General features: G+C 45.1%; 2 protein-coding genes across 2 annotated transcripts; one reads left to right on the top strand and one right to left on the bottom strand.

Moving 5' to 3' along the window:
* Positions 1-14108: 14108 nt before the first annotated feature.
* UCMA (upper zone of growth plate and cartilage matrix associated) lies at positions 14109-23511 on the top strand. The gene is made up of 5 exons (XM_059059236.2): positions 14109-14250; positions 14587-14652; positions 14736-14831; positions 18208-18306; positions 23072-23511. Exons 1-5 carry the CDS (start codon positions 14193-14195, stop codon positions 23167-23169), a joined length of 417 nt encoding a protein of 138 aa, XP_058915219.1. The 5' UTR covers positions 14109-14192; the 3' UTR covers positions 23170-23511.
* Positions 23512-35360: 11849 nt separating this feature from the next.
* On the bottom strand, positions 35361-68900 carry MCM10 (minichromosome maintenance 10 replication initiation factor). Its single transcript, XM_059059173.2, has 19 exons — positions 68819-68900; positions 63012-63353; positions 62096-62200; positions 61814-61951; positions 59972-60143; positions 57488-57653; positions 55145-55312; positions 53812-53928; positions 50733-50932; positions 49194-49294; positions 48154-48264; positions 47949-48066; positions 46030-46258; positions 44744-44885; positions 44003-44121; positions 42050-42163; positions 39795-39940; positions 36106-36148; positions 35361-36019 (listed from the first exon to the last, which is right to left on the bottom strand). The coding sequence occupies exons 1-19, from the start codon at positions 68823-68825 to the stop codon at positions 35936-35938; spliced, it is 2622 nt and encodes an 873-aa protein (XP_058915156.1). The 5' UTR covers positions 68826-68900; the 3' UTR covers positions 35361-35935.
* Positions 68901-71863: the final 2963 nt, after the last annotated feature.

The following is a 71863-nucleotide window of genomic DNA, read 5'->3' as shown; positions in this document are numbered from 1 at the left end:
AATTCGAACGACTTTGCCAGGTGGACAAGGAGGAGAAGGTTGTTCACCAGAAAGAGAATGTGAAGAAAGGGAGAATCTGCATGGCATGGCAGGGGTGTGACATGCCAGACAGAGGGAGAGGGGGTCGGAGAGGGAAACGGGCACAGATGACGAAACTCCTCTTACACCATGCAAAGTAATTGGAAATTTACTCATGATTCAGGGGTGAGTCACTCAGGATGCTTTTGGTGGCAACTGACAGAAGAAGTTTCCTCTGGAGGTCTGACCAATAAACAAAATGGATTAACTCATATAACTGGAAGCCCAGAGAAAGGGCACAATATATGCAGTGTCCTCAAAGGCTCAGGTGTTTTCACCTCTTTCCTGTTCCATCCTCATCATGTTGCTCACCCTTCTCATGAGCACAACATGGCTGCAGTGGCCTCGGGCATTGCATCCTCACATGTCAACATCCAGAGGCAATAAAGAATTGTATCTCTTTTTTACGTGGACATTGCCATCCCGTGCAACAACAAAGGGAGCTCACTCAGTGGGTCTGACGCGGTGGACGCTTGCCCGGGGAGTTCTGTGCATGTGGCACCCTCTCCCGTGAACGCCCATGGTAAGTCATGCCTGATCTCTACTTCTACAGAGATCCTGAAGAGACTGAAAAGGAAGTGTAGGCGGCAGCGGAGAAGGCTGTGACCAAGGAGCAAGTTCAGGGTGAATGGACCATTTCAGCTCCTGAGTTTGCTGCTCTGCAGCCTGAGGTGGCGAACTGGTCCAAAGGCGCACAGGTACCCTCTGTGCCTGTTCTGCAGCTCCCTGCTGAAGACGGGTCTGCAGCTCCCACTACCCAGGCCACTGAATGGGTAGGAACAACCACTGAGTGGTCTTAAGCTGTTTTTCCACAAACTCTTAAAATAAAAATCGGCTGATGGAAAAGAAACAGTTTCTAAAAAAAAAAAAAGAAAAGAAAAAAAAATTGTATGTGTTTTATGTAGCTCCTTTTCAGGACTCAGGAGCCCTTCTTTGTGTTTCTTTTTAAAAACTAAGAATCCTTTCCCACAATCTCCCCCATTCTAGCAGTCTTGCTCTCATCCCTCAGGTTCTTAGGCCCTTTCTTAAGTCAAGGATTAGCAAGAGGATTACTTGATTGGCTTGACTAATCAAGACCCATCCCTGGGGCTGGAGATGGAGTCCAGGGATCCTGGAAGCCAACGGCTGACAGACAACTGGACAAAAGTCTTGGCTCTACTGACAAAGAAGGGGGTGGCAGCTGCCATCACTGTGCTGTGCACCCCAGGAGGGTTTTAGGTAGTGGTGCGATATGATTAGATTTGCACTGTAGAAAGATGAGTGTGGCGATAGTTTGCAGGATAGATAAGAGAGATAGGAATGAGACTAGAGGCAGGAAAACCAGTGTCAGAGCGTTTGAAATGGTAGCCTCAATTAGAGCAAATGCATTTAGAGAAAAAGGGACAAAAGTGGATGGTGCTCGAGACAAGGAAGTGATGGATGAGGAAGGAGAAGCCCAGGTGACCCCTGGTCCCTTAGGGGGGACTCCCATTTCCCTCTGCCAAGTTCACCTGAGAGGTCTCAGCAAAGCACTCTGGGACTCTCCAAAAGAAGGGCTTTCCAAGCCCTTGGGGATCCCGCTGAGAACGAGACGTACGCGGCTCTTTCTGCCAGATGTATATGGTTGACCAGACGTAGGGAGTTACTTCTGCCATCAACCCATCTTACTCTTTTGAACCTTCTAACCGACCAGCAACTCCTTACTAATCTCCTTTGCTGGTTTCTCTTTATGTCCCTGATCTCTAAATCTGTGCCTGACTGAGGTGTCTCAGAACTTTTCTCTTCTCTCTCTCCTCATTCTTGACATAGGAGACGTGCCTGAGGTCTTCCTAAGTGTTTAGGCCACAGAGAGCTGTTCGTTTGTTTGTTTAATTTTTTTTTTAGGTATTTAAGTATCTATTCTTTTATTTATTTATTTATTTTTGGCTGCGTTGCATCTCCGTTGCTGCGCACGGGCTTTTTCTCTAGCTGCAGCGAGCGGGGGCTACTCTTCGTTGCGGTGCGCGGGCTTCTCACTGCGGTGGCTTCTCTTGTTGCGGAGCGCGGGCTCTAGGTGCGCGGGCTTCAGTCGTTGTGGCCCGCCACAGAGAGTTTTAAGCAGACCAAGACCTAGCTCCTCAACTTGCACATGTCCTCTTTCCTAAAACTTCTCCGCCTGAGAACATCACCAGATGGAGGTGTGGATTCCCCTCTCCCCTGTTCACTTTTTAACAAAAGACCTGCACCTGCTCCCACAACCTCCCTGAATCTTACTGAGTTTCATTGTTCCAGGGGGTTAAAAAAACACTCCAGGGGTATCTGCTTCTGAGTAAAGTCTGGTGAGAATAAAGCAAAGAGACTGTCAGAAAGAAAAGGTGTAGGAACGGGTATGATTTCATCACAGAGACGAACTCATGGCAAAGCTCTGTGTCTCACCTAGAAGCAGAACTCAGAAGTGAGACGGTTTTTCCAGGAAGTGGATTAGCAGATTTCTTTAATCTGAAAAATAAAATCAGACTTTTGATGACAGCAAGTCTGTGTGGGGAGCTTCCCTGCTGGTGCAGCGGTTAAGAATCCACCTGCTGATGCAGGGGCACGGGTTCGAGCCCTGGTCCGGGAAGATCCCACGTGCCGCGGAGCAACTAAGCCCGTGCACCACGGCTACTGAGCCTGTGCTCCAGAGCCCGCGAGCCACAACTACTGAGCCCATGAGCCACAACTACTGAAGCCCATGCACCTAGAGCCCGTGCTCCACAACAAGAGAAGACGCCGCAGTAAGAAGCCCGCGCACCGCAACGAAGAGTAGCCCCCTGCTCGCCGCAACTACAGAAAGGCCAGGCACAGCAATGAAGATCCAACGCAGCCAAAAATAAATTAATTAATTTTAAAAAAAAGAATTCAAAGGGCAAAAGGAAAATACGTCAAATTTCCAATTGTTAAATAAGAGCATTCACGTATTTTTTCAAATGGATGATGGTGGCTATAAAATCACTATTGTATTTAGAGTCCCTTGAATATGTTTAAAAGAGAGCAATGTTAACTTAAAAATGTTAATGACTACAACACCTCTAAAATTATTTGTAATTATTTAAATTTATAACAGAACTGTAGATAACATCTTAAAATGTGTGAGGAGAATCATAGTTTTTCAAAGCTCTTTTAGAGGCTAACTGACATTTATAGAACATTATACTCAACAACTGTAGAAATCACTTTTTCTTTGCAAGTGAACCCAAATTTTTATCAAGATACACCATATGCTGGTCACAAAACAAGTGTCAATAAATTTCAAAGGACTGAAATCACACTAAGTATATTCTCTGATCATAAAATGTTTCAGGAGGAGATAACTTGGAAAATCCCCAACTACCTGGAAATTAAACAACACACTGTTAAACAACACACAGGTCAGAGAAATCACAGGGGAAATTAGAAAACATTAAGAAATGAATGACAATAAAAATACAACATATCAAAATTTGCAGTATGCAATTAAAGCAGTGCTGAGAGGAAAATCTATGATTTTAAATGTTTATATTAGAAAAGAAGAAAGAAGAAAAGAAATAAGCTTGGATCAACGATTTAAGCTTCCCTCTTAAAAGAAGCTAGAAAAAATAAGACAAATTAAACAAAAAAAGTAAAAGACAAGATATAATAGTCAAAGTCAATTAAACATAAAATGGACAAACGGAGAAAAATCAATGAAAACAAAAGTTGGTTCTTTGAAAAGATTAATAAAGTCAATAAATACTAGCAAGACTGATAGAGAAAAAAGAAAATTTGAATTTCCAATATTACAAATGAAAGGGGACATCAAAACATGTCATTGAAACACAAAAAGTTTAGTAATAGGAAATTATGTACAGCTTTCTGCCAATAAATTTGACAGCTTAGATGAAATGGAAAAATTCTTTGAAAGATACAAGTTTCCAGGGGGCTTCCCTGGTGGCGCAGTGGTTGAGAGTCCGCCTGCCGATGCAGGGGACGCGGGTTCGTGCCCCGGTCCGGGAAGATCCCACATGCCGCGGAGTGGCTGGGCCCGTGAGCCATGGCCACAGAGTCTGCACGTCCAGAGCCTGTACTCCCCAACGGGAGAGGCCACAGCAGTGAGAGGCCCACGTACCACAAAAAAAAAAAAAAAAAAAAAAAAAAAAAAGATACAAGTTTCCAAAGCTGACACAAGCATAAATAGAAAATCTGAATAGTCCTGTATCTGTTAACAACATGGAAACTGTCATTTGTAAACTTCCCACAAAACTCCAGGCTCAGAGGAAACTCCAGGCTCAGATGATTCCACTAGTGAATTTACCAACCATTTAAAGAAGAAATAATATGAATCTTACACACACTCTTTGAGAAAAGAGGAGTAGAGAGAATATTTCCTAACTCATTCTAGGAGGCCAGCATTACCTGATACCAAAATCAGTAAAAGATATTACAGGAAAACTACAGGTGAATACCCTTGAACATAGATGTAAAAATCCTACACAAAATATGAGCAGTATTTAGCAATAAATAATAAGGATAATTCAGTAAAACTAAGTAGGATTTACCCCAGGAATACAAGATTGGTTTAACATTTGAAAATCAATCAATATAATTCATCACATTAACAGAATAAAAGAAAAATCATACGATTATCTCAAAAGATGTAGTAAAAGCATTTCACAAAATTTACTAACAATAACAAGTCTCTCAGTGTATTATACTAGGAATAGAAGGAAACTACCTCATTCTGATAAAGGATATCTGCCAAAAACCAACCATTAACATCATACTGAGTGATGAAAGAAAACACTTTTTCCCTAAGATGGTTCTCTAACACCTTTATTCAACATTGCATTATAAGCTTTAGCTGCTGCAATATGGGAAAATAAATAAAAAGAATACAGGTTAGAAAAAAAAAGTATAACTTCTACTCACAAACAATAAGACTGTGGATATGGAAAATCCTGAAGAATCTACGAAAAACTACTATAGTGAGGGAATTTAGCCAAGTTGCAGGATAAAACGTCAACATACAAAAATAAATAGGGTTTCTATATATTAGCAGCAAACAAGCAGAAAATAAAAAATTTAAATTCCTTTAAAAAAAAACACATAAAATACTTTGGGATAAATCTACAACAGCTGTGCATGGCCTCTATGCTGACCCATAAAAAACACTGCTGAGAGAAATTAAAGAAGATCAAGATTAATGGAGAGAGAGGTCATGCCCCTTGATTGGAAGACCTAATCTTGTTCAAATTGCGGTTCTCTCCAAAGTAATCTCCTTCAAGTGTTTCTATAATGTATATGGAAACATAGAAGAACCTAGAATAACAGGAGGAAGACCAAAGTTGGAGGGCTTACACTATGTGATTTTAAGACACTATAAAAAGCTACAGAAAGTAAGGCAGTGTGGTGCCATAACTGACATAAGGAGAGACAAACAGATCAATGGAACAGAATATCCCCACAGGGATATGGTTAACTGATGGCTGACAAAGACATGAAAGCAACCCTATGGGGAAAGAAAAAGATTTCATCAAATGGTGCTGGAACAATTGGATATTCATAAGGAAAAGAAATGAATATTGACTCCTATCTCATACCATACACAAAAGTTAAGTCAGACAGGGGACTTCCCTGGTGGCGCAGTGGATAAGACTCCATGCTCCCAATGCAGGGGGCCCGGGTTCGATCCCTGGTTAGGGAACTAGATCCCATGTGCACGCCGCAACTAAGGAGTCACCTGCCGCAACTAAGGAGCCCACGTGCTGCAATTAAGGGGCCGGCGAGCCACAACTAAGACCCGGTGCAATCAAATAATTAAATAAATAATTTTTTTAAAAAAGTAAGTCAGAGAACGACAAATATCATATGATATCACTTATATGTGGAATCTAAAAAAAATGATGCAAATAAACTTATTTACAAAACAGAAACAGACTCACAGACTTCAGAAACAAAACTTATGGTTACCAAAGGGGAAAGGGGGTGGATAAATTGGGAATTGGGGATTAACAGATACACACTACTATATATAAAGTAGATAAATAACGAAGACCTACTGTATAGTACAGTCAACTATATTCAATACTTTGTAATAACCTATAATGGAAAAGAATCTGAAAAAGTATATGTACATGTATATATACATATATATATATAACTGAATCTCTGCTGTACATCAGAAACATTATAAATCAACTATACTTCAAATAAATAAATAAATAAAAATAAAGCAACTAAAATTAAAAAAAATTCAAGATGGATCATAGACACAAACATAAAACTTGTATAAGAAAACAGAGAAGATTTTTGAAACCTTGGAGTAGGTAAAGAGCTCTTAGAACATAGAAAGCACAAACCATGAAAAAGAAACCACTAGTCATACTTTATTAAAATTAAAAACTGCTGCTCATCAGAAGACACAGTTATGAAAATGAGCAGGGAAGCCACAGACCTAGAGAAAATATTTACTAACAAAGTATTTTAAAAATATAATAAAAATTTATATCTGACAAAGTAGTATACCGAGAATATAGAAAATCTATAATAAAAAGACAAACCAATACAAAATTGGCAAAAGATTTAAATAGAAACTTTGCAAAAGAATAAGTACAAATGGCCAGTAAGAACATGAAAAAGTGCTCAATATCCTTAATTATCAGGGAAATACAAACTAAAACCATAATGTAATATGGTTTCATGAAAGCCCACTTGATTGGCTAAATTAGAAACACTAACACCATCAGACGCTGGTGAAGATGTAGAGCAACTGGAACTCTATACATTCCTGGTTCCTCACACTCTAGATTTTGAGTCATAAAGGTGATATTTAACCATCACCTTCCACTCTGTTTTATTCTTTAATTTGTCCAGGACCCCAGTAAGAGGAAGGGGGCTCCCAACAATTCTCATCCCTAAACTGGTGAAAATCCCCACTCACCTCCTGCCTCGGGGTTATACTGACACTCAAGTGTGGTAATGCAGGTCCTGGGACATCACAGGAAATCAATCACACACAAGCTCCCTTCTCATTTTTTCCTCCAACAGCTGTCCCTATGCTTGGAAAGTTCTGTCCCTGCCCCTTTTATGCCACACAGTAGCCAGTCTCTGCTTCTCCCGCTCCCCAGCTATTTCCAGAAGGATGAGAGCTTCATAGATCACTAACCCTCCTGCCCAGACCTCCGGGGGCTGCTTCTCTGCCTGCCCCAACACTAGGTGCCCTGCCCAGGAATTAGCTGTGACAAAAAGTACAAGTGGCAAGGATTTGTGGTAGGGAGAGGGGGTGCTTTTTTCCTTTTTACTAATTTCACCAGAACTGACAACTCATGCTGTTAGGACACTTTAAGGTCTTGGAGTAGCCACTTTCTTGCTTTCCTTTAGTGAAAACAAAACTAAATTAAGGGACTTCCCGGGTGGTCCAGTGGTTAAGACTTCGCCTTCCGATGCAGGGGGTGCGGGTTCAATCCCTGGTCGGGGAGCTAAGATCCCACATGCCTCACGGCCAAAAAAAACCAACACATAAAACAAAACAGAAGCAATATTGTAACAAATTCAAGAAAAGACTTAAAAAATGGCCCACATAATTAATTAATTAATTAAAACAAAACAAGAGCTGAGCTTCAGAGCTTGAAGCCTTTCTCAGCGATTGTCTGGCAGCAGAGAGCTGGATTGGGAGCCTGCCCTGGGAACGGAGGGTGCCACTTGCCCCGAGTCCTACCAGGGGCGTCAGGAGAACTGATGACGTGAAGGACGGTGCTTCTGCAACAAGGTGTAAAGAGTCACGGTTCTTGGGATAGATTTGCCATTTGCTTAGGTTTTGGTCATGTGCAAATGGAGAATGATTTTTGAGCTTCCATGCCCTAAGTTGGGCTGTTTTTCAAACGGCGCTACTCAGAGTCTAACCAGGTCACAGGTCAAGACACCATTTTCACCTGAAGTTCCCTCTTGTCAGAAGAGATGACCTTGAATTCAGAGTCTTTCCAAGTTGACCCAAAGTCGGATGCATGAGGGAGATGATTTTCCTTCTTTCATATGTCCATACCTATACCTATCCTTCCTTTGTTGGATTTTTTGCTTTTTCAGATGAGAAGACCAATAACCCCAGTTTGGAATTCCTCCCCTGCTCTCCGTTGAAGGCACACCGTGTTCATCCTTCAAAATCTCACATCTCCCTTTACACCAGGGCTTTCTTAGAAGCTTCCCTGCCTACACTGACTGCTCTCCACAGCAAAGTGGTTCAGTTGTACACATATATATATCCATTCTTTTTCAGATTCTTTGCCCATACAGGTTATTACAGAATATTGAGTTCCCTGTGTTACACCGCAGGTCCTTGTTGTTTATTTTATTTATAATAGTGTGTATATGTTAATCCCAAACTCCTAATTTATCCCTTACCCCAACCTTTCCCCTCTGGTAACCATAAGTTTGTTTTTGAAGTCTGTGAGTCTGTTTCTGTTTTGTGAATAAATTCATTTGTATCACATTTTTGGACTGTACATTATTTGAGGGCAGTACTATATAATTATTATGTAACACTTATTACATTATGTTTGTTCTTGGAAATTAGATTATTGACAAATGCCATTCTAGCTACAGACTCTCTTGCTATTGAATGAGCAAGTCAGATCTTCCCCCAACAGGCCATGGGATGTTAAAGGGTACTCCATGAATAAAGATGGCATGGTCAATTCAATTTGGGGAATGCTAAACAAAAACAGATTTTCCAGCTGCAGGGCTTGTCAGAGCCTTTTTTTTTTTTTTTTTTGGTGGTACGCGGGCCTCTCACTGTTGTGGCCTCCCCCGCTGCGGAGCACAGGCTCCGGACGCGCAGGCGCAGCGGCCACGGCTCACGGGCCCAGCCGCTCCGCGGCACGTGGGATCTTCCCGGACCAGGGCACGAACCCGCGTCCCCTGCATCGGCAGGCGGACTCTCCACCACTGCGCCACCAGGGAAGCCCGTCAGAGCCTTTAATATGCTCCTGTGCATTGTGAATCTGGCACAAAGGAGGAGGATAGAGTCTATATAGTACTCCCCACATTTATTTGACCCTGGAAGCCTTTCATCTTGGAGTATCTTGTCGTAGAGGGTGTCCAAACTTTGGGGAGCCTACACCCTAAAGCACTCCCCAGCGCTGGGCTGTCACTGGGGGTGACAGCATGATGGCCCCTCCCTCCAGTGAGATGCATTGTGGCGTCTGGTGGGAGCAAGAGGGTCAGGGGTCTTGCCTGCTAGTTAGCAGCCCTTTTGGTCCCCCAGGCCTGTCATGTAGGACTTAGCCTAACAGAGTCCCCTCGCACCCCAGTCTGGCCTGCAAAGCTGTCCCCACAAGTTGGGCAAGACGGGGGGCCTGTGCGCCTGTTTTCCTTTAACACGGCTCAGCCCCGGCCCGAGCTTCTTGACGTAACTTAGTTTCTCTCCTCCCCGGGCCTGCCTGATGTCGTGCCGAGCTGTCCAGACTGTGCAGAACCCAGGACATAAGCCTTATATTCACGGGATTCCTGGGTGGCCAGGGACCCCAGTCAGCTTGGCCTATACTGCTTGTCCCACAGACCTCGTCTGTATGCTCTTCTATGGGCCTTGCCTTTCTGTTCCCCCAGACAGCCCATCCTGAAACCAGAGAGCAGCTCTGTATTTCACCTCCAGAGAGACAGCACGCCTTTGTTGAGAAAAAGGCACAACTTTCTAGGGGCCGCTGCAGACCTAGGTTACCGATAATACCTCTGTCCCTACCAAATTAAAAAAAATTTTTAATTGAAGTATAGTTGAATTACAACATTGGTTAATTACTGCTTTACAGAAAAGTGACGCAGTTATACATACATATATATATATATATATATATATATATATATATATATACATTCTTTTTCACCTTCTTTTCCATTATGGTTCATCACAGGATATTGACTATAGTTCCCTGGGCTCTACAGTAGGACCTTGTTGTTTATCCAGGTCTACGTAAAGCAGTCTGCATCTGCTAATCTCAGGCTCCCAATCCACCCATCTCCAAGAACCCCTTCCCCTTGCCAACCACCAGTCTATTCTCTAGGTCCCTGACTCTGTTTCATAGATACGTTCATTTGTGAAAGACATGAATTTTTCAAATTACACACACAAAGACTCTTAGAGGTTGAGGCCCAATGTTGGTATTATTTAAAATAATTTATGTTATTTATTTATTTTGGCCACACCACGCGGCGTTCGGAATCTCAGTTCCCCATCCAGGGATCGGACCGGTGCCCCCTGCAGTGGAGCTGTGGAGTCTTCACCACTGGACCGCCAGGGGAGTTCCCCAATGCTGGTATTTTTTAAAGCACGAGGGAGATCTGAATTCATAGTCCAGTCTGTGAACCACATCTCTAAACCCTCTAGAGTCAAGCTAATGTATATCCGTCCATTCCAAGAGTGAGAACGTCCAAGTCTCTCCGTCTGACGGCAAGAGCAGCTTCCAGAAGTGCAGTCTCTTTCCCACTGTACATCATGGGTCCTGCAGGCACCAGTATAATCTGCCTTGGTTGCATCTTGGGAGATTAATCTTGGGACCATGGCCTAGTGAGATTAGGGTTTGTGCTGGAACCTGGCCTCGGTGAGCCGAGTCCGTCAGCAGGCTCGGTCAAGTCTCCGGTTCCTCAAGTGGCTGTGATTGCTAAGCTGTTGTCATCATGTAGAGCAGTAAACCCTTGCGGGTGGGCTTCTCACCTTCAAGTGTCACCTTCAGGACAGGGGCTTCAAGCCACTCTGACTGGGAGGCTTCTTAAATCCCTGACGGGTCAACTTCTGAGCAGTGAAGGCTAGGGGTGTGGTTTACCGACAACCCAGGCACCGAGATGCTACTCCCAAAGCCTGGGGCGGCTTGGAAAGTGGGCAGTGGTTCAGTCTCATGGGTCAAACGCAAGAGGCTGCTGAGGAAGGTGGGAGCCAGTGAGTCTGGGTGAGAAGGCTCAGGCTCCTACGGTTAGGGCACAGGTGACCATGGCGGCACAGGGCGCTCCAGAGGTGGAAGCTACGTGCTCTGCTCTAGTGGCTGCCACGGGTAGTAGAACAAAGGTCCTCCACTCTGTTTCTTTGGGGTGAGATGAGCCCCGGGTGACTCTCAGTCTAGGGTCTTAAGCCCAAGCTATGACACGTCTCAGCAGTCTTAGTGATCACCTCCTGATGGTTCCACTGACAAGAAGCCCAAGGGATGCTGGCTGAGGACCTGCCCAAGACCCCCCCTTCACCGACTTGAAACATCCCTTCACCCCCTCTTCTTCCTCCTCTACCCCTCCTCCCCCTCCCCGTCCCACAGGACCTGCCAAAGTGACTAATTTTCACAACAGTGAAGATCTACCCATTCCAGGTGATTGACCTTCTTCCAGAAAAATGCACCCAACTCACCTTTCCCTTACATCACTTACTTTATTTACTCACGCGCCTACTCTAAAGGGGTTCCTCAGCAAACCGGGAGAGCCTGTCACGGCGGAACACCTTTCTGGTAGAGCATTTGGCTACCTACACTGTTGTGGCTTCTCATCAGCAACTATTATACCATCATATTCTCCATCTCTCATAACATTCCCAATAGGTACATACTCTTCTCTCACACGTACACCACAATGTGTGCCCTGCTGTTTTATTTAGACTGTTTCCACTTTTCACTTTTGTTAAGTATAGATACTTTAAACCTCGGTGCACATGAGTCTTTGTAATAGGTGTGGGATTTTTGGTGAGGGTTAGGGATAGTACTTCGGTGTGAGAAATACAAGAGGTGGCAAAGAGGAGAGGTGGGAAAAAATATAATGTAATTTTAGATGACTCGTAATTAGAAACCTCTGAATTCAGAGGGATATTAATATGTTTAGCTGACACAGGACAGACACTGACCAATCAGATTCAAGGCCAGCCGCTAGGCCAAGCATCATCCCCTTGGATAACGGACTACGGAAAGTAGGGGTCCCGGGAGGGAGCCTGGGGTACCTGGGGCAACAGTGGGTGAGAGATGGCTCAGGAAAGTGGCTACGGAACAATTGATAAGGAAGCACTTTGGGTATTTTAGTAACTTGTTTTAGCCATAACAGTGCTTGCCTGCTGAATATCAACCCAGATATTCACAGCAGTATACTCCATGCAGCTGTAGAATACCCCATGCCCTTTTCAGAGCTTTCTCCGCTAGTGTGTCACATAGCCTAGTGGTGATGGTGGAAGACAAATGCTTCTTGGCTTCCTTGTATGGCACGTGGGGAAAGCAAGACACAGAGAAAGGTTTATAATTTTCTCTATAAACTCAAGGAAGTCACTGGTCACACTGAGAACAGAACCTCAGCCTCGTGATGCTGATTGCACTGAATGGAGACATGTCCTGCCAGACTTAACTTCAGGGGGAGACTTCTAGACACCGTTTTCATAGGGACCGGTAATATTTCCATGGCACATGAGGGAAAGAGCCGTAAAGAAGCTCTATGACAGAGAGAAATCTCAGGCCACCAGCCTTGGTATGTTAAGACACGTAAGCTCGTTTTTCCAGAACAAAGCTTACATCCCATTGCAAGCCTCCATCCTCTATTCAGTGAATTCTGGATCTCCTGCCCTCTTCTTCTGGGCTGGGTCTGAGAGAACTTTCTAGGGCTTGAGATTCTTCCCTAAGCCTTTCTACGTGGACAGCAGATGCACAGTGTCCGACCTGGGGCGGAAGGTACTTTGGAAACGTTGGGCAGATTTACTAAAAGCTGGCGAGCGTGTGCCTAGCACAGGTACCTGGCTTAGAGAAGGTGTTCGATAAATATTCACGGTGGAAATGAACGGAACTACGAAGGCAGCAGGAAGAATGAGTGTATCACGGATGTCACAGGTATTTCACACACCCATTTTCTCACCCACAAGCCCCATCGTCGCTGTCTCGCGGCCCTTCCCTCTTTCAAGTGACGGCTGGTCAACCTGCCAGATGAATCCTTGCTGACGTGTCCTCATGGGCATTGCCCCTCCCGGGTTGACCATGCAGAACGCACCCGCGCCTGGCTAAGTGCGGTCAGCCAGTGTTGAAGGGGAGCCCTCTGTGTGCTCACAGCGACCGAGAGCTGGCAGAGGTGTCAGTCGCACTTCCCTCCACTGGAAAACCACCCATTTATTTTGTCTGCTGTGCCTTGCTTATTTTTCTGCTATTAACATTCTTTTCCTGCCAGTGGTCCAAGTACACGTGGGATGTTACTACACATGTCTAATGAAAGGGGAGCTTCATGTGGGTGGGTCTAGGGATGGTCACTATTAGGACGATGCTAAACAACGCCCAAAGGCGACTCTTTGGATGGCTCAGAATAAATGACGGTGTCAAGAACAAAGCTCCTAAGGGACTGGGCTCTGATGGCCCCGTAGGGCTCGGATTCCTTCAGCATTCCCATTTCTGGGCATGCATTTCCTCCCCTACATGGGCCGTGCCTTGAGAAGCGTGCCCAGAGGAGGGGCTCTTTCCACTGTGCACCTCCTCTCCCGCATGGAAGGCTGACTGCCTCTCCCCCTCGATGTCTTGAAACGGCTCTGGGGCCCCAGGCCAAGGGGTCTGTGCTTTGCTTGACAGTGACCATCAGCTGGGGACACATCAAAAGTCGGGGGCTACTGTCAGAATGGCCCACGTGTCCATGCCAGAGTCACCCTAAGGGGGGCTCTTCCAGCCTTTACCGTCCCTCCTGGCCTGACAGCCGAGTCCAAGTCCCCCACTGAGCCCCGCCCCCCTGCTCCCCGCATGCTTCAGCTTCCAGGCCTAGAGTCCCCACCTCCCCTGAAGCAGATGCCAGGGGCTCTTTGAAATTTGCCCTTGGTCTTTGGAATCCTGACTCAGAGGCTGGGCATTCCAACAGCAACTCCTTGGGTGCGGATCTTGGAAAGGCCGCTTCAGAACTGTCCCGGCTGAGGCTCCGATGACAGACTCTGCTTCTGTGAGGTTTGCAAGGTGCCAAAAACATCTCCGGTGCTCTGGCAGGAGCGGCCAATGGAAGTCGCGGCCGGGACCCCTCCCACTCCCTGCTCCCCGCCCCCCACCGCCCCCCTCAGAGGCATCCCAGCTTCCTGCCTCTCTCTCTCCCTCCCTCCCGATCGGCCTGACACAGAAGTGAGGACCTGGTAGCCGCAGGATCTGTAGAACCCTCTCTGTCTGTAGTTCCCAGACAGAGCCTCGGCCTTTGCAAAGATGGCCTGGAGACAGCTGTTCCTGATCTCCTGTCTCTCGGCCGTGGTGCTCCTGTCCAGTGAGTATGCGGAGGTCCCAGGATGGCCGTGGTGTTAGGTGAGGCTGCTCAGGTGCCAGGTAGAAGGGGCACCTACTCTTAAGAAGGCTGTACCTGGGAGGGGGGGGTGTGTTTGAGTGTGTGCGTGTGTGCGTGTGTGTGTGTATAACACAACACAGTACAGAGAAACCAGCACGCTTGGTGGTTTCTTGGGGAAGTTGGCTGTGTGGCTGGTATTTGAGGCATCCACGTCTCCAGGGCAAGTCACAGCCCTGGGAAGGACTGTCCTGGCCTGGCTCAGGGTGAGGGCTCCTGCTGGGGTGCGGCAGCCCCTCGCGCTGTGCTCTCCTCCCACAGTCCTGCGGGAGGGGACTGCTGTGGCGGCGGGCACCAGGCGGCTGGCAGGACAAGAGGTGCAGGAAGGTGAGTGCCGGGGCCACCCAGGGGCTCCCGAGGTAGCCCTGGTGAGCACGTGCCGGTTGTGACCGGCTTCTCTCCGGTTTCAGGCGCGGAAGGGAAGATTTTCATGCAGGAACCAGATGCGTTGAATTTCCTCAAGAAGCGAGGCAAGCGGTCCCTCAAACCCCGAGAAGAGGTCAATGGTAAGGGTGCCAGTGGCCTGCCTTCCGCTCTCGCCTCGCGGTCCTTCTCTCTCCCCCAGCCAGCCGGGCTGCGGGGACCGCCGGGGACTGAGGGCTCAGCCTAGGCCCTCGGGTCGCAGTGACCGCAGCTCCGAATTAGAAGTTACATCACGTTCCCTCGACTGTAGGTCAGTCTTTGATTGGCTGTGCTGTAGGGGTAAGAAGCAAAGAGGACAGGGCCACACTGAACGCACTTAAGTGCTGAATTGCATCTCAATTTCTGAAAGTTAAAAATGTTTAAGGTGGGGGGCGGGGGGCACTTCCCTGGCGGTCCAGCGGTTAAGACGCCCTGCTTCCACTGCAGGGGGCACGGGTTCCATCCCTGGTCGGGGGCGGGGGGGACTAAGATCCTGCATGCCGCATGGCGAGGCCAAAAAAAAAAAAAATGTTAACGGGAATATCTATGTTCGGTGGAGAGGGGACACAGTAGCTCAGTGTGTGCTTTTCAGGTAATTCAGAGACCAGCAGGCCAGAGACCAGCACTGTAAGCAGGGAAGCGGGCACATGGGACCGGGAACTGGAAATGTGGGTTTGGTGACAGCTTTGTTGCTAAGTGGCCTTGACCACTTCTTCTCCCTGGGCCCGTTTCCTTATTGATAAGCCCCTGAAAACGTGGTGTTCACCAGCAGTGTTCTTTTTTTCCCCTAGTTTCTTTTTTAAAACATCTTTATTGGAGTATAACTGTTTTATAATAGTGTGTTAGTTTTTCCTTTACAACAAAGTGAATCAGTTATACATATACATATGTTCCCATATCTCTTCCCTCTTGCATCTCCCTCTCTCCCACCCTCCCTGTCCCACCCCTCTAGGTGGTCACAAAGCACCCAGCTGATCTCCCTGTGCTATGCGGCTGCTTCCCACTAGCTATCGATTTTACGTTTGGTAGTGTATATTTGTCCATGCCGCTCTCTCAGTTCGTCCCAGCTTACCCTTCCCCCTCCCCATGTCCTCAAGTCCATTCTCTACATCTGCCAGCAGTGTTTTTAAAAGTCTTCACTTCCAATGTATTTGGCAGGCTTTTGAGCTCAGAAGTATGTCTCCTTGTCAGCCTCAAGTAGGCCCTGGTATCCCCTGCTTGGCAGAGATCCTCATTTCCATGACCTGCCGACCCTTGAAGGGATTTGAGTTTTCTGTCCTTGAACGAGATTCTTCCAAGGACTCGGCTCTGACAGACTCCGAGTCCAAGGCCTGATTCATTACTTATGTGTCTGTCTGAATAAACTCTTTGTGCCTCGCAGCACACTCAGCAAGGTAACTTGCTCAGTGAAAATAACAGCACTGTTTTCAAATGATGGGCAAGAAGTGAGATGAAAATGCTTGGAGATGAAATTCCCTTCTTTTAAAAAATTTAAGTGGAGAAGTACAGCCACACTGGGAAAATCTCCAGGCCTCACACGATTTGGGATTTAAAGGTTAGCAAATGTCAAGAAACACTGAAAAGACTGATGGAGTCCGGGCTGTTCTTGACGGATATGAGAGAAGTAACCTTTCGGCAGACTCCCAGCAGGGAGCCTGCATGAATTTAAGAGGCAAACAGTTTCCATTCTCTAAGTGGATTCAGAACAATGAGATGCACGATTAAGCCAGAGGTCTGTCACCCGGGTTGGAAGCTCGGGGGTTTCAGTCCTGGGACCCCAGGACAGCCCGGTGAACACCTAGGATGCACCTGAGTTGATCTGCTGTTACCTGGTCAACTCCGGTGATGGGTAGAACAAGGCCCAATTATGTCTGAGGTTCAGTTAAGGCAACACTTTGCTAAACTTGAATCTGGAACCAGAAAACAGGCAATTCCTATCTCTAAGCTTCTGCCAGACTAAAGATGTGTGAGGGCAGAAACGGATGAACCTAGAAACTTATTTTAGGTTGGAAAATCTAAAATCTAGAGAGGTTTCTTGAGGGGGCTACATTAGAGCAGATGAGGGACAGCCGCACCTGCTGGGGAGATGTGACCTCGTAGCTCAGGTGAGGTTCCCTCTGGTAAAGCTTCATGTTCAACAGCCAAGGAATGTTTACGTGTTCTCAGGGACAGTTTTCAGTTATCACTGGGGGTATTTCTCCAACCAGAGGTGTACCTTCAGCTTTATAATGTGAAACTGGGACTCCTCATAAAAAAGTTTTACAGCCAACTTCACTGGAATGCACTGCCTCACAAACTAAGGGATACCTGAGGTTGGTATTTTCATCAGGGAGTTCACCTGATCACCCCATATCCTGTACTAGTTATCTACTGCTGTGTAACAAATGAGCCCCAAATCTAGCAGCCTAAAACAACCAACATTCGCTGTCTCAGTTTCTGGGGTCTAGGCCCAGCTTAGCTGGTGGCCTCAGGCTCAGGGTCTCTGTGGGCTGTAGTCAAGGTATTGGCTGGGGCTGCGTTCATTTCAAGGCCTGACCGACAGAAGATTCGCTTTCAAGCTCACGCACGTGGCTGTTGGCAAACCTCAAGTCCTGCTTGACTACTGGCCAAGGACACCAGATCCTGCCATGAGTGGGCCTCTCCACAGGACAGCTTACAACATGGCGGCTGGCTTCCCTCCAAGCAAGAGCAAAAGCGAGAGATAGACAGATAGGCAGACAGACCGACGAACCCCAGACGGAAGCCAGTCTTGTTTGTAACCTAATCTCAGAAGTCATATCCCATCACTTCTGTCATATTTTGCCCATCAGAAGTGAGCCCCTAGGCCAGTCCGCACAAGGGGAGAGAATCACCTACAGGCACGAATCTCAGGGTCATCTCAGATCCCCTCGACCAGGACCACAGCCAGCATCACGCCCCGTGGCAATTTCTATCACAGCCGCCATAATGCTGGGTGTAATGTATTTTCATATCTTTCTCCTCAAGTGGAGTACAGGCCTCTTAGGCAGAGGGACAGAATCTTTCGTACTTGACTTTTTCATCCCAGTGCTTTAGCATATATTCTGGCCATGACCGGAGCGCCAAGATGCTGAATGGACTCGCAGGTTAATGAATGGGAAATCAAGTTGGATTATTCCCTCATAGAATTCATTTCTACCATCAGATTCCTAGCTTCTAAGAGGCCCAGCAGGCTTGGATACACCATTCACTTTACACCTGGAGCTAAATGGCTGCACCTTTTGGGGGTCTGTCCTCTCACTCCCAAAACGAGGCAGTTGGACGGGACGCCCCCCCAGGCCCCTCAGGCTTTAAAGTCTGTGTCAGGAGTGAACCATTTCAGTGAAGCCCCACTCTTACCCCCTCACCGACAGCCCCTTCCGCACCTGATGAAGTTTCTCAGGCCGAATGACTAGTGTCCCCCTAAATGCGTGCGGCTGCCCCTATTCTTGGGGGCAACTCTCGCCTCTTCCCCTCCCCCAGCGGAGAACAGGCAGAAGCTGCAGGCAGACGAGCTGCGGAGAGAACATATCGAGGAGCAAAGGAACGAGTCGGAGAACTTCGCGGAGGAGCAAAACGACGGTAAGAGCTCGCGGGCCGGGGACTCCGGGCAAGTGGAGCTTTGCAGGAGAACCATGTGATTTGCCTGTACTTATCCCTAAATTGTAACTAGAGGAGGAGGGAGGTAAGAGGAGCTCTACTTTCAATTCGTATCTACGGGAGGCTCGGGGAAACAGGGAGAGAGTCACAAAAGCGGCTACAGAACCTGAGAAGAAATGGAGGAGGACAGAACACCACTGGCTTGGAGACTGCGGGGCTGGGGGAGTTTTCGGTTGATCGTATTTTTCTCCTCCTACTTGGGTGTGTTCTGTCTTAGCACCTGCACTCGTGGCTTAGTTCCCGTTAGAGTTGGGTTGGGAGGAGTTCAAACTCACTTTCAGGGGCCTTGGATTTCCATCCATGTCATGGCTCTAGGAACTGCCCGTCCTGGAAAACCTAGGCCTTCACTTACCTAGCTATTATCATCAGCATCGGGCGACCAGTGGAAGCGAACCAGGACAAGTGGAGTCACAAGGCTCCGGTCACGGGGGGCCCTGCTCCGTACCCTCCCCACCTCCAGCGTCAACAGCTACAGCCCACGGGGCGGCTCCCCTCACCCAGAGCAAGTTTCTACGGGGTTTGCGTGTCCCCTCACCCACGGGCCGCGAGCGTCTTGTTTGCAAAGCCTTGACCTTTGCCTCTGTGTCTCTCGCCAGACAGTCAGCACACCTCATCCCCACCCTCTGGCCTTGGGAGACAGGGCTCCAGCCTCCCCCCAGGAATGCTTGTTTCAACCAGGCCTCTGAGTGTGGGGGAGGGTGGAGGGGGAGGAAGGCTCTGCCTTTGAACCCCAGCCTCCCATGGGGGATGGGATTCGACTTGGTATCTATTAAGTGCCCTCAAGGGTCACCTACAGCAAAAAATCCATAGAACAGGTAATAGGGATCAGACCAGGCAGGCCAATGTGTGTTTTTATTCCTTTTTTGGTCTCTTCCGAAACTTCAAGATTGAAATGCTTCCGAGTAAGTTCCTGGATGCAGGTGAGCTCGGACAGGAGACCCCAGTTAAGGTGACCTTTGTTAGAGAGAGTCTGCAATTTCAGTTCCCAAGTTGTCAACCCCTCGCTTGCTTGCTCTGGTCGACTTGGGAGGTAATATGCCCTTAGGGCACCTCTTAGCGGAAAGGACGCCATCACCCGTTATTAGGGGGCTGCAGGCCACGCCCATGGCCTTGCGGGTGGCACCTGGCTGAGGCCTGCAGACAGGTGCGGGGCAGGACCCCAGCAAATCAAACGTCCTGGGGAAAGCTCAGACTGTTGTAATTCAGAGGCAAATACTTCTGTTAAAGATTTGTTTACCTTGGTGGACAGCTTGGGGAGAAGCATTTGGGGAGAAGCATTCAGAAAATGAGAAGGTGGCCTCTAAAATTCCTTCAGTGTGTTTTTTTTTTTTTTTTTTTAAACTCACAGTATTAATCGCAGCATTTTATTTTGTGCATTTTTAAATGTTTCAGGTCCAAATCCCTAGCATCTGGATGAAAAACATTCAGTTTTCCCTCCCACAACGGATTAGAATGAGGGGTTAGGCACCTGAGGGATGCCAGGTCCTCCAGCAAATCCAGAGGAGACTCAGGCCAGGGGCCTCAGGCCTTGGCCACAGGGGAAGAGGTTGCAGGGCAGGGCACAGGCCTTCGGGGACTGTAGTGACAGCCGTTGTCACCGGCTGAGCACTTGCCCTGCCAGACGTTGTACGGAACCATGTAATCCTTACGACCAGCATCTCAAGTCTTACAATTTCCATTTTACAGTTTTAAAACCGCAGGCTTAGAAAGGCTACATGAATAACCAAGGTGACGTAGGTAGTGCAGGGTTTAAACGAAGGCGAGTTTGCCAGCAAAGCCCACGTTTTTGTACCGAAGGAAGACCAAATGCGTAGAGGTCTTGGAGAGGTTCTTCAACGCAAGGACCGGCCCACGTGAAACTCACTTCAGCTTCCCGCCTTCCCTTGTCTCTGCCCCGGAACAGACCCCGCACAGAGGCCAGGTTGCCGGAAACCTCCACCGTGAGCAGCGCTCAGAGCCCTTCTCTGAGGCGCCCACATTCCCCGTCGGTCAGGACCCCGGGTTCAGTTAGCTCTCTCGATTGACAACGTCACCTATTCTCAGAATCCTGGAGAGCAGCGGATTATCGCTATCTCCCCGAGGTACCTGCTGCATAAAAGCGAATGCTGAGAGATACCACGGGTGACAGGAAGGACTTGGGTTTCCAGTGGAGGAATTTTAGGCAGGTGGTCTGAAGGGAGATTTCTGGACACCAGTGACCTTGCTGAGGGCCTGAAAACCCCACCTTAGTCAAAGGCCCCTCTCCCAACCCACCCAGGACACTGGCCCTTGTCTGGGGAAGTGGGAGGGGGGTGGTTAGAGTCTCACTCAGCTCTGTCATGGCTCCAGCTTGTAACTGTACTCAAAACCACCAACTTCAAGGCAAAAATAACTGAGTTCTGCCTCCAAAAGCTCAGGATAAACAGTGTTGAACTCCCACTTCTAAGGCCTACGTGGTAGCAGCCCGGGTTTGCTTCCACCTTCAAAGCCAGAAGCCCGGGTCAGGCCATCCCAGGCTGGCTGCGTGACGCCTGGCCACAAGTGGTCCCTACACGAAGGCTACAGTGTCCAGGCCTTGGGTCTTTACCAGCGAGACCTTCCCTTTGTCTAAATGAAATGGTCTAAGAAGAGTCTGGCGCGACCTGGGAAGAAAAAAATCAACTTCTATGTCAAAATCACGCTCTCAAGATTGGCCAAGGGTAGCTGCTCTACGTGGCCTGAGAAAGGTCTGAATGGCCCAAGGCTAACAGCCCGGCCTGACCCTGAGCTCCAGGTTTTCTCTGAGGCACCAAGTCCCTACGAGGATTCTCAGCACCCAGGGTAGCGCCAACCCCAAGCTCACGTAGAAGGAAACATGCCCAGCAGATGTGGCTCCTGAACAGCCCGCGGTCACAAGGGCCCGACCTGTTGCAGGCGCCCGGCTCTCACAGGCGCTAGGGACCACGGGGACGCCCACTTCCTCCACATCCCGAAGCCACCAGGCTGTCTTGTCTGCCCAACGCCACAGAGGATGCGAGTCACTAGAACCAAGTCAGGGTCACAGACTTTTTGGTGAAGCCCACATTTGAGAAAACAGGCAAGGAAGACGTTTTGAGTTTTGAATCCTTGCTATTATCCTCTATTAACTTTGTCTCCTCTCAACGTTTTCTCCAAATACTCAAAAAAAAATTGTGGCAAAATATCTAGAACATAAAATTTGCCACCTTACCTATTTTTAAGTGTACAATTCAGTGGCATTTAGTACATCCACAACCATCACCATTATTTATTTCCAAACCCCTTGTATCACCTCAAACAAACTTTGTACCCATTATGCATTAACTCCCCTCTCCCCACAGCCCCTGGAAACCTCAAGTATATTCTCTATCCATAGGAATTTGCCTATACTACATACATACAGAAGAGAAATCACACAATATTTGTCCTTTTGTGTCTGGTGTATTTCACTTAGCATGTTTCAAGGCTCATTCATGTTATAGCACATATCAGAACTTCATTCCTTTTTATGGCTGAATAATACATACAGACATATCTATACATTCCTGTCTGTCTATCTATGTCTGTCTGTCTATCTATCTTTCTATCTATCTATCATCTCACATTTTATCTATTCATCTATTCTTGTTTTAAGAACGGTTGGGTTAATGGTAGTTCTGTTTAACTTTTTGAGGATGCTTTTTAAACACCGATAGCCTGGGGATATCTGCTCGTGCTTTAACGGTACCTAACAGTGAGTGACAGGCAGTCTTGAATTGGCATCAGGAGCCTAATTCTGTAGCTTCACAAAGGTGTTATTCAGAAACAGGTCTTATCAAAGACAGAAAAATCAGGACCTTCTTATTCATTAAAAACTCCCTTCTGCTCTTTTTAGCCTTTACTATGACACATTTCAAACACACGGAAAAGTATATAGTATAGCAAACCCTCATATAACCACCACCCAGAATCGGGGATGATCAAGACCTTCCTGCACTTGCTTCCTCCACCCCTTTCCCCAGTGAGCTTTCAAAACACAACTTGAGTTTTAAAGCTAAGAAACAGTAAGAAGGAACACCTGACCCTTAATCCCATCACTCGGGACTGACAATCACTTCCGTGAGTTTTTCAACAGTCTTGTTTTTCTGCTGCTGTGATTTTGGATCCTGTCTCAGTTGGTGTGTCTCTGGGCCAGTTTCTGCACATGGCTCTTTGCCCTTCGCTGGCTGTACAGGGCAGGAGCACTGAACTGAAGGCAGGACCCCGGTCTCGCTGGCTGTACAGGGCAGGGGCACTGAACTGAAGGCAGGACCCCGGTCTCGCTGGCTGTACAGGGCAGGGGCACTGAACTGAAGGCAGGACCCCGGTCTCGCTGGCTGTACAGGGCAGGGGCACTGAACTGAAGGCAGGACCCCGGTCTCGCTGGCTTTACAGGGCAGGAGCACTGAACTGAAGGCAGGACCCTGGTCTCCGCCCTGTTGGCAGTCAGCTGTGTGACGCTTGCCTATCTGGGCCCGATCTGTAGTAAAACGAGGCCTTTAGATTCGGCGTTCCTCTCGGGCCCTTCCAGCTGGGACATTCTGCCTGTCATCCGTGCACGCAGGCACAGTGGTTCATGTCACGTGTCACAGGCGGCGGGGGGTGGGGGTGGGGGGTCTGTGGGTGGACTCGGTGGCTGCCGCCAGATCAGAGCCGTCCATCCTCACGCGACGACTCCATCTCTCGTCCCCAGAACAGGAAGAGAGAAGCCGGGAGGCCATCGAGCAGTGGCGCGAGTGGCATGGTGACGGCCTGTTCCCACCCTATCTCTACAACCGCCACCACGTCTGACCGCAGCCCGACGCACCCAGAAGACGGCACGGCACCGGACACACCCGCCCACCCTCGGTACTCGGGCACCTCTGCTGCACACAGACAGGCCCCTTCCCCGGGCCTCAGCCTGGGGCCCTCTGTTCTCGTGGACGGAGACGCCCTGGCTTGCGCTTCTGGGCAGGTGAATTTCTGAGGTGAGCCAAGGCCTGCGGGGCTTCACCCCTATGGTGGTTTCCCACTGCTTCGCCATGGTTCCCACAGGGGGGCTCCTGGCCCATTGAACAGTGAAAGAATCACAGTAGAGAGAAAGGATCACGTGTCTGCTTATAGTTTATGAATAAAAACGCCGAGTCAACACTCCGTACCCTCGTCTGCTTGAATCTCACACTGAGCCGCACCAGCTTGTCCCCCCCCCCCCCCCCCAGGTGACACTGGGACTCTCTCCGACTTGGGTGGCGGGAAGCTTGGACTCAGGAGCACTGCTCACTATGTCCGCAGCCTGTCTCAGCGGTCACGTGACTGGAAGGGCCCTGCTAATGCCATTGTTTGGGGAAAAAAAAACCATTCTCCAAGCCCAGGTGCTTCTTATGTCTCTGAAAAGAGTCTTAAGGTTCAACGGTGGTTTCTTAATGGCATCGCTCAGAGGCCAGGGTAAGAGCAAGGCCGGCTGTAACCAAAACTAGACAGCAGATAAGGTTTAGCTTTAGTATCATCTCCTTTTTCTTCATAGTATTAGTTTGCTAGAGCTGCCATAACAAAGTGCCAGAACTGGGAGGCGTAAAACAAGGAGCATCTCTTCTCTCACAGTTCTGGAGGTGAGAAGTCTGAAACCAAGGTGTGGGCAGGGCCACACTCCCTCCTAAGGCTCCAGGTGAGGGTCCTCCCTTGCCTCCTCCAGCTTCCGGGGGCTCAGCTGTCCCCTGGCTTGTGGCGGCGTCACTCTAGTCTCTGTCCTCACCGTCACTCGGCCTTTTCTCCCCATGTCTCCACACGCTCTCCGCTCTGTGCTTCTGTGTCTCTTCTTATAAGGACAACAGTCCTTGAGTTAAGGGCCCACGCTACCAGCCTCACTAACTTGATTACATCTGCAAAGACCCTCTTTCTAAATCAGGCCAACACTCACAGGTCTCAGGGGTTAGGCTTCCGCGTATCTTTTTGGGGGAAACAATTCAGCCCAGAGCCAGTGCCCTTTCTTCTGTCCCAACGGCTGTGCCTTCCTGCCCCAGACTCTGCACTCGGCTGCCTCCAGCCTTGCTCCCAACTGCCTTCAGGAATTCCACACTAAGAACGCAGACAACTCAAGAACAGCCTAAGTGGGCACCTCTGTGGGGTCAGCTCTCGAAGACAAAGCGGACTCCGGGTGAAGCATAAGCACCCACTCCCGGCCATCTCCCTGCCCCGCTGCTGGGCCTCGCACCTCCCCCTTGACTTGGGTCCCAGGCTGGCTGGTCCAGCCTGCTTTGGAGGCTGGGTTTCCAGAACAGTAAAGGGCAACTTTGTTTGGAGGAAAAGCTGCTCAACTGTAGTAAAATCCCCCACCAGAGGTGGAACACTTAACTAGATCTGGACACTGTGCAATGAATGCAAAGTAATTTTTTAAAAGACCGGGATAAAATCCTTAAAGACATTTAGGGATCAAGCAATAACGCACATTCCAAGGCACCTCACGTAGAGCCAGCACTTTATCTGAAACCAGGCTGTCAGTGAACACCCCACCTACACGAGCCACATTTTCCCACCGGCCGGCCCCCGCCTCTGGGCCTGTCTTCAACACACAGGCTCTTCAGGAAGCCCGCTGCTCCCCTCAGCTCCTACTACAAGTAGCAGGAGCTTCAACTTAGAAGGTGACAGCAGTGGAAGAAACTGGCGTGAAATAAAAACTCTGCAGATGCCTCAATATCTCATTACTGTTTCTTCTTATTACCTGGTGAGACTGAAATTATTTGGGAGGAATGAGTATTCCAAAGTTTCGGAGCGTAAAGCTGAACAGACCAAAAGGGAGTTCTGCCGTCTGTCCTCCATCTCTGCCATCTCTGGTCTACACTGGAGGAATCAGTCAGCTTGAGGGGAACACAGGTCAGAGATGGTCCTCTCTGAACCACAGGGCAGGAGCCTCACACACGCATCCCACCCGCTTCCTACCGCACCCTTGAAAGGAGCAGGCCAGGGAGCCTTAGCGAACGGGCCAGAGAGACCCCTGGTCCAGGGTCTGTGCTCTCGGGGGCGGGGCTCCTCATGGAACCCGGCCACACACACAGATGGGAGATTCTTGCTACAGGCACGTAGGGACCACAGCGACTCTCCTCAGCTCGGTGACTCGGGGAAGCGAGACACAGGGTTCTTGTGGGGCAGGTGCCAGTTCTGCTGACCGCTAGCTCAGGTCCTGGGTCAGGGCTGCCAGCTGCTGGGCCAGTAATCCAAGTGGGCCTGTGCTCTACCTGCATGAAATGCCCTCTCGGTTGACCAGGAGCCAGATGCCAAGCCGGAAGATCCAGCCCCTGCCCGTTCAGGTTGGTAACCCCAACTGACGAGGGTGTGCGTGTGTTTTCACACGCCCAGATGTACAACAGAGAAAAGGCAAAGCGCTGCTCTCTCACCTCAGCCAGGAAAGGAGCCACAGTGGCTCCTATGGTGACAGTCATACACCCAACGCCTTCCGGCAGGAGGGCCAGGAACCAGGTACACCGCAGCCGATGGAGTCTGACTCAAGGCCATACTCTGCAGCCACCTGGCTCCAAAAGCCTGCTGCTTACACAGGAGGGAACGCTGGGGCCATATAGATGTCAAATACCAAGAATGGTATCGGTGAGTGGCTGGTTTAAAAGAAAAACAGCCTTTCCTTGTTTGTTCAAGAGCCAGGCTTGGCATGTCAGCTCTAGATAAAGAATTCTGGCAGAAAGAAGAATTCTATTACCTCGTTCTACCCCATCCTTAACAAGGGCCCCATTATACCTCAGGGTTTTAGAATTCCTTCACTCAGAACCAATTGCAGCCATTTCCTGGGTAGGGAGAAGGATGCCAAAGGAAACATGACCGGAATCTGGGGAGATGAATTTCATAGGAATTCGTAACGGAGGATCTATATTTTCGGAGACAGCCTTTGTCAAAAGGATGGCCTTTGGGACATTCTTCTAACTAACTCTTCTCTGTTCTTTCCTTACCATCCCCAAGTCCTTTAGGGGTTCCAGGTAAGTGGTTGAAAACAAATTTTGTCAAACGATGAATTGGGGCTTCCCTGGTGGCGCAGTGGTTGAGAATCTGCCTGCTAATGCAGGGGACACGGGTTCGAGCCCTGGGCTGGGAGGATCCCACATGCCGCGGAGCAACTGGGCCCGTGAGCCACAACTACTGAGCCTGTGCTCCACAACAGGAGAGGCCGCGATAGTGAGAGGCCCGCGCACCGCAATGAAGAGTGGCCCCCACTTGCCACAACTAGAGAAAGCCCTCGCACAGAAACGAAGACCCAACACAGCCAAAAATAAGTAAATAAATAAACTCCTACCCCCAACATCTTCAAAAAAAAAAAAAAAGAGAATTGTTGAAAACTCATTATTTTTTTCCACTAATTTTGTATGTTGTCATTTAATTTTCTTCTTCACCTTCTCCTTCTTCTTTTATTTTTTTGAGAGTTGTGTGTGCTCCAGGGGAGATTTTGTAACTTATTATCATGTGCCTTTGTTTACCTAGATTTCTGGAAGGAGGTGGTAATTTTCCTAAGACCCAAAATGATTTAAAAAAATTTTTTTTAAGTGTCATATGCTTTTTAAAAAAATTTAGTTGGGAAAATTCATTTCTAATTCCTTTTCAACCATTACGTTCTAATTCTTCGGTAAGTTTTTCATAATTTAAACGTTCTTAAGGGATTTGTACAAAAGCAAACTGGTTTAGTATGGATAGTCTAGTTCACAACTGTAACTGGTATACTCTGTGATCTTACAGTGTACTACCACTTCAAAAAAAGTTTTGTCCACTTTCCACGTTATTTTGATTTTTTTAATTAAAAATATTGTGCATAGGTAATGTATACACATGACTTAAACTTTTCACAGGACAAAAAAGAATTCAATATCTGTTCCCTGTCTCCCAAAGAAAACCATCATCCCCAAGTCTAGCATCCTTCAAGTGACCTGTGCACATCTAAGTATCCAGCTATACTTCTTTTCCATTTTTATTTTTAAACTTTAAAATTCATTTTTGACCAGTGATGCCTACTTTACATATTAAACTAATTTCCTACCACTGAAAACTGTACAGTAATTTACAGTTTAGCAGTTTTCATAAAGCCTTCTTAAAGAAAAAGCTTCCTATGGGAACAGCGATATTTGAGGGGACATGCCTGAAAACAACACTGATTTAATACATAAAGCGAAAGTGAAAAATACTTTTCTAGATAATTTCTCATTAATTTAGACCCTGTAATAATGAGTTTCAAATAACACACTAGTGAGCCTGAACCATTCAGTGTGTAGGCTCCCAAATTAAAAACTTTCTATATAAAATGACAGCGTCATTAATATGAGGCAGTGACATCCGGGAGCCCTCAAGTATGATTTTATTAGCTCATGTTTGGTTGTTTATCATGTACCGAGCACAGAATTGTAGTAGCAAGGTGCAAGATATTTTCTATTCTGTAAGCGGATTTAGATGATAAAAAACCCAAATATACCGTTAGATTGGTCCCTCGAAATCACTGCTGAAAAAAAGAATAGTACATTCCTTTAGTAAGTCACTGAAGACAGCTTTTCTTGTACCTTTAACTCAAAGCGCACGAATGACACACAGTTGGACGCTACTTTTGTTTTGGCAAGATTAATAATTATGTAATAAAGTCAGCATCACCACCTGAAAATGTACTTAGCTCAGGACTTGAATCCACTTCCTCCTCTCAAGGTTGAGCCCACTAATGCTCAATTGATAACATCACTCCAGGGAATAGAAGAGAAGACAAACAAAAAAACCACACCATTATTTAGAGGTCTTGTCCAACCTTACTCAAAATACTTCCTTGATACTTAATGGTGAAGGAAAATGCTTTCCTCCTCAGACTGGGAACAAGAAAAAAAAAAAGTCATACAAACAGGAAATGAAATGTTAAAACTTCTCAGGCAACAAGATCCCATATGAAAATCCTAAGGAGTGTATAAAAAAGCTGCTATACTAGTAGGTAAGTCTGGCGTGGTCCCGGAACACAAGGCCAATAGACAAATACGCACTGTATTTCTGTATACTAGCACGTATACAGAATAATAATTGGAAATTACAATGGAAAAATTGCCGTTATGACACCATCAAAACTATTTAAAAATAAAGACAAAATATATATATATGATCTGTACACTGAAACCACTAAACATTGCTGAGAAAATTAAAGAAGACCCAAATAAATGGAGAGACATATTCATAGATACAAAAATCTTAACATTAAAGATTAAACACAATCCTAATAAAAATTTCAGCAGGGGGCTTCCCTGGTGGCGCAGTGGTTGAGAATCCGCCTGCCGATGCAGGGGTCACGGGTTCGTGCCCTGGTCCGGGAAGATCCCACATGCCGCGGAGCAACTAAGCCCGTGAGCCGTGGCCGCTGAGCCTGTGCGTCCGGAGCCTGTGCTCCGCAACGGGAGAGGCCACAGCAGTGTGAGGCCAGCATACCGCAAAAAAAAAAAAAAAAAAAAAAAAAAATTCAGCAGGGTTTTTGGGGTAGAAATTGATAAGCTGATTCAAAAATTTACACTGAAACGCAAAGGACCTAGAATTGCCAAAACAAATTTTAAAAAGAACAAAGCCGGAGAACTAACACTGCCTGATTCCAAGACTTATTATATAGCTACGGTTATTAAGACAATGGTACTGGCAGAAGGAATGACATCCAGATTAATTTAACAGAACTAAGTCCAGAAGTAGACCCCAAAATGTATGGTCAACTGATTTTTGACAAAGGAGTGAAAATAATCCAACGAGGAGATTATAATCTTTTCACTGAGTGGTGCCATAACAACTAAATGTCCATTTGGAAAACAATGACCCACAACCCTTACCTCACAGCTTATACAGAAATTAACCTGAAATGGATCATAGACCTAATAGTAAAAGCTAAAACTATATTAAAAAATTCTATAAGAAAATCTTTGTGATTTTAAGGCAGGTAAAGATTTCTTAGCTAGAATACAAAACACATGAACCATAAAGTGATAAAATGGGCTCCACCAAAATGACAAAAATGCTCTTTGAAAGACACTGTTTAAAAAAAAATGAAAAGGCAAGCCACAAATTGGGAGAAAATAGTCACCATACATATATCCACAAAAAGCACTTGTATCCAGAACACAGAAAGAATTCTTACAACTCAACCCAGTAAATAAGTAAACAGATACGTCACCAAAAATGATATACCAATGGCCAGCTGCACAGGAAAAGATGTCATGAGGGAAATGCAAATTAAAACCACAATGAGATCCCACCATACACCCACCAGAATGGCTAAAATGGAAAAGACTGACAATACCAAGTACTGGTGAGGATGTGGAGCAAATGGAACTCTCATGAATCATTAGTGGGTATGTAAAAGACCACTTTGGAAAACAGCTTAGCAGTTTCTTACAAAGCTACACATACTTACCAGAAATCCCACTCCTAGATATTTACCTAAGAGAAACAGAAACACATCCAGAGAAAGACTTATATCTGAATATTGCTAATGGCTTTATTCATAACAGCCCCAAACTGGAAACAAGCGAACCCAAATGTCCATCTACAGGTGAATAAATAGTGACATATCCATACAGTTGAAATACTCAACAATAAAAAATGAACTGTGGACACAGGCGATAACATGGATTTATTTCAAAATATGCTGAGTGAAGTGTAAGAGTACATTCTGTATGATTCCATTTATATGAAACTCTAGGAAAGACAGCTCTCAACAGATTATAAACAGATCAGTGATGGATGGGACCAGGGCATGTGGCCTGACTGGGAAGTGGCAGAGGCAACTGTTTGGGGTGGTGGGAACGTTCTCTATCTTGCTTGCGGTGGTGGTCACGTGGATGTATAAATTCATCAAAATTTACCAAACTGTACACTTAAGATGTGTGCCGGGCTTCCCTGGTGGCGCAGTGGTTGGGAGTCCGCCTGCCGATGCAGGGGACGAGGGTTCGCGCCCCGGTCCGGGAGGATCCCACGTGCCGCGGGGCGGCTGGGCTCAAGTAAATAAAAAAAAAAAAAAAAAAAAAAGATGTGTGCCTTTTGCTTTTAGCCCTTAATAAAGTTGACTTAAAGAAATACCAACAGAGAAGTCTCTGCTCAAGCAACATTACCACAGACTTGATTGCAATCCTGGTTTCTTCCCATATTTTCAAATCACTTAATTTTCTAACCTGCAAAATGGGGACATTCCCAGATCTGGCCCTGTTTGGGGAAATATTACACAGTTGCTCCTCATTATCTGTAGATTCCATGTTTTTCCAAATTCACCTGATTGCTAAAATTTTTAACTCCAAAAGCAATACCTGTGGTGTTTTCGTGGTCACTTACGGACATGCACATGTGCAGACCAACGAGAAATCTAAGTTGTTCTCAGCTGAGGTAGAACAAAGCAACAACTTTTGCTGGTTTCAGTTGTGATGCTGTAAAAAGATGTCCTTTTCATGCCATGTTCATCGCAGTTTTGTGCTTCTTTGGTGTACTCTTGCTGCTGAAAATGGCCCACAGGCATAGTGCGTAAGTGTTCCCGAGGGCAAGAAGGCTGGGATGCACCCTCTGGAGGAAAAGCGCGTGCTGAGATCAGCTTTGTTCCACTAGGAGATACGCTGCTGTCGGCTGTGAGCTCCATGTTAATGAATCGACGATACATATTAAATAAGGTGTCTTTAAACAGAAACACATGTAATACAAGGTTATGTATTGATCCGGTGAAGAAGACGTGACCAGAGGCTCAAGGGAACCTAAGCCTATATTCCCTCTAGGAGCAGTGATTGGGTATCTGCTAGTTTAGCTGGTGACTCTATGAAACATAATTACTGTGAATAACAAAAATCCACTCTCCCTATATTTCTAGTGCTTTCTTCCTTTCTTCGGTGAAATGGCTTTGAGTTTTCACCACCTCGAATACTGATGTCCCACTTTTCTCCAAAATGCAGGTCAATTTTACTGGATACATGGTCTGACTGTGCAGGACATGGCAGGCCTCTTCCCCATTTTGATCTGGAGAGTTCAGCTGTGTGGCTATATTGTCTTTCTTTAATTTTCTAAAATTCCACAGCTTTTTCACAAACTGCTGCCGACTTAGGCCAACTGATTTCTTCCACCTTTTGTGCCTCTCTGTTATTTTCTTTAGATATATCATCCTTCTTTTGAGCGGTGCTGTTTCCAAATCTCTCCTCATGGCATCTGAGATGTCCGTTTTACCTGTAAGAGCAGAGGCTCTGATGGGCTGCTAGCAGTGACAACTTAGGCAAACAGACTTACTCTCCTGATTTAAAAAAATTAATGTTGTCAGACACATTTAATCTCTTATAAACATCAAGCTTTACTTCTATCATCAACTTTTACCCAAGAACCCAATCGTTCAGTCACTGCCTGTCAACTTAGCTATTTATCAACTTGTAATGTTTTTAAGAGTTGAAAACTGGAGAATTTTTAAAAGTGGAAACTTTACATGTTTTAAGTTCCCTTTGGGGACAATTCCACACCAATCATTCAGAAGCTTCTTATTTGCTATTCTGGATCATTGTTATCTACATTAGTTCAGTTTTCCTTTTGTTGTCTGGAAAGGGAAAGTATAGTTTAACAAAACTCAAGAGAAAGATGATTTTCTTTAAAAAGCCACTTAATTCCTCTAAACAGAAAAAGGCATAGGGAATTCCCTGGAGGCCTACTGGTTAGGATTCTGGGCTTTCAGTGCCGTGGCCCAGTTTCAATCCCTGGTCGGGGAACTGAGAGTCTGCAAGCCCTGTGGCATGGCCAAATAAACACAAATAAAATAAACCAAACAGGAAAGGAAAGGAAGAAAAAAAGTCTGTTGTAAAGGTCAGAACATTGTCATGTACGGCGAAGGACATGCCAGTTTTTGTGCGCTAACTTAGACCCCTGTGTGCTTACCCTCTTCTGATGGCCTGTGGTTATGCAATAATCTCTACGTTGCCAAAGGCAGCATAAGAAAAACACACACAGTTTGGATTTATATGAAAGCCTTTAATACACATTGATAAAGAAGGTGGTAGGATTAAAGATTGGCCTCACGATGAATCATATTTTCAATGCAAACAAGTACGTGCCCCCTCCAGCCCACCCATCCCTTCCCATCCCCGAATATTCTAACAACACACACACACACACACACACGCACACGCACACACACAGACACACACACACACGAGGCAACCCCAGTGGAAGCCCCCCAACACCTAGAGTAACTGAGAAGTAACTCTATTATATTTTTAATTATTTAAAATGTAAAAATCAAATTTAAAAACAGAGGGCATCTAGGTTCAGCTCACCCATTAACCTCTGTAAGAATGTTATTACCTGACGTGTACACAATATGCGAGTGGATGTGGACTCTGACAACACCGCTGTGGTTCGAACAAGAACAAGTTTCTTACGCAGGAAGGGGCTCCTCCAAGAGCGGCCTGGCGCTCAGGTCCAGGCAGCTGCTCAGTTGTGACCTACTTCAGATCCACAGCTCTCTTTCAGGTTTATGGGACAAACACATCTACTCAAAATGAGCCACCAAAAATACGAGAATTTCAAGTGCTTTTGGTTCTTTTTGAAACTTAAACATTTTCTCTGTTAAAAATTAAAGAAAAAAACCACACACACCCCTCCTGGAAAGTGAAATACTCCTAAAGATAGAGCTGTAAGGATGTGACCTTAGGGGGCACACAAAGCGCCAGACACAGCACCTGCTACGCACAGAGAGCAGACTCTGATGAAATCTAAGGCGTGTGAAGTTTATTCCTGGCCCTCGGAAACCTCAATCCACCATCTCTCACACCCACCTCATGTCCCTACTATGATACCATCTTGGGGGAAACCTAAATTATTCCTCGCTAGAGTTTAAATCCCAATATAATCATCCTACCAATCGACCCAGTCTTTAAGCGGCGTTCACTTGGGTCAAATGGTGTTTGGAAAATCCGGTCGCCCAGGCAGAGGACTCTCTCCTAAATGGAATTTTCTGGTGGTAACCTGCGTGAGGCTGGACCTATACTTGTACTTGTTTGTTTGTTTGAACAATTAAGAAAACAGTAAGTCCTTGTACTCACAGTGTGTAAATTCCCTCCACCCACCCAACATTCACTGAGCACCAGGAGGGCAGCACTGTGTTTGCACCTGGAAATTGAACCACCCTAAAATACACAAAGCTAGCAGGTGACATGGATAGACAAACCCATTACAGTAAGTTCCCTGCCAGAGCAACGTTCAAATTACAGCGACAACCTGGAGGAAGGAGCGTCGACTGCTCCCAGGGACACTGGGCAGGCGTCACGGAGAGAGCAAGCTTGAGCTGCTTACCTTGTATTTTTCCTTTCCATCGTCACATCTCACAACACAAGCCACGATACAGAGAGGAGACTCCATGTCTCCACGTACCCATGAGCCGGCTTTAACAATTAGTAACTCAGCCGCTTCTGGTTCACCGAAACCCCCGCGGCTGCCTTCCATCCCGTTATTTTGCTCTGAACGCCAGTCCTCGGCATTTGTATCATTTCCCCCATAAACGCTGAGCTGCGTTTGAGGAATGACCTGGAAAGGGTCCTCCATGAGTAACACTCATCTCCGCGTCTATTCTTCTGCTGGTCCCTCTAACAGAGTCATACTCCCTGATTCCCGACTGTGACTCCCAAGCCTGGTCTGGTTCCGGGCAAAGACCCCAGACATGAATGGGTGCCTCCGAGTTGGCGGAACAACAAGACGGAGCTGACCCGGCGAAGCCCCATGCCGCCTTACCTGGAACGCTGACCGCATTCTTCTGGCCCTCGGTCCTCATGAAATTGCTGTTTCTTCGGAAGCATACTGAGCACCGAACGTTTGTACAAAATGGCGGCTACAGCCCACATCCCCATGTGCCCTTAGCAACCTCTGCGGGCGCCTCAGACGGCACGCACGGGTCTGGCCCTACGGGCCCGGCTGCCCCAGAGCTGCTTCCTGTCACCGCCTTCACCTCCCTTGGGTGGGAAGCCTGGTGCATCTGCGCGCCGGGGCCGTCTGCCTCTCACCTCTCCAGAGTCTCCTCTCAACATCCACGCACTTATCAGTTACCTAACCCGGAGCGCTACCCTGCTCTCTGTCTGCAGCCCAGCCTGTCTGTTCCTTTAAGGCCATCCACCCCCATCCACCCCCACCATCACCCTCCCGCTCAGGCCGCCGCTCCTTTCCCTCAAGCGCTGCGAGCCGCCAGCACCGTTCTGCCTTTAGCGCCCCCGCCCCCGGCCCCGCCTCCTTCTCCACGCAGCGGCCGAGCGGCACGACAGCGCCCGCTGCGGAAAACCCTCGCGTGGGTCCCAGCGCACGCGGGACCAGGACCCATGTCCTCGCCACGGCCACGGAGGCCCTGCAAAGTTCAGGGCCTGCGACCCCGCCGCCTCCTCCAGCCTCACCTGCGACCCCGCCTCCTGACCCGCAGCCAGACTCTCCTTTCAGGGCCTGCTCTCTCGGGCCTCTGGGCTCTTACGTGGGAAGCGTAACAAAGGCCGCACCTACTGAGCCCTTGCGCGTGCGGGCCACCTCACGAGAGTGCGCGCCGCCAAGACATCATGGCGCTCGTTTCGCAGACGGGGAGGGTGAGGCTGGGCGCCTCAGCTGAGGCCGCAGAACCAGCGAGCGGAAGGGCTGAGGCTCGGCTGCAACCACGCGGCCCGGGCTGCCCCCCACCCTGCGTCACGCAGCGACCCCCGACCTGTAATTCTTAACGTGTGTGATAAAGCGTGTCTGCAAATCCCAAACTCCAGAGGGTTCTCCTTGTGGGATGCTTCTGTTTTCCAGTCGGGCTTCATGGCTTCTCAAACTTTATGTTTGTTTTGGTTAGAGGTTTCCCTTTCTTTAAGCCATATTTAAATAAAGCCACATTTTTAAATGATGAGATTTTAGGCATTTCCATTACAGAGCTCCACGACATTGTAACAGCACAGAGACCATATAGATGTGAAATGAAATGCCAAGTGGGGTCAGGGACTTGATTTCCAAGAACAAAACAGAGGTAACAGTAGAATCAACAGAAGGAACCCGGCTTTTAATATCAATACAGCAAGACTATATCAAGGGCGACGGTCATCATTTTCTAGATGGCAAAACATTATAGTATTTTTAGACTTTGAGTGCTCAAAGACACATTTCAAGATCATTTAGTCCAACCTTCCTCATTTTACATATGAGGAAACTGAAGCCCAGAAGGTTACCTGAGCTAAATTCATTCTTTTGTCTCTGGGTGTCCATATAAATACCGGAACCTTATAGTGATCAAGAAGCGACACTGCATTCTCTACAACCCAAGAGAGAGAAACACAACTCTCTATCTACCTTCCGGTTTGGGGCATAAAAACTGTGTGAATTCTGCCACCAGTACTGAGAACGGGGAAGACGATGATACCTTGAATTTCCACTTAAAGGTCAATGTTAAATTTGATGTTAAACCAACACAACCGAGGAAGGAGGCAAAGCTGTAGGCTTAGCAAGTATTCATTCTGACTGTGTCAATCAGGAACACGGCCAACTCAGAGCCAATACCCTTGCTTTTCCAGAACCACAAGAAGCAATGGAGGCTGTGGGTACCTGTTTGAAGTCGGGGCTATTTAAGGCTATTCAGGAATTTGGCATGTTCTTCTCCTCTTGGTAACAGGGTTTCTCCTCCTATCTTTGGACCTGTCTTTTCCTAGAAAAATAAAAATAGTTTAATAAGAAATGAGTCAATATTGTTTGCGTGGGTCACTAAAACCCATCACCTTGCAGATGACATACCTTTAACATTCCGTCCCGTTCCCACTTGAAGAGGCCACAATTACTGAAACAGAAAAGATGGGATTGACTCAGCCGTGAGGTTACGGGCCCACACACATGAAGATAAGTGTTCCCTGCACTTGGGGGAAGATCTCCCCCATTTAAGCAGAAGCTGATCAAGGTGACATTCATATTCCAGGCTATGCTCTGTTGCTACTGAAAATACTCCAGTGATTTGAGAAATGGTCTTCAACTCTGCAGTAAGCTAGACACTTCGGAGAAGGAATTTCAAATGGTAGTATAACAGGGCTACACGTGCTATAGGTGATGGGTGTGAGCTTGGTTTCCAGTGCCGGTCACTGGGGAGACCCTTGGATTGAGGAAGCCAGCCTACAGCGACGTGCAGCCCATGGCTCGCCCCTTTTTCTCCTGGTCTGGAACTAAAAGGCTGTGATAAGAAAGGATTACTCTTCCTTCTGGTTTGAATAATCCTCCCCCCCCCACACACACTTTTTCAGTAGTAAAAACAGGGAAGACAGTGCTATCTTGATTTTCCACTCAAAGGTCAATGTTAAATTTGGTGTGAAACCAACACAACAGGAAGGAAATCTTTTCATAACCCAAAGATTTTTCACTCTCTTCACTCAAAGGGCCTGGAGACTCTCATTCTCACTTTTTAGCATGGTAGGTGAATCCATCCCTGAGGAACCACTGGGATGCTATGGGGAAAGCTCATTGTCTATGAAGTTTACGCTGGAGAAGAGAGAGAAACAGAAAAGAAATAGAGTGAAGCCGTGGGACTATGTCTCTCCGCAGCTTTGGATCTGAGAGGGTCCGGGCCGTAGGGGCCACTCCACCAGCCTCATCCTTCCTCCCCATCTGGCTTAGACTCCACTCCCGCCCTGAGCATCAGCTGCCCGAGGACTTAGCCCCGAGCCTCTCCACCACGCTCCCCAGCTGCATGTCTACTGAGAGACTTTCGTGGCCTACGACCAGATCAGTGATGATGTCACGCACAGCTTACTGTCAGGGGTTGGCAGTTATAACACAAGGGCCCAATCCAGCCTGCCACAGTGTTTGTGAGGTTTTGCTGAACACAGCCAAGCCTCCTTGCTAGAGCATCACCTATGGCTGCCACAAGAGCGGTGAAACAAACCACAGTGCCTGCCTAATATATTTACTAGCTGCCTTTTACAGAAACAGTTTGCCCATTTCTGCTCGAGATCAAAAATTGACAAGAGACCAGAGAAAGCAGATGTTAACACAAATAACAGTGCCACCTGGAGGCTGAAAGGCATCGTGCTCTTCCATTTGAGTTGTACTTACTGCTTATCCTCAATGAACACATTTCTCTGATAATCAAATGTTTTACACAAGCTCTTGCTGTTACAATATTTTGGAGAGAAGTCAAATATCAATATACAAATAGCTACTTAGAACAATTCTAACCTAGACTGTAAAAAGATGCACAAACCAGCTCCTGACAAGGTGATGAACGAGCCCCCACCCTCATCCCAAATCAGCTTTGGAGAAACTGGAAATGAGAGTGGAGTTTGGTGTCCAGGAAATAAACAACAACCAAAACGAAATGAGAGAACAAAAAGGTAGTGAGAATATCCTGGTGAAAAGGTGATAGTGAGATTGCCTCAAAGTCCAAAGAATCAACATCATACAAATCATGTCCTTCAAGAATAATGCAATAAAGTTAGAAATTAATGACAAAAAAGATAAAATCAATCCCATATAAATTACTAACTCTTGGGTCAAAAAGGAAATCATCCAAGACATTAAGAAATAATTTTAACTAAGCATCAAACTTTGCAGGTGACTGCTAAAGCAGAACTACTTAGAGGGAAATAGGAGCTTTAAACTGATTTATGAGGGGACTTCCCTGGTGGCACAGTGGTTAAGAATCCACCTGCCAATGCAGAGGACACGGGTTCGAGCCCTGGTCTGGGAAGATCCCACATGTCGCAGAGCAACTAAGCCCGTGTGCCACAAGTACTGAGCCTGCGCTCTAGAGCCTGCAAGCCACAACTACTGAGCCCGCGTGCCACAACTACTGAAGCCCGTGCACCTAGAGCCCATGCTCTGCAACAAGAGAAGCCACTGCAGTGAGAAGCCCGTGCACCTCAATGAAGAGTAGTCCCCGCTCGCCGCAACTAGAGAAAGCCCGCGTGCAGCAACAAAGACCCAACGCGGCCATAAATAAATAAATAAAACGCTGTTGGAAAAATGGTGCCAATAGACTTGCTCAACTCAGAGTTGCCACAAACCTTCAATTTATTTAAAAAAAATTGATTTATGAGGCAACAAGAAAGGTTACAAACTAATAAGTTGAGTTTAAGCTTTTAACTGAAGAATGTACACAAAATGGTACAAAGCAAACCCAAAGAAACAAGAAGTTCATAAAGGTAAGGGTGGAAATCAGGAAAACAGAAAGAAAATCAATAAATGTTTAGAAAACTAAAAGATGGTTTTCTGAAAAGGTTAACAGAATGAAGAGACTTCTATCAAGGTTGACTTTGAAAAAGAAGAAAAAAAACAACAGAACAAAATATAGTAAATACCTATTAATAAAATATAGCAAGTAACAGATTGAAAAAAGTACATTAGGGACAACTAAATGTTAATAAATTTGAAAATCTAAATGAAAGATTCCTAGAAAAATATAAAAAGCTGAAATTGGTAGAAAAGAGACCATGAAATTGAAATGGTAATCAAAGCCACGCCTTTCCTCCCAGAACAGGGCCTAAATAATTTTATAGCTGAGATTTACTAAACTTTCAAGAAATAATTGCTAGTTAATATGTTATTTCAGGAAGCTGCCCAATTCGTTTTATAAGGCTCACATAATCTTGGTTCCAAAACGAGGTAGGTCTACATAAGAAAAGGAAAAAAAAGGTCTAATTCACTTATAAATAGATATAAATATCACATATAAAATATTAGCTAATTGATTATAACAGTGTGCTGAAATAAAAAAATCATCAAGATAAGTCGTGTTTATCCAAGGAATAAAAAAGGAAAGTTCAGCTTCAGAAAAACTTAACAATGTAATGTACCACATTGATAAGTCAAAGGAAAATAAGAAAAGGTATCTAACAACACTCATAGTGAGTGAGGAAGGGGACAGAGAAATACAGACATTAGGAGAGCACTGAACGCACCAAGGACAGTGTTCTACAAACATCCCGAACTGCACAGGTATTACTGAGGCTGTTCTACACGAATCATGCCCCTGAGTAGTCAAACACAGCAGCTCTGCCTCTGTATCCGAAATTCCCCCCCAAAGTAAAAGCAAAAAGTCCCTTAAAACACACATACTCACATATTATAAAAATTTAGACAAATAACTCTTTACAGCAGAGAAAAAAAATTCCCTATCTGAGCCCCCCCACAAACACACATATTTCACCAACCCACCACACATAGGCTCCATTTATTTATTCAACAAACATTTCTGACAGCCTACTATGCACCGGGCACTATATTTAGTGCTGGGGATACAGCTGTGAAAGGGGCAGGGTCCCTTCCCTCCAGGAGCATTGGGGGGATACCCAGGAGCTGTAAGGTGGCACAGAGCTAGGGTGACCCCCCACCCCCGGGGTCAAGGACTGTCCACAGTTCCAAGGGAACAGCATCACATGGGAATTGGAAAAAGGTTCAGGAAGCCTGGACGAGACCAAGAACCCCAGCAATTGTCATACCTGCAGTGCTTTGTGGGGAGCCTGTCGAGGGAGACACTTCTGTTTCCACAGGGACACTTGAAAAACCTCTTCACGCTGTCGTGCCAGTGGTAGTTGTGCTGCATGCTGACACAGGTCTCCAGAGGCTTGAAGTGGGTGTAGGCGCACTGCACAGAACCAGCAGAAAGAAGGCACGTGTCAGGCCAAGAGCTCCGAAGGAGAGATGAGCCAGCCGCCACAGGGGCAGCCTGTCCTGAGAACTTCTGTTCTTTCGTTGCCACCAGGCAGGTGCCGGTGGAGCTATTATCTTCTGGCTGCAGTGATCGTGTGATTTCTTAACTTTCCCCCTACTGATACCACTTTTTCTCACGTTTGCCCCAATTTCAGGTGTAAAATACACGATAACCTTCTGTGCCATCGAGACAATGGCTAGGGCGAAGGAAGAAAAGGACTGGGAAGCTCTAAGTAGTCTTGATTGGTCTGCCCTGTATCCACTGTAGTCCCTGACTGTAAGACAACAGATTACAACCATGGGGTCTATTCAGGAAGGATGATGAGCTGCCCTTTCATTTTCTCTTACAAGGCCACTGAAAAGGATTATAAGCTTATTACTACTCCTATTTCATACACAGCAAAACCAAGACAGATATTAAGAAATTTACTTTTTTTTTTTTTTTTGGCGGTACGTGGGCCCCTCACCGCTGTGGCCTCTCCCGTTGCGGAGCACAGGCTCCGGACGCGCAGGCGCAGCGGCCATGGCTCACGGGCCCAGCCGCTCCGCGGCACGTGGGATCCTCCCGGACCAGGGCACGAACCCGCGTCCCCTGCATCGGCAGGCGGACTCTCAACCACTGCGCCACCAGGGAAGCCCAAGAAATTTACTTTTAATTTTGATCCTTCAAAGGGACTGAAAAGAACAAGAAATGATGGGTGAAGGCTGAAACACAGCCAGACAGTGCAATGTAATTTCGGGTAATCACACTGAGTCTAGATAAATAACTTTTGGCCTTGGCAGCCTCAAAGAGGGCAGAGCAGAGTGGTATGCCAATTGCGGCAGGCAAAATAATCCCCCCAGGATGTGCACACCCTATTCCCTGGAACTTACGAGCATGTTATGTTACACGGCAAAGGGGAATTCAGGTTACAGATGCAGTTACAGTTGCTAATCAGCTGATTTGTGATGAGAGGACCCCACCTCCGGCTGCTGGTTTTGATAACGGAGGAAGGAGCCATGATCCAAGGGATGCAGGTGAGCTCTAGAAGCCGGGAAAGGCAAGGACGTGGATTGTCCCCTAGAGCCTCCAGAAAGGAACGCACCCTACTGACACCTGGATTTTACCCCAGCGAGACCCACTTCTGACTTACAAAACTGTGAGATAATAAATTTGTGTTGTTCTAAGCCGCCCAGTTGGTGGTCATTTGTTACAGCAGCAACAGGAAATGAATACACCAGCTCTGTCCTAATACAGCCACGCTGTCCTATGAAGTAAAAGCTTTGCTGATTCTCCACGGTCTGAACTTTCTCAAGGAGGCTCCACCTTTTGGCCCACGCCCTAAATGTAAAGGAGAATCTAAGGTTTTAAAAAGAATAAAGACAGAGAAAATTGCACTGAGTAAGCTAAACCTCTTTCTCCTCTTACATGTGCTCATGAAGCGGATTAGCCATGCAGGCATATTTCAAAGAAGTGGTAATGGAAGGAGTAGTGTTCAGCAATAACTTTTTTTTTTTGGCCATTTTTGATTAATGTTGAGGAGTAGAGGATTTTGAATTTTCTAATAGACTCAGGGTAAAAATTCTGCAAACAGAGACAATAATACAATTCACACTCTGCCCTGAGATTCAGTCTAGGCGGTTAGGCCCTGAGCAGAAGGGAACAACAGTAGCCGATCACGACGTCTGATGCCAAATCAAGTTGTTCAGCCAAGGCCCCAGGGACTTAGGGACTATGGACTGAGGGCGTGCTAAAACTTGAGGATGAGAGGTAAGAATACTCGGTCCAGTGGTCAGACGGGAAGAGGCTCGTCCACAGAACCAGGAGCTGTGGCCAAATGAGGAACATCTCAATACAAAGGCTCTACCATCAGAGCTCAGTGGATGGGTCATGGGAAGCCCAGTGCTGGGCTATCGGACGCCATTTGGTTTGCAGCCTAATTAAATGACCCGGGCAGGACTCTGGTCGTAAGACGTGGGCCCACACCCCACAGACTCTCCACACTCTGCCGAGTCACAGCAAAACCCCAGACAGGTCGTGGGGAGAACTGTCTCCCGCACTCACCGTCCTGCACGTCACGACCCGACACTTCACTTCCCGGGTGTTTCTCATCTTTTCTTCTATTTGTTCTTTTTTCACCAGGGGCTCAAAATAGTGTTCCTGTAGCTCAGCCTCGGCCTGGAATGACAAGACACCCAGAAGACCTTGTACCAAATCTGATACAGACTCAGGCAGCTGCTTAATAATAATCAAATCTAAACTGAATACACAAGCTAACTGTATGAGGACATGGATCAATGAACCGCAACCCAAAAGACAGTAAGTAGAAACAAGCCCTTAAGGGGCAAAAAGAGGGTATGAAAGCATTTGGTGATGTGTAAGACACTAAATACAAATTTAAACTACTGATGTGATTAACAGCACCATCAGGTCAAGTGCGCCCCGGAAGGGAACTGTTTCCACTGTTCCAACATAGATTCAGCTATGGGAGGCGCTGGATGCTTCCCCTGTGATGACGCCCATTCTATTCGATACTATTCTCCAGACCAAGCACTTGGCAGGAACAATCCCTGCTTGTCTGGAACACAGGTAGGAGGTGAGGGCAGAGAGATACTCAGGGCAGGATGTGGTCAGAGCTCGGGTCAGTGCAGCTGCACCAGGCAAAAGGCACAAGGTCTTTGGTGGCCACAAGAACCAAGGAACTCGGCTCTACAGTCTTTTGGGGTCTGCTTGAGCACCTCTCCTGACTGAGTTTCAAGTCCAGTAGAAAGTTATATCATTGTCTCGTTAGTCCTTTGTTAATCAAAAGAAAGATCATTTGGCATATTGGCACTAAGTGGGAGACACTTTGAAAATTTGTGGGAGTACTTTTTTCGTTATCCCAGTGACCATAACCTTTGCTCCTGGTAGGGACCATGGACGCTACACCTTCTGCAATGCATGGAACAGTCCCTTACACATCAAAGGATTGTTCTCAATGTTCTACAGGGCATCCATGTGGATGAAAAACCCGATTATAACCCTCAAACCTAACAGCTTTACATATAACACCACAATACTTGTGCATGGTTTTCACATACACTGACTGTTCCAAAAGTCCTGTGGATATGGAGAGACAACTGTGCTTTGATGTCTTCAAAAGTTTAAAAAAAATAAACCACACTGTCAAAGAAATAGGCCCACGGTATTCAAGTTACTAAGAAAACACATCTACTGAGTATTCATTGCTAGCTGCCTGATAAATCCACTTATATATACTTACAAATCCAAGCCTCTATTTTATTACTTCTTCAAGGGTAGTTGTGCCCATGTATTTTACATAATGAAATACACTTTTATTATAAACATTTTCCTTTTTTCCTCTTTATATTACAGCGAGGATATTATACCGGTATTTTTGAAATTACTAGCTAGGTAATTTACATTATCCACAAATTTAATTTCAGGATAATAAGAGAACAATACAAAACACTTGTTATTAAAAAGGGGCATTGTGAGTGTTGGGTTGAGAACTACTGATTTAGAGCATTTGCAGGGTGCATATAAAAATGTATGAATGGAAAAATCCCTTCCCATACTGCAAGGCAGAAAATAGTAGATAGCAGAGAGCCATTAAAACATAACTTCACAGCCATAACTACAGGTAAACATTTTAAAGAGTTAATTAATCATTTAAAATTGAAGTACAGTTGACTTAACAATTTTATATTAGTTTTAGGTGTACAACACATTAATTCAACATTTTTATAGAATACACTTCAATCCAAGTTATAAAACTGACTGAAACATTTTATAATACTGAAGTCAATTTAAATAATGTTGAATGATATTCTTCAATGCAACAAAGGCAAAGCTAAAATCTATTAGCAATATTCCTGTTCTTCAAAACAAACTCAAACAAACTGACATACAACTAACATCTCGGCTGAGGAAGCAGGAAGAGATTCTTAGCCCACGACAGAGCGCCCGAGTCTGAGGACATCTCTGTCACCTTTGACCTTCTGGGCTCTTTTTTACCTCTTTTAGGATCCCCATGTGCCTCGATTTTGCTTTTAGGATTGTCTGAAAATCCTCAGATTCCAGGTAGGCAAGCTGTTCTCTCCTTTTTTTCCTGGCAGGCTCCAATTCATCCTCAGCTAGAGCAGAAAGAAAAAGAGTGAACAGAGGAACCTCAGAGGGCCAGTGGGCCTCGCCAACTCAGCTGCGTCTCCCCGTACAAGACCCTTCAAACTGCATTTACCCCCACTTGGTATGAGCAAAGGACGGCTCTTAGAAGAACGGAGTTGAGAAGTACAAACTAGAATATGCGGGAGGGGATGGCAGACTTGACCACTAAATTAGACTCTTTTTCACCTTAAAATAAGAGCCAATTATGAAAATAGGTAACAAGAACAAAATTCCTATTTACAAACTCATGTTAAAAGGACACTGCCAGCCTCAGAGTTTTAAAAATAAAAATAGGGCAATTTAAAACAAAGGAATTCTACTTCTTTCAAAACAAATCTTTATACTAATATGTATGTGCAAAGATCCAATGAGTAATCTCAAGTTTTCAAATTGTACATAATTTCATTTTAATTTAATGTGACTATAAAAAACAATCAGTTCCAACTCCAGAAATTCTACTTAGGTACTCTCCATATAGGTAAATGGAAATAAAATAATGACTTTTGATGTCAGGGAGGCTGGTTATATTTCGGAACATTTCCTTTATAAATAGTGTCTCTTTCCTACTGCCAAGTTTCCTATTCTCAGTACCTTGAGGAGAAAATGTGTTATTCTTTTCTACACGTTCCTTCACTTCCAGGACATCCTGGGGTTCCTTTAGCTTCTTAATGCTGTTTGGGTCTGTTTTTGTAAGAATCTGGCCTTTTGCCCTTAATTTGGTTATAGCAGCCAACTAAAAAAAAAGAAAAGAGAGGGAGATAAAAATCTAAAAGATGAGATAGGCGTTCTGTAGCTCTGTACCCTTTTCCAGTGATTAACCAGTGAATTCTGGCTGTTCTCAAACATACATTAGCAAAATACACCTACATTTTACTTAGCATTATTAACACAATTATTAAAATTTCAAAGAATGGAAGACAGATCTCTTAAGTTAGTAAACCAAATCTCAGCTTATTTAAATATCAATAGTTAAACTTCAGCTCGTCCTTCAGCGAGTGTGTAGGCTTTTAGACCCACAAAGGAACCACACAAACATTTTGGAAGTTTGTTTCAGCATAGACAGATTAGGATAGAATTCCAGCCCTGCCACTTACTAGTTTATAACCTGACTTAATTGTTCAGCTTCAGTTTCTACATTTATAAAATGGGGATGACAGCACTAACCTACCTTTTAGGGTTGTGGTTTTAAGTATAAAATGAGACAATGCATGCCAAACATGTACCTGTACATAGTAAACAGCATGTATGCACATATCACAGATACATAGTAACATATGTGCATAATTGCTATTATTATTACTGTAGGTACGGCTTTGGCTTGCAGCTAGCCTTTGCCCTTCATGTGGTTCTAGCTGCTAACTAGAATAAAGAGAAGACAGGCTCAAGTCGGGGGCTCAGGGTGACTCAGGAAGAGGAGAGACAGAGCTTGCTGAGGAAGTGGGGTTCTGACCACCCAATTCCCACTTCAATCAGAGCAGCTTAGCTTCTATCTGTCTACAGACTGGGCTTCTGTGTAAGATTTCTTTTAAAGAAGGATTCTTTAAACCACTATTTGACAATTCAATTGCCTCAACAATTCCAAGAATGTTTCCCCCTAATACTAGGGTCTCCAGCTGTAAAACAGTATCTTCTTCTAGGTTATCTCCTGCAGCCTGACAAGAAATAGTGTGGAGACAGTAGCTAGTTCTCTTGGATTAAATTAATGGCATTATGTTGATACCCATTATCATTTAAAATTCCTTTGACTCTAATTATCATGATCAATAAATAGGTATGAGGTGACTGTCTTTCCTGGTCACAGGTATACAAAGTTTGAAATATCAGCTGTGTCTCACAGAATACAAATCCAAGTGGTGAAGAAAAGAGATGCCAGTTACCTTTTTGGCTTCTGCTAACGCACTCAGTTTTGGCCTTGGTGGTGGTGACTCATCAAAAAAGAGGACATCATCTCCTTCTGAGACGTCTCTTCCAAGCTTTGGCATCTGTATGGCTGGGGCTCCTTTCAGCTTGGGGAACTCAGCCCCCGTGGGTGGAGACCAAGAAGGGGGCTGCCGAGAAGAGGATGGCACAGCTGGGCTCTCAACTTCACTCGCACTTTGGAGAAATCTTTAAAGAAACAGGCAGTCACAAGCTATGCACACGAGCACAAAACATGCAGACTGGGAGACCGCAGGCAGGCCACCAGCTGATAGGCAGTCGTCGGTAAAATAATTTCCCTTCTGGGTTATTAATTCAGATTAGTGCACCGTAAAAACAATACTAGCCTCACTAACTCTTAAGCTACCTGATTTTTCATTGAATAAGTGCTAATTGTTTCACCAGTTTAGAACTGATTACTATTTTTATCAACTGGCTTTCCAGTGGATGCAGACTATGGAGCACCTTCAGCCCTGAAGGCGAGCTGTGGACTGTATTCCTAGCCCTCTGGTCAGCTGAGATCCTTCAGGAACTCACGGAATCTCTCTGTATTTTGTTTCCTCTACTGGGAAGAGACAACACATTGGTTACATTTGGAAGTCCTAACGGAAAGGTGCTATAATTCACACAGTGATTATTTTATATATGGCTTTAAGGACTATTTAAAAACAACAAAGGTCAGAAATCATCTAGGCCAAATCTCTCACTGTAAGGATAAAGAAATTGAGGCCCAAGACCCCACTGCTCATAAGAGACAGGCTCAGGACTAGTACCAGATAATCCTGGGTCAGTCTTCTCTTCCCTACCACATCGCCACTCCTGTAAGCTCTAGACTGAGTTTGCAAATTGCCTGGCAGATCCTTCCCAAAGGTATGTTTTGTTTGGCCAGCAAAATCCTGAAAAACTTCAAACTAATGCCTTTAAACTGATGGGTGCTTTCTACCTCCTACAAGGTTCACAACTCCATATACATTTCTATGTCCATATGTATACATTTACGTCACCTGTAGGCCCTGATGAATACCTCTATAGATATCCCACCAGCACCTCAAACTAACCCGCCTGAGGCCAAATCCATTCTCTTATTTTTCCAAAGCATTTCCTCTTGACTCGTAACAGGCGTCCTTTTCCATGGAACTAGGTACCCTATAGGAGCCTAGATCTGGTTCAACGCTGGAGTAGAACAGGTAGGTGTGAGTTCAAACTTGGCTCCATCACTTACTAACTCTCTGGTCTTCAGTTACATTAGTCATAAAACAAGGATAATAACACCTCGCAGATTATGGTAAGGACCGATGAGACGTGTGTACAGTGTAAAGCATGGTGGCTCAGTGCATGCTGGGTGACTGTAAACAGTAGCTCTTACTACCATCGTTGAAGAGTTCAAGAGTTTTTTATTTGTTTACCTTCCACACCCATTTCCACTTGATTTTGCCTCTGAAATGACTCTCCATTCTCAGTGCCTCATTTTTATTACTGACCTGAACAAATGCAGAATCCACGCATTGGCCCAGCCTATAATTAAAAACCTAACTGTGGCAAAACTGAGAAATGGGCACCAAACAGCTCAACGCCTACTTTCCCTTTTCACAAAACTGTCTTTATATGTTACTCCTTTCTCATTTCCACAGTGATATTAATTACTGCAGCCTGTACCACCAGGTCTCAGGATTTACTAGAGTTAAGTCAGAAATACATAGCTTCAAATGCTTTACAATTTTAAAGGTTATGCTAAAATTAATTTTTTAAAAACTTCCAAAGTTAAAAAGGTAGCCAACCACCCCAAATCCAAAGTCACACTTCTGAAATCTATTAAGACATCCTCAGAATTCCTGAGATGAGCTATCTAAACAGGGAACATTAAATCTGTGACTCCTACCGTTTCTGTATTTCTTCTGATTTCTTCTTTCGCATCTCTAACATATGCTGCTTCTGTTGCTTCAAGAGGGCTGATGCCGAGATAGACTGGAAAGCAGGTTTCGGGCTCCCCATGATCCCTAAAACACAAGGCACGGGCTGAGGGGGTTCTGAGAGGCTGTGGGGACCCACGAATAGACACTAGAGCAGGTACAGGCTGACTCTACCTGATGACTTGACTTTGGCCAAATGATGTTGCAAGTTTCTGGCTCCAGATGTAGGCAGGTCCATCAGTTCCCTGAATTCCTCAGAGCAAGACAAGCTCTTCTGGGGTATTCCTGGAATATACAAATATCAGTGTTAGAGGATTCAAAATTCAGAGTATTTTATGTCCTGTGACTTATCCCTTTTAAACTCTGCTTTCATAACTTTAGTTATTTGTAAGTGAAGTAGATGGAATATCAAGAGAAAAGAGAATCTTTCACCTCTAACCTCAGACCAGTAGGGCTGCAAGGGTAAGACAAATATATCTTATTTTTGAAAAATGATTAGAATACTAATACCTGCGGGGTCATTTCACACACTATTCCTGGAATATGCACTATGCATAAGGATCCATGCTAGACCTTGACCACTGTTATGAACAGAGCCCTAAGGACAAGGTGGAGGTGGCATTCTCCGACCTAGACCTGTTTTAACGAAAGATAACCGATGAGTTTGACTAGGAACCTGATACTACTGATTCTAGTGCTGGACACTAGGAGTTAGACCCAGATACATCAAGACATTTTATTTTATTTTTTTGGCGGCGTTGGGTCTTCGTTGCACGCAGGCGTCCTCTAGTTGCGGTGAGCGGGGGCTGCTCTTCGTTGCGGTGCGCGGGCTTCTCATGGCTGTGGCTTCTCTTGTTGTGGAGCACGGGCTCTAGAGCACAGGCTCAGTAGTTGCGGCGCACGGGCTTAGTTGCTCCATGGCGTGTGGGATCTTCCTGGACCAGGGAACGAACCTGTGTCCCCTGCATTGGCAGGCAGATTCTTAACCACTGCACCACCAGGAAAGTCCCCATCAAGACATTTTAAAAAGCTAAGACACAGCTAAGATTAATATGCTGTTTTTTCTTAAGACGCTGCCAACCAGGCTTGGTCCGTTCAGCTGAGGCCACATCACTTACCAAGTATAACTTAGCGACAGGATCCAACCAGTTTCAGTCCTGAAGACTACATGTTTAAACTGGAGAAAGAAAAATAGTATCTAGAAACAAAGTTACCGAGTTTTTGTTGAGTTTCCTGAAGGATCAAGTCTGCGCCCTTAACCACCAGATTAGTCAGAGTGGTTTGAATCTTCTTTTTAGGTGCGACAGCAGCTGCACTGAAATGACAAGAGTCACACCCTCAAAAAAGGAAAATCACTGAACTTCAACGCTCTGTGAGGTAAAGAAGGTGCAGAAGTAGTCATTTATTACGAACTGTCAACGTTTCTCAAATCACCAATGTAAGTACACTTTCTTAATACCATGGCCCTACAGCATAACTGATGTGTACATTATGTCACAGACATAAAACTACAGGCGACCTACAAATTTGATTGAAGGCCATTCCGGAAGAGCAAGTTGGCAAAAGAAATAAAAAATATGCCAACACTTTGATCATGTAGACTAGGACTTATCAAGTAGTCTAGGATTTACCTAAGACCTATGCAAAAATTTAGGATATTTACGGAAGCTTTGTTTGTATTGTTAAAAGTTAGAAATGCTATAAATGTTTATCCATGGAGAATTATTTAAATTATCACAGAGCCATGTAAAAGAACACCATGTAGCCACTAAAAATAATGCCATAAGTGAATGTTCCACAAAGAAAAATTCATTATTTTATGTGGGAAAAAAGAACGTTGGCAAAGTATAGGTATATTATGATTCATTTTATACTATTAAAACTTTATACATTTGAGAAAAAAAGGACCCCTAGAACCATATATACCAAAACTAACAGTTATCTAGGTGGTGGGATTACAGATGGTTTTTACTGTCTCCTTTTGGCTAAACTGTACATACATTAAAAAAAAATAACATATGTGTATTGCTTTTTGCAATTTGGTAAAATACAAAAATTATTTTAAATCTTAAAAATGTGCTTGACATCATAAAATATACAGGAAGTGAGAGTCCTCTAGCCCAATTTCTGCTGGATCGAGGATAAAACCTGTTTTGTTCTTGGAGCCAGTGCAGCTCCCCCGAGCCAGGTCCCCGCCTGCCGCATATCCTCAGACATACTTTCCAGAGAAGAGGGATGAGGCCATCGATCATCTGCTCAGGGACTCCGGGGAGAGAATGAGCCCCCCCAGAGGGGAGGCCAGGCACGCCAGCCTCAGCAGCACCCCCCCCCCACCGTGAGGCTTCTCTGCAAACTCATTCACTGCATTAAATGGGGCTCCACGAGATCAGCAACCTCACACCAACAGTCGTGAGGGAAAAGATTTCAAATACGTCAACACTATGAGTAACACTTTTAAGGGCCCATCCGCCCTGACAAAGCTGCACTATGCACATTAAAAGCCGAAGAGGAAGCGTGGGTTCCCTGTTAAAGACCATCATGCCGTGACTTAGTTTCCCCGCCTTCTGAGTGTTTTCCTCTCTTCCTGGGAATGAAAGAGGCCCTCGGCCATCCTGTTCCAGGCAGCACGTTATGCAAGATAAAACCTGTACAAGTCTTCCAGGACCAGGACAGAAACGTACAACCACTGGGTTCACTCTTCAAAGAAGACAAGCAAGACCCCTGACCCCAAAGAAGCCCCGAGAATGTCTCACATTGAGGCTGCATACGAGGCCGAAGAAACTCCTCCGTAGTAAAAACCATCCTGACACAGCCTTTCTTTCAGGCTGACGCCTTTGCGGGCAAACTTCTTGGGAATCCGGCCGCCGGAGAAGGTGGACTGCAGGTCTGCTCGCCTGGCGCTGAGCTTCTTGTACTGGGCCTGGATGTGATACTGACAGTACTCACAGTCATTCTGGAAAAAGGAAGAGCGGCTGCATCAGCGTTAGGGAGACAGGCCGGGGGACAACGTTAAGAGACACAGCTCCTTTCTCCCAGTCTCACAGAGAGCTATTCTGCGGGCAGAAGCCTCCCTGCTGACCTCCGAGACCTTTCTCAACGCACAGCGAAGCAGCAGCTTAGAAGTTCTTTTCCTAGGTAAGGATGCAGGGGAGGGGATAAATTGGGAGACTGGGATTGACATATACACACTACTACATATAAAATAGATAACTATAAGGACCTACTGTACAGCACAGGGAACTCTACTTAATACTCTGTAATGGCCTATATGGGAAAAGAGTCTAAAAAAGAGTAGGTATATGTACTGATATATGTATAACTGATTCACTTTGCTGTACACCTGAAACCAACACAACACTGTAAGTCAACTCTATGCCAATAAAAATTAAAAACAAAAAGTGGGGTTGGTGGGAGACGTTCCTCCCTGAAACTCCTCTGAACACACTTCTTGGGTGAAAGAAAAATTGGCGTCACTCTCTGCCTTTGCCCTCTTTCTACAATGGAAGTAAAATCAGCTTCTACGATGAACCCTGAAAAGGTTATGCTAGGCACTTCCCTGGTGGCACAGTGATTAAAAATCCGCCTGCCAGTGCAGGGGACATGGGTTTGAGCCCTGGTCCGGGAAGATCCCACAGGCCGCTGAGCAACTAAGCCCGCGAGCCACAACTACTGAGCCCACATGCCACAAGTACTGAAGCCCGTGCACCTAGAGCCGGTGCTCCACAACAAGAGAAGCCACCGCAATGAGAAGCCACCGCAATGAGAAGGCCGCACACCGCAATGAAGAGTAGCCCCGCTCAACACAACTAGAGAAAGCCTGCATGCAGCAACAAAGACCCAACTCAGCCAAAAATAAAATAGATAAATAAATTTATTTTAAAAAAGAAAAGGTTATGCTAAGCGAAAGAAGTCAGACACAAAGGTCCCATGTTATATGATTCCTTTTATGGCATATATCCACAGAGACAGAAAGCAGATTACAGGTCACCAGGGAAGTGGTTACTTAATAGGTAGGGGGCGTTTTTATGGGGTGATGAAAAGGTTTCGAAGTTAGAAGAAGCTGGTGGTTGCACAACAAAGAGAATACACTCAACATTACAGACGTGTACATTTTTAAATCGTCAACTATACAAAATGTGAATTTTACCTCAATAAAAGTTAAAAAATAAAATCAGTTTCTAGTGAGGTTTTCTGTTTCTCTGGTTGAGCCTTGGACGAATGCTACCCTTTCAGTGAAAGGAACAAAGAGAAACTGAAGTATTATCCTACTGGGTGAACCTCAGAGATGGTGGCAGTGGCGGTTAAGTGATTGGTCAAGTACTCCCCCTGAGACCTCTTTTTCCAACTATCTCCTCCCTCCTTCCTATGTCCTGCTCACTAGTTCATCTGTTAGACAAGAATGAGGGAAATAAAAAGAGATGAAACCAAAATCTGTCATTTAGTCCTTTCAAAGAGCTCTAAGAAGTACCACTTAGATGGATAGTATCCACTGGGAATAGCTGTAATCAAAGACAGACAACAACAAGTGTTGGCCGGGATGTGGAGGAACTAGAACACTTACATACTGCTGGGGAGAATGTAAAAGTCACTTTGGAAACCAGTTTGGTGGTTCCTCAAAAGCCTAAACATAGAGTTACCATAAGACCCAGCAATTCCATCCTAGGCATATATATACCCGAGCAAACGGAAAATGGACATCCACACAGAAACCTGTACATGAATGCTTACAGCAGCATTACCCATAACAGTCAAATGCAAAACAACTCAAATGTCCATCAACCAATGGATGGATAAAAAGAGTGGGGTCGGGGCTTCCCTGGTGGTGCAGTGGCTGAGGGCCCACCTGCCGATGCAAGGGACGCGGGTTCGTGCCCCGGTCCGGGAAGATCCCATGTGCCGCGGAGCGGCTGGGCCCATGAGCCATGGCTGCCGAGCCTGCGTGTCCAGAGCCTGTGCTCCGCAACGGGAGAGGCCACAACAGTGAGAGGCCTGTGTAACGCAAAAAAACATAAAAAATAAAAAAATAAAAAATAAAAAAAAAAATAAAAAAGAGTGTGGTCATCAATGAAATATTATTCAACCATAAAAAGGAATGAAGTGCTAATAAATGGCTTTGTAGCACGGATATAGCACAGACGAATCTTAAAAGCATTATGCTAAGTGAAAGAAGCCAGACAAAAAAGGCCCATATTATACAATTCCATTGTATGAAATGTCCAGAACAGGCAAATCTATAGAGACAGAAAGTAGATTACTGGTTGCCAGGACTTGGGGAGAGAGAAGAATGGGGAATGACTGCTAATGGATATGGGTTTTTTGGAAAGGCACTGAAATTGTTCTCAAATTACATAGTGGTGATGGTTGCACAACTCTCTGAATATATTACAAGTTACTAAATTGTGCACTTCAGAATTGTGAATTGTCTGGTATGTGAATTCTACCTCAATGAAGCTTTTATTTTTTTTTTTAAAAGAAACCTCTAAGAAAAGGTATAATAGAGTTAAGTATTGACTACAATAAGGTTTCAGTGTATTTCATCATTAGCATGTAATCTCCAGCATTAGAAAGAATTGAGGGCAAATTAAAATTCTTTCTTATATCTCCTAGTCAGCTAGCAAAAAAAGATCACTTTCCTAACAGGTTAAATCTTTCCTCCACCCTCAGCTTTGTAAACTGGCCATTATTAACCACACATTCAATTTTCTCACTTTGCTGCTTCCTGTTATGTAGGAAGCTCAGTTCCAAACAGGTCATTACAGGTAAAGTACCTATAATTTACTCCTATTAGTTTCTGTCTTTAGCAAAAACCACCCCAACAAAGCTGAAACCTACCAAATTCACAGTCTGTGTACATGGTTCTCCATTCTTCTTCTTTGCTTTACAGGTTCCCAGGTCAAGAGCTTCCCCCATAATTAAGATCTTTTGAGGATGATCAATAGATAAGCACACCTGTAGAAAAAAGGGGGAGTTGGAGTTAAAAGCAGACAAAGGTATGGCCTTTCAACAGCAAGAACGTGAGTTAAGAAGGTTTTTTATCCTTTTTATCAGTGCACTGGAATTTGAAGCCAGTGCTCCATAAGACAGCTGTAGAAATGGGAGGTGTAGAAGACACATTGAGTTTTCCACCCACTATCTATTTTCTCCTGTGTCTTTGCTATCAGAATCCAAATGCTCAGCCTTAGATGATGGAACCAGTTCCCAGTTTTCCCAGCATTCTTTGTAGCTAGTGATGGTCATCTGACTCCACTCAGCAGGAGTCAGCAGGGAACAGAGCTGGGAAAGCTTCTGCTTTCCGTTAAAAGCAGAGCAAGGAGCCTGGCTCACTTCCTGCCTTGAATGGAAATATGATGGCTAGAGCTTCACAGCCATCTTGTGACTAAGAGGAAAAGGCTGAGAGACTCATGGACACCAGCCCTGGCATCACCACACTGCCTACGTCTGGATTTTTTATTATGTAAGAAAAACAAACCCAGGGTTTACTATTAAAAAGAAACTGTAGTGAAGTTTTTCTGTTACTTGTAGCCAAACACCTTCTTCACCAGTAAATGAAGACTTGCTGCCCTTCTCTGTGAAAGCAAGGAATGAAATAACTTAGTCTCTCACTCCTTGTGATATAATAATCTGTCTACAACAGAAGCAGTAGCTTCTTGCTGGCTTGAATGGAGAAACTGTTGCTATTCATACTGTATCTAAGTTTGCAATTTACTAGAGAATCAGTAGGTAGCACCCAAACTGTAATGATGCTTGAGAAGATGAAAATTCACTTTAAAAATGAAAATTCACAAGCTGCAGCTATGATTGCACTAACAAATGGAACACAGTTCCCTCAACTATAAACCCTTGGCTTCTCGATGCCATCATGGAAATTCATGGGAGATCTAAGGGAACCTGAACCCAAGAGTTGAAAGAATTACAGGAACCTTGGAACGAACTTGAAAAGATATAATGAAACAAGTTGTTATGAAATACTCTAGAGTAGTCTGAAATTCAGAATATTGGCAGGTGAGGGGTAGATGAAAAAACAAAAAACCAGTTTAATGGAGACAAAAGAATATAAAAGCTTGACTTATTACCTGGAGGTAGACCAATATATAAATGTTTTTGATAGAACTCAGCTAATTTATAAAGACCAAAAAAAAAAAAAATCATGGAAACAGAGTCTTACCTCCTCTGAACCATCCTTGGGTTTCATGGGGTTCGCGTTGAGCAGCCCTACAACGGTCCCCTGCTCAGTCTTCCAGAGTTCTTTGTGAACCTCTCCAAACAGGAACAGTGACACGTACCGCGTTAGGTCACGAAGATCATTCAGTCGCCAGATGCTAAATGTTTTCCCCTGGAGCAAACATTTATTCTTATTTTTAATAAATTTTGAACAATGGGTTACAATGTCTCCATTTACTGTTCGAGTGTTCTACTGTGGAAAAATATCTAAATATAACCCACCCTGAATATGTAATCATCAGAATGTCTGTTAATTATAATTAATCCTTTCTCTAGGTTTTGGTATGGCTCTTCTCATTTTAAAAATGAAGGTGGGGCTTCCCCGGTGGCGCAGTGGTTGAGGGTCCGCCTGCCGATGCAGGGGACGCGGGTTCGTGCCCCGGTCCGGGAAGATCCCGCGTGCCGCGGAGCGGCTGGGCCCGTGAGCCATGGCCGCTGAGCCTACGCGTTCGGAGCCTGTGCTCCGCAACGGGAGAGGCCGCAACAGTGAGAAGCCCGCGTACCGCAAAAACAAAAAAACAAAAAGACAATAAAAATGAAGGTGAAGAAAGGCAAGCCAATAGCAAACTTGTTACTAGCAGATACAAACTATGATACATAAAATATTTAAACAACAAGGACTACTACTACTGTAGAGCACAGGGAACTATATTCAAGATCCTGTAATAAACCATAATGGAAAAGAATATGAAAAAGAATATATATAACTGGATCACTTTGCTGTATACCAAAAACTAACACAACATTGTAAATCAACTATACTTCAATAAAAAAAAGAACTTACTGATATAAATTTAGTAAATATTTATAACTGATTATGTTATTAATATTAATAAGGAGGTTTCAGCTTAATGTTTCTAAATCTTTCCTTAGCTTAGAAGAAAAACGCATCATTTAAAGTGAACTAGTTGTATTTAACTGTAAAATTTTGGAAACACTATGACATATCAAGAAGTGCAACTCAAAATGCTGCCCACTTATAATACGAACATCTTCCATGTTTACAGATTTTTTTTTTTTAAACAAAATAATTCACACAACATTGAATCAAGCTATTTCAGAGGCAGCCCAGAGTGGGTATGGTTACAGGTTACGGTGAGCTATCGCCTAGACTCAAGTACTCTAACTATTCTCCCAAGGATTTGTACAGAGGAGTTCAGGTAAATTTCACACCTATTATTTCCATGTCATTATAGCCAGTAGTGATGCAATTAGGAACTTAACCAAATGAAAACCAGACTTGTTCACATTTAGCGAGATAGAACAGGGCTAGAGCAGGATTCAGAATCTGAAACTCAAGCCCTTGTGTCAGAGCTCATAAAAAAATCTAAGGTTGGCCAAGATCTAAATTGGAGAATGAATTAGTTTTGAGTAAGATTATTTGCTGTATTTTTTTTTTTTTTTTCTTTTTTTTTTTTTTTTTGTGGTATGCGGGCCTCTCACTGTTGTGGCCTCTCCCGTTGCGGAGCACAGGCTCCGGACGCGCAGGCTCAGCGGCCATGGCTCACTGGCCCAGCCGCTCCGCGGCATGTGGGATCTTCCCGGACCGGGGCACGAACCCGCGTCCCCTGCATCGGCAGGCGGATTCTCAACCACTGCGCCACCAGGGAAGCCCTATTTGCTGTATTTTAGAGAGAGCCTTTGAATCAAAACCCAGTTCCTTCATTTTACAGGTAAGGAAATGGAGGGCCTCAAAGAAAGATTCAGGCCTAAGGCCACAACTCCTGCTAAATGGAGAACGAGGCTCAGCATCCAGATTTTCTGACTTGTCGGGCCATATGATAATTTTCCCGTTATGCCTCAGTCAACGGTTATTTAAAAACTTGCTAGATCTTTTGTAATACCCATCAAATTAAATATACCATACTGCACTGGCACAAGTCAGCAATTTCAGGACTTTTGCACTTGACATCTTACACCTGGTAAAGCTTTCCAAAGGATCTGTGAACTCAGCCTCTTTGAGGACCTGCTTCCCTTGCACAAAAGGGACTGCAGTGTTATAGGGGCATCTACATGCATCAACAAACAAAGACAAGTGAAATAAGAAAGAATGACATGGACAGTAAAAAGCCCAAGAAGCCTGTACAACCAGGTGTTCTTTAAGTAGGGCCCTCCTTACACATCTCCCCCTCGGGTACCAACCCAACGATGGTGTGGCAACTTGGGAACTTGCTAGCAATGACTTCACAATGAAACACTGACGGGCTCTGGGTAACAAATCAAGAACATATGAGTCCCCACTGTCAACCTGTGATGAAACAGCTGAGAAATCAATAACATGGCTTACGCTGTTAGAACTCTGTGGAGTGATCTTCTTCACTATAACGCCAAATGTCACCCAGTCTATTTCTTCCAGCTTCTCACTTGCCATCTTTTCCCTGAGCTGAGATAGTCTGATCAGTCTTCGGCCGGTCATTTTCTTGTTCATTTCTGTGGAGGATACTCGAGGCTTCCTGGGTCAAGAAACCAGAGACTGGTAGATTATTATTCTAAGAAGAGATTATCTGGCACTGTAGCAAACTGGTTAGCAGAGATGTAACTGGCAAAAATCTCTACAGCACCTGTTTTCAGGGAGGTGTAGTTATGTAGTCATGGACAAGGCACATATTTTTACAGCAGATAAAAATGAGATAATTTTGGGACTTCCCTGGTGGTCCAGTGGTTAAGACCCTGTGCTTCCACTGCAGGGGGTACAGGTTTGATCTCTGGTCAGGGAACTAAGATCCCACATGGCACACAGTGCAGCAAAAAAAAAAAAAAAAAAGAGAGAGAGAGAGAATTTTAAACGCTAGGTTTGCTTTTTCTTGGATCTAGAACTGGGACCTCTGTAGAAAATAAAGATCACAAATTCTTTAAGTTCTTATGAATTCTAATATAGTTATAATATACTTTTAAAACTAATCTCGACTTTCATACAAAATCATGAATTGCTTAAGTAAATAAGGTATTTCAATTCCATCAATTCTGTAAGAATTTCAGAAGTGCTACTATTTCTAATTAGTTTTCTTTAAGCCAACCTTTTCACATAATAAATAAAAGCTTTGAACCTAGCTTCAAATAATATATTCTTTTTCCTAATGAGTGGCTAAAAACTCATGAATTTGCAAATTGTTTTTCTCTAGTAGAATATGAACATCTGTTCCATGTTTGATCCTATTACATATTCAAGGACAAGAGAAAACCGGAAAAAACATGCTTTCTGACTCTTTCAGAAGTCTTCTGGAATAGAAAGTCCACGAGCTACCTCTGAACAATGAAGAATGTTCAGGAGGGAAACACTGACGTAGGTGAAGAAATCCTTTCTTTGTCTGATTTCTGGAAGTTAATAGGTTACTACCAGGCAGTGATCCTTTGGAGTATTTTTAGGTTCTGTGGTTCAGGTAGAACAATTATAGAGACTCAAACAATTCTGCAAACCCCTAAATTTGTAGGCCCCTCAGAAGCGCTGGCTGAGGGCTTCAACTTCACCTACTTCCATTCAGTTCAAATGTTCAGCACGCTCAGATCAGCAACATCTCTCATTATCTGTAGGAAGTTTCAACTGGGAAAGGCAGTATCACCTCAGAAGGGCCACGTTTACCTTGAAAAAGAACCCTGAGCCCCCTCAATGAGCTTTTACTGTATTCCGTCCCTCCGACTCTGTCTCAAATGTAATTAAGATACTGATTTTCCCCCCAATCTTGGAGAGTACGGAGTCTTTACAATAAACTTCTACTGCATGTTAGCAGTAATAAACTATTTAAGAGTTTAGCAGTTTTATTTTAGAGTGACAGGGCTCAGGTCTTCTAGAGGGGTTGCACTTGGCTACTCAGATAGACAGTACTAAAGGCAATCGGGTTTCAGAATAAGGGTTAGTGCTCTGCCCTGGGCTTTAAGAGCAGTAATAATGGAGATGCAAGGCAGTAGTGATGCAGAGCACAGAAGATTTAAAAGTCCAGGCTTTTCCCTGAACTGATCCTGGGATTTATTCCTATTTTAACTGAATATCTTAATTTCTCCATGGAACAGATACAAAGAATATAAATTGGCCTTAAAAGTTATTAGGAAGAAAAAGAGCACAGCTATTTCTCTTAACATCAACTATAAGAAGATACTACTATCCTGGTTAAACTGTATATACCTTTAGGTGTTTAAAAATAGTCTCTATTGGGGCTTCCCTGGTGGCGCAGTGGTTGAGAATCTGCCTGCTAATGCAGGGGACACGGGTTCGAGCCCTGGTCTGGGAGGATCCCACATGCCGTGGAGCAACTGGGCCCGTGAGCCGCGACTACTGAGCCTGCGCGTCCGGAGCCTGTGCTCCACAACAAGAGAGGCCGCGATAGCGAGAGGCCGCGCACCGCGATGAAGAGTGGCCCCCGCTCGCCGCAACTAGAGAAAGCCCTCGCGCAGCAACGAAGACCCAACACAGCAAAAATAAATAAATTAATTAATAAAACTCATAGCCCCAACATCTTCTTTAAAAAAAAAAGTCTCTATCACTGTTTCCATCAGTTTCTGATTAAATACAGTACTTATTACTTACTGATCTCTTTTTTATGAACATGTATCTTTTATTCTTTACACAAGCAAGAGAAAGTTTTCCTTATTCATGTGTAAATATACGGAGTCAAACCCAGTGTCGATGGCCTAGTGTGGTCAAGTTCAAGAGCTGTAGGTCTTATGCGGCTCTGCGGTACAAACACACTGTCTCTGGAAGGCCAGGTCCCTAGGAAGGAGGAAGGGGCATCTAGTGGGGCCTGTGAGCAGTGAGAGGCCCGTGACAGTGACTGACCTGAGCCTCAGGCCGGAGAAGGCTTCCACGGAGACTGTCTGAGTTGCTTCCCCAGAGCTCCTGGGGGTCCCTGCACTCTGATCCCGCGTCATCCCACCGGGCTTGTTCCCAGGAGTTGTTCGCAGTGGTTGGGAGGGTGCACTTGTCATCCTGAAGGATGAGCTTTGGCGCTCTAAAAATTGAACATAAAAATTAAAAAGAAAACCACACTGATAACTAAACATTAAATGGAATTGTTTCTTTTTTTAATCAACATGTGCAATAACCAAATCTTGAGAGAGCAAAGGAAGCCCACAGGATCATTTCTGTACTACCCTCAGATCTCTGCGGTGTGGTCCAAAGAGCTTGCTGTGTATGAAAATATAGCACCGCTGTCCAGTGCGGCGGCCGCTGGCAGCAGGTGGGCACTGATCACCTGAGACTGACTGGTGCATCTAAGGAAATGAACGCCTAATTTAATCTACTTAGCCACACGTAGCCAGTGGCTGCTGTAGCAGTGCTGCTCTAAAACACTGTTCCTCTGGGCAAAGCCATTTACTGAGTATTCACCATATACAGAGCACTGCAGAAGAGTCCATAAGGGAGTTGGAGCCCTCCTACAGAAATCAGTAATTAGTGGAGATGTGTGCACAGGTCAAATTCTACCTGAAAAGCAGTCAAAGTTAGCTCCCCTTTGTTTTCTTATTTCTTGTTTCATTTCATTTCAATCCATTCCAGTTTACTTGGGGGGGGGTGGTAATTAGGGGGCCCAGGGTATTCTGACATGGTTACTTTTCATATTTTAGAAGCACTTGATAATGCCCCTGAGGGCAGAAAGCTTGGGTACTCTCCTTAATAAAATCTCTCTCTCTCAAGTAAGATTGTTGTTTACCTTCAAAGCAACTTTGGATCACTTCTTGTGAGCCAGGGGCCAGGACAACCCTAGAACTTTAGATCTCCGGAAACCATGCCCTTGCTCCATCCCTTCAAAACCCAACTTTGGACATGGCCTAATAAAACACCTTCGTAATACATCAAAGGTCCTAAGGGGATAAACATTATTAATAAGTGGATATATGCAATATATAACTTGTTGTCCAATAAATATGAAACCTAGAAGCCTACAGCTATTCTGTACTATTGTGTCATGTGTATCATACTGTAATGAAAAGGGCCTCTTTGAACATGTGTGATAGATAAAATGTTGCTTACTCTAAACGATGTTATCTCTAGACCATTTTGTCTTAGATCTTCCAAAGAAGATCTGGGCAAAAAGACAGTACAACAAAAAAACAACAACAAAACCAATACATAGAGCTTTTAAATCCTTTTCATTTTATTTTGTGTGTATATATGTACGTGCTGAAATAGGATTTTGAGTACCATTCTATACTCCTGGCAAAGAAGCCTTTTCCAAAGAATGGACCTTCTGCTTTAAAACAACCTGGCCTCAAATAAAACTTGATCATGTTATAAGGGGATCAGTCTCACACAGCCTGAAGATTAAATCTCTAGATTGCTAGCATAAGAATTCAACCCAGTGGTTATACTTGACTATAATTCAAGTCAAGTACAGGACTATAAGAGCTAAAAAAAATTGAATCCACTAAGCATTTAGTTAAATATCTATTCTCTACCTAAGGATTTTCTAAGCACTTTGGGATGTAGAGAAAGATTAGGAAGTATAGCATATGGTTTCCATTCCCAGGAAACTTACTTTTCTCATTGGGCAGGTAAGATACACCAAAACACACACACACACACACACACACACACACACACACACACACACACGACAATGCCAAAATATATTGCAAACAGAACCCAAGCGGTGAGAAACCAGGGAGGCCTCAAGTACTACACCTGCAGGTGAAACCTTTGGTGTCCGAGCCACCCGCTTGGGTTTTGGTAGAGTAGGGACGTCAAGCTCCGCAGAAAAGCACAACGACTCCTGAATTCTCTGAACTTTCTTCTCCGTAAGAGGGGGACGTGGAGACTTATCTACTTGATTAAAAGTAAAAGAAATCAGTAAAGAAAATTTAGAAAGGGGCTCAAAAACCGTTTTACCAGGAGTTGGATGCAGAAGTAATGTTATAAATTCTTCGTAACAGAAATGCATACTATCCTTAGAATTAGTCTGATTACCTGGGGTTTTATGCAGACGGGCTGGACTTGCAGGCTGTTTAATTGTCGATAGTTTCAGCTGTTCTTGTAAGGACTTCATTTGCTCTTGCAACTTCCTTAATTCATCTAGGGAAGAAAGATATATTGATTTAAGAACCAGACCAGAGGAAATATTACACATGATGAAAGTGCTGAAATGATTTTTGACGTCCACCCATCACCTCCACAACCTTGAGACCCACAATAGAATCACATACCGAAAACTCACAATTAATTAACTTTTGCACTTCGAAGGGGTCCCCTCAGAGAAAGAAACATGATTATTTTCAGTAATCAAATCTCTAATGCCAAAGCTGGTTATGAATTTGTACTGCTGATGGATAACCACAGACACATGTCCATGGTTGACAGGTTCTTAAGAGTCAAGAAACGATTATATTTATTTCGTAAATCAAGTACCATAATTAATACGATAAATGCTGGCACCTGTATTAGAAGAAATAGCCCATTGATTAGAGCAGAATTTTACTGGAATTTAAAAATACACAAGAAAGATGCTAGGAATAAGAAAATGGCAGCCCTCAACGTGAGTGTTCAGAAATGGTCTTCTGCTGAAACACAATGTGTAGCTGCTTCGTAGTCTTGTCCCTGGCTCCCTTTGCTAAATCCTGAAGGATTACTTTTCTGTAACAAGCGTGAGAAATGTTAGAGCCATTCTGCGGAGGATCAGTCACACCTGGTTGACCCTGATACAAAGGGGCCTCTGTGCCCTCAGATGCCGGCTTTAAATGTTCGCTCCACTAACTCGTACAACGTTCTTGGCAAAGTCATGTATCTCTACCCCTGACTCGGCAGCTGTTTTGAGGAAAGCTGTCAGATGGGCGGTCTTCATCAGGTCTGCTGTAAAGGAATGAGAGAAAGCAAGTGGTTAGGGCACCTTGCAATTCCTGATTCGTTTTCCCTTCACTGGGGGCAGGAACAGGGAGGACCCTGTTGTTAGTTGATCGCGATGCAGGAGCTTCTTCCTCATCTGTTAAGTCTTCCGTGTCTCCAAAGAGAGCATCCAAATTCTCCTTTTGGTCTTCAGCCTTTTCCACTTCTCCCTCATCAGCCTCCTCAGTGTAAGATTCACCATCACCATCGGCATCAAAGAGCTCATCGAATGTATCAGGTTCACTATCTTCCTGGGTCGAGGGCTGACTCTCTTCTGGATTACAGTCCAAGGCCGACTCATTCTCCTCCAGCAGGGCGGTCAGCAGAGACAAATCATCCTCCTCCCCTATGGGAGAAAGGAGAAAAAGGAAAGAAAGCCCACCTGTGAAAAACAGCCACTGACAAGCAGAGTTAAAACATTCAACATTCGTAAGGCAGTTAAAATGACTCGGCAGATTCACCATTTTGCCTGGTATAATTATTGTTCTTGTTTCTACCTTTCCTCTCCCCAAGTGCTCCTTGGAGGGCACTGCGCTAAGAGAGCAGGAGCCAGTATCTGCTTAAGTGACCACCGCGGGCCAGCCACTGGGCTAGATCTCTTTACCTGTGCTACTTCAGCTAATCAGACACTTCCTGCACACGAAATTCAACCCACAAGGGAATAACTGAAAAACACGCCAAGTATACATTTAGGTTCTAGATGGATATATTCCCTCACTTTTTAATTGTCTGAGCAATTTTTAAAAACTATAGAAAGTTACAAGGCCTTATACTAAATGTATTCATACCCTGTCACCCAGAATTAGCCATCATTAACATTTGATCATGTTTGCTTTTAGCTTTTACATTAAATGGTTGGGGAAAAAAAAAGTTTAAGAGGTTTATCATGTCAAATCTTGCCCCAACTCCTTACCACTGCCCGGCTCCAGGCTCCATTGCAATTACTGTCATAATTTTGCTATATCACTTTAGGCCATTCTTCATACTTTTAACATAAATATATAGGTATTCATTAACATAGTATTTGGTTGCTTTAAAAATATTTATATAGATTATTTCACCCTGTACGTGTTACTCCTATCCTCATTTCATTCAACATTGCATATACAATTGATCCAAATCAAAATATAGTTGTAGTTTATTTCTTTCAACTGCTGTATAGTATTCCACGGTAAGACTGCATCATGTTTTACTCACCCATTTTCCAATAAAGGCCATTTTCCAATAAACAGGCTAGTTATAATTTTTTCCCACTACAAACTATGCCGCAAGCACGTATCTACCTTCCTGCACATTTGTGAGCGTTTCTCCCTACTACCTCACCAATATCTGGTACATCATCTAAGATGTTTTGCTAACCTGATGAATGATTTTAAAAGGTAGCTTGCTGCTTTGATTGGCATTTCCAGGATTACTGGTGACGGAGAGAACTGCTTCTGTTTACTGGCCAGTTGGATTTCTTCTTTCTTGATTTATCTGTTTATTTTGTTTGCTCATTTTCCCCCCCTATTTGGGCATGATTCCTTTATAAAATCAGAGGCATTTAAAGCAAAAACATTAAGAATATGTGATGCACCCCCTCGCTGGAAAGACAGAGGCTGAAACCTAGAGAGGTTAAGGGTCTGTTCAGGATCACATGGTGAAACAGGTCAGCACAGGAGCCTGGGTTAGGATGGAGATCTCTAGATCAGTAAACCAATATCCTTTCCACTGCTCTATGCTCCCTTTACCAGAAGGAAATGAGCCAATAGCCAAACTCAAGGCCTAGAATCTGATGAAAGAGTCTAAAGCTTAAAGTCAGAGGTTGCATAGCAATTAGTTTGAACTGCTTAGTCAACAAAGACTCCAAGACTGCAGGGTGCAGCAAGAGAGGAGAGCCCATCAGACGCCCTAGGCGCCAGCTGAGATCACCACATCCCCAAACGGAGCCAAGAGGCCCTCCTGTCTCTCCCGTTCCAAGCTGCTGTGAAGAGCACACCCCGAAGAGGCCTGGGCCCACACCACCGGGAGCCACAGGTGAAAAAGGTTGCCTAGTGGCTCCACACTCTGGGCCTTGAACCCGTATTTTCATGAGAGAACCAGGGCTCATATCCCGTGATGCCTTCCAACCCAGTTTACCTCGGTCACCACCCCAAATCATCTGTCTTCTCCATGTTATACTGACCCCATCTTCCACCCTCCTTGCTCCCAAACTCCTGGGATCTGCTCTCTGGACCCAACAGAATCTACTACCAGCCCATTTCTTATATCTTCAGTGGCTCTTACAACAATCTGGCTGCCCCATGACCCTCTTGAGTGGAAGTTCTTTAATCATCCACACTGCAAATGCTGGAACAGTGTCCAGCATGCACTAGGCATGCACTAGACATCTGGCGATCAACTCCAGGGCTCTGACGTCTTCTTTGCTTATCCCTGTTCACTCTGGAACCACTTAACTTTCTTCAAGCCACAGTTCATGACGGAAGATTTTTTTCATCAGGACCCCCCCCCCGGTTGCTGTCACCGACTGATTTCCCTTTGGATGCCTCCTCTTCCCCTCCAGCTCTACTGCTGTCACCATTCTCAGTCACTGCAACCTGCACAAGGATGATGCAGCCAATGCCTCCATCTCTCGGTTTCCTGACCTCACCTTCAGTGGTCCTGTCCTCCCCTCATCTTAGCCGCTCACTCCCGAGGTCATTCCGTGCCATCACAGCAAAGGCACAGCCCAGCTCTGAGATCCTGATTCCAGCATCCCACCCTGACCCCTCCTCCTACCCTTCCGCCAACTCCCTCTCGGGCTCCCACCCGCCACTGCCTCCACTCTATTAAGACGTCCGAATCAAAACTACAGTGAGGTGTCAACTCATACAGGTCAGCATGGCCGTCATCAAAAAAATCTACAAACAACAAATGCTGGAGAGGGTGTGGAGAAAAGGGAACCCTCCTGCACTGTTGGTGGGAATGTAAACTGGTACAGCCACTGTGGAGAACAATAAAGAGGTTCCTTAAAAAACTAAAAATAGAACTACCATATGACCCCGCAATCCCACTACTGGCCATACACCCAGAGAAAACCATCATTCAAAAAGAGTCATGTACCACAATGTTCATTGCAGCTTTACTTACAATAGCCAGGACATGGAAGCAACCTAAATGTCCATCAACAGAGGAATGGATAAAGAAGATGTGGTACATATATAGTCAATACAATGGAATATTACTCAGCCATAAAAAAGAACAAAATAATGCCATTTGCAGCAACATGGCTGGATCTAGAGACTGTCACACTGAGTGAAGTAAGTCAGACACAGAAAGACAAATATCATATGATATCGCTTATATGTGGAATCTAAAAAACAAGGGTACAAATGAACTTATTTACAAAGCAGAAGTAGAGTCACGGATGTAGAAAACAAACTTACGGTTGCCGGGGGGTAATGGGGGTGGGGGGAGGGATGAACTGGGAGATTGGGACTGACATATACACGTTGCTATATATAAATTAGATAACTAATAAGAACTTGCTGTCTAGCACAGGGAACTCTACTCAATATTCTGTAATGGCCTATATGGGAAAAGAATCTCAAGAAAAAAATAATAAAGAGTGGATATATGTATAACTGATTCACTTTGCAGTACACCTGAAACTAAACAGCATTATAAATCAACTATATTCCAATAAAAATTTAAAAAGCAAACAAACCTGGCCAAGCCGTCAACCCTCCTACAGTGTTTTCACCACCCACATCCCCCATCTCCTCACTTTGGATCCATGTTCTATCGTTATAATCACTGCCTTCTAAAGCTTCTTAACTCCCCTGCTTGTCTCTCTTGCCCTCATGGTTCTTAACCCTGATGAAATCCAACAGGCCACCGCCTCCCTGCCTGCACTCCAGCTGGTGAACTTTCCCGCACAATGAACCCACCACCATGACTGGTTTAACTTTAAATGTACACCCGCCAATAACAAACAGGCAGTCAATACTGCTTAAAAATCCCCACGCTTCCCTGATACACTTGCTTTCCTATTCTCTAACTCCTTCACACGTCTCTCCTTAAACCTCTGATGCCCTCTCCTCCCACTTTAATCTTGGCTGATTGATCTTGTTTCGTATTTTATAAGAAAAAACATAGAAGCAATCAGACTTCATCATCTTTCACTACCAAACCTGAACCTGTATTCTCTGCTTTTCCTCGAGTCCTACTTGAAGTGGACTATTGAAGCGTCGAGTCCTATTTCTGGCCAATTCCTCCATTTAGACACTGGTTCCCACTACTTTCAGCTTCTCCAGGACTTCAGCTGACAATCACCAGCTCTCTACCGCATCACCGGTTTTTCCCTGTCTCCTGGCGCATTCCTCTCAGCATCCAAACTCATTCCGGCGTCTCCCATCTTACCAACTACCTGATATTTTCCTACTTGTTTTTTTTATTATCTTGCTCTCTCTACTAGCATGTAAACATGAATGTTGTTCAACAGCACCTCGCACCAGGAAACTTTTTGCTTTCGTCTATACTGGACCAAATTGTGAAGCCATGCCAACCAAATGAGGCTTTTTTTAGATACAGTGATTTCTGAGAGAACATAGACCCATTCACCACTTCTTCTCATGACCACCTCATAGCAAAAAGTTACACTTTGTATTACATCAAGGGCTCTGTAGGTAACTTGGTGATTTTAAGAAATAGGAAACTATCATTATACCAATGGTACAATCAATCTCACATATTATCACAGTGCAATGAATTTCAACGTTTGGTTTTAATTTTTTTCAAATGCAAAGTGTAATAAACTTGGGCTATAAAATTACCAGCCACAGTATACCTGAAACTAACACAACACTGTACATCAACTATACTCCAATAAAAATTTTGAAAAATAATAAACAAAATTACACAACCAGAAAAATAATGCATTTTACTTGTTAGGGTCTCTTCACAGCCAGCACAATCATTTTTGTGCTGCTCTCAGGCTAAGCTCTGCTAATTAGAGCACCATCACTTTGCTAGGTAAATATTTTGCACACATCCCTGCAAGATGAACAAAACTTAAAAGCACTATAAGAATTTAAGTCAGAGATAGACTAAAACCACTTCAACAGATTTCAATATCAAATGTGAACTCTGACGTGAGGCTGCCTGGATTCAAATCCCTGCTTCTGACAGTTTCACTTGTGACAAGTCACCCAGACATCTGTCTTCCTGTCTATAAAATAGTTGCCGTGAGGGTAAAATCAGTTAATACAGTCATCTCTGGTATCCACAGGGCATGTGTTCCAGGATCCCGCGTGGATACCAAAACCCACAGATGCTCAAGTCCCTTATATAAAATAGCGTAGTATTTGCACATAAGCTGTGCGCATCCTCCCATACACTTTAAATCACCTCTAGGCGATTTATAATACCTAATACAATGAAAATGCTATGTAAATACTTGCCAGCTCTCAGCAAATTCAAGTTTTGTTTTTTGGAACTTTCTGGATTTTTTTTTCTCAAATATTTTCTGTGTGCAGTTGGGTTGAATCTGCAGATGTGGAAGGCCAACTGTATACGTAAGATCTTCGAGCAGTGCTCGGCATATTGTAAGTACATGTCAACTACCATTATTATGAAAGACAAGCAGTGCTGTCAGGAACAGAAATCTCACCTGATTAAAACAAATAACATTCACTGACTGAAGTGAGACTTCTTTTGAAACACTCAGACAGTGCTTGAGGGGTAGGCAGCTATTTTCACTACATTATAAGTGGCATAAGTAACAAGCAGCCCATGAGCACAGAGTGATTTCCCACGAAACAAAGAGGAACTGGGAGAGTGGCCAGGACTCACCATCCATGCTGCCAAGAGAACAGTGGAGATGGAAAACTGTGAGGGCGGAGCAGGTGCCCAGGAGATGGCAGGAATGCAGGACCTTGGCTGCGGGAAACGAACAGAAGAAAAGTCACCCTTGAGTCTTCTCTCTCACATCACATGCGTATCCAGCAAACCCAGAAGCCTACAAATTGTAGGGGCTCAAGCTCAGAATTCATCCAGACTCTGGCTATTTCTCACCCCACCACCAACACCATCTGCCTCCTAGTATGGAAGCAGTCCCTTTTCTTGTCTCCAAGCTATGGTTACAGAAACTCGGTTGAGGTATAGAGTAGTTTGTTTGACATTAGGTTACACAGATGAGACTAATTGTGAATAGGTATTATGAAGGCTGGTCTAAATAGTAGGGCTATTATCTGTTTTATTTCTTGTAACACACCTGAGGTCTACATTGTCCATAAGAGCCTACTGTGCGGTTCTACTTAGTTGCAGCCTTAGTCACATCAAGATTTCGATTCAGTACCAGTTAGCAAAGCTCAGAGGAATAGTTGGCATAGCTAATTAGGAGAAAGTCATATAATTCTGTGCACTTTCCTTTTTTCATTTAAAATGATTTTTAAAACTTCGAGAAGAAAATATAAATTTTTCTAGGCTACTGCTTAACTTACATGTGCTCTATAATATATATGACCTTGGTAAGTCCGATGTCAAGTATTAATTATGGTGCTTTCTTTTCACTTATTCAACAAACATTTCTATGGACCCATCATGTGTCCTGCACTGTGTTGTCTACTGGGGAATCTGCGGGATTGTAAGCTTCCTGAGGGCTAGGTAGGAGCAAACTGTTCTTGTTTATTTGTATAACCAACCCTGTTTTCCCCCCGAACAAACCCACGCACCCTTCCTCACCCTCACACCTAGGACCATCCGACAAGTGCTAGGCGTTCTATCTCCAGTATATTGCTCAAATCTTTTACTTCTCCCCAATTTCACTGCCAAAAAGCCTAGTCCAAGCCACCATCAATCTTTTGCCTGGACTACGATTTATAATACGTAATACAATGTTACATAATTTTGTAACCTAATATAATACCTAATATAATATAATACCTAATACAATGTTAGCTACAATGTGTTAGCTTCCTGTATTGGTCTCCCTGTCCCTCTGTAATTTATCCTCTGTACAAAAGCTACAGTAATCTTTTCTTTCCTTAGTAGTCTTTTAGGAACGTTAAGTCAGATGGCAGCATTCCCTTGATAAAATTTCTTTAATGGTTTTTCCATTGCCCTTAGAACAAAATTTACAAAAGTTCCTGCGAGGCAATGGCTACTCTCTCTCCCGCCTACTTCCACTTCCTCAGTTTCTTCTAAAACCACTCCGCCCCCCCCGCCCCCCTCCCAGAGGATGCTCCAGCCAGACTAGGCTGCTTTCAACTTCTTGAACACACAAGTGCTTTGGGGCCTCAGGTTCTTTGGAAAGCCCTCCCCTAGCTCCTTCTCATCCCTCAGTCTCTGCTTAACTCTCCATTTTTCTAAGCCTCTCTAGACCACCCTATCTGACCAGGCCCCTGGAACCCTCTCACCTCCTCCTTTTCACGACTTTATTGCAGATTCCACTATGGTGTACCTGTCTGTTACCTGTTAGCCACTTTAAAGTGTAAACTTCACGAAGGCTGAAGTGATGGGTGACGCATTCAGTAACTATTAGCAAATCATCAATTTAAGCAAATGAATGAGTGAATAAGACAGTACAGACGAGACGCTTTTAGCAAGCGTCTTAAAAGGTTACCTTTAAAAAGAAGAAACTAGACCCTTAAACAGCCTGGACGGCCGAACGCCTGGCACCTCTCAGTGCATTTCGGAACTGCCCGCAATGCCCCAGCCCCGGAACCTCCGCCGCTCTGCACTCAGCGCCCACCCCCGCGCCCGGCCCCGCGCTCGACCCAGGTCGCCCCCACGCTCGCCCAATTCCAGTCTCGCCCACCTGAGCGCCCCTGGACTCCGCGCCTCCCGCCCTCAGAGCTCGCTAAACTCTCCCACAGACACGCGCGGGCAGTCCCTCACCCTGCCCCCCAACAGTCGTAGACCCGCATCTTACCCGGCTCCGCACCCCTTCCCTTTCTACGGCTGGAACCGCCAAAATTCCAACTCGACTCCGCCCCCTCGCCGCTGACGTCAGACGCACGCCGGCTCGGGGCTGCACTGATTGGCTACGTCCGAGGTCTTGGCGGAAACGACCGCTGGGGGGCGGGAAGAAGGTGACCCTTGCGCAGAGCAATCCGATTGGCTCACGTGACCTGCGCCCTTTTTGTTGGGGGCAAAGGAACTTCCGGTCGGTGCAGCCCTGGCTTCCTCCGGTAAGTGTTATAGCGTCCCCACAGGCGCCGGGAAGTAGAACTGTCCCTGTAGGGTATTTTCGTAGGAGGTCAGAAGTTAGTTCCTAACACTTTCCGGCACTGACCGTGTCATCCAGTTCTGAGCCTCGTTTTCTCTTACGCTTGACGCAGAGAAGCCTGCACATTGAGGCTCAAACCGCGGAACCCACTGCAGACCTTCCCCCTGCCCTCACAGATTGCCTGTGGCTGGGTTGACTGTATAGAGGTCTGAACAGGCTGGTTGATAATTTCGCTCGGTTGGTTATTTTAAAACCTCGTGTTCAGTTGAGATAATGGGACTGAAAAACAAACCAACAAAAATCTGGTCCACTTTTACCTCTCTCTGACCGTCGTCACCGTCTGTAAAATGAGAAGGAAAGACTAGATGAGATTCTTAGACCCAGTAGAAACCACTGTTTGCAGAGGAGTTTGTGGTCCGTAGACTTTAATTGCGTCAGAGTTGCGAATAACTGTTTTCTGCTTCTTCCCACCAAAATGTCAGCATCGGGAGACAAGGGGACCGTGTCTCTTTCATCTTCCTAGCTCTTCCTCTGTCTTTTCTCTTGCTGCTGGTGCCTGGCACACAAATGTTCAGAGAGAAAAAGTCGAGTAGAGTATTTGCTCCTGAACAAGTCACTTAGCTTTGTCGGGGGCGGGGCAGGGGGTCAATTTCTTCATCCGTAAAGTG

This window comes from Kogia breviceps, chromosome 3 (genome assembly GCF_026419965.1).
Source record: "Kogia breviceps isolate mKogBre1 chromosome 3, mKogBre1 haplotype 1, whole genome shotgun sequence".
NCBI classification, from domain to species: Eukaryota; Metazoa; Chordata; class Mammalia; order Artiodactyla; family Physeteridae; genus Kogia; species Kogia breviceps.
Note: the sequence above shows the minus strand (reverse complement) of the source record. Positions and strands in the feature narration are given on the sequence as shown.

Excerpts from the sequence above, each read along its gene's own strand:
- MCM10 (XM_059059173.2), bottom strand. Across the intron at positions 50,933-53,811 it reads GTACACAGACTGTGAATTTG|AATGACTGTGAGTACTGTCA; the intron begins GTAGGTTTCAGC and ends TCCTTTTTCCAG. Across the intron at positions 48,067-48,153 it reads GGCCAAAGTCAAGTCATCAG|GGATCATGGGGAGCCCGAAA; the intron begins GTAGAGTCAGCC and ends CTTGTGTTTTAG.
- UCMA (XM_059059236.2), top strand. The coding sequence starts at position 14,193 with ATGGCCTGGAGACAGCTGTTCCTGATCTCCTGTCTCTCGGCCGTGGTG. Across the intron at positions 14,251-14,586 it reads GGCCGTGGTGCTCCTGTCCA|TCCTGCGGGAGGGGACTGCT; the intron begins GTGAGTATGCGG and ends CTCCTCCCACAG. Across the intron at positions 14,653-14,735 it reads AGGACAAGAGGTGCAGGAAG|GCGCGGAAGGGAAGATTTTC; the intron begins GTGAGTGCCGGG and ends CTCCGGTTTCAG.